The following is a 58,966-nucleotide window of genomic DNA, read 5'->3' as shown; positions in this document are numbered from 1 at the left end:
ATTCAAGCGAAGGAGCCACATGCTAAAATGAAATACCAGGACAGAGTCCTTGCGGTCTTTTCTTTCAGTTTCGATTTTATTTCTTTGATAAATTATTATGCTTAAAAAGAGCCAGGGCCTTAATGCTCCCTTTGCAGCAAGACAAAGTGCATTGGAAATGATCTGCCCATTAGCTAATAGAAAAGATTCATAGACATTCGCTTCAAATATTCTAATGCAGTTTACTGTGCTCAGATAGCTTAATGATGGAGGGGGAGGGACAAATAGATAAACCGATAGGGTGAAATCCTGCAAAGGCTTGCTCATCCCTGTAAGGACTATTCCTTGAGTAATCCCTGTAAGGACTATTCCCACAAAGACATGATCGATAGCTGCTATACTCAGGAAGACTGATCGACACTTCTACACACTGCAGAAAGTGGCCAGAATGAATCCCCCATTCTGGGTACTGATAAAAACTGTCTTCCCATAAGGAAAATGATACATTCATTATTTAACACCTGCATAGTCATAAAGGAATCAAACTAAACATGGTTTGAGCTAAAAAGAAATCTACAAATGGAGGCATGAAAGGCCCAGTGTATAGGCAGGGAGTTTCTTTAAAATAAGCTGAGGAAATGGGAGTTTTTACCCACCGGGACATGTCTTACTGTTTCAGACCAATGTTTCATCTGAGGCCAGATTTTCAAAAGGGCGCAGAGCCAAATTTTCAAGCACCCAGAACCAATTTTCGAAAGAGCTCAGAAAACTCTCTTTGTGACACTTATGGCCAGATTCTCAAAAACTCCCAGCAGCCAATGTGCTGAGTACTTTCAAAAATCTGGCCAATTAATTAGATGGCTAAAGGAGAGCTGAACTCTGCTGAAAAGCTGGTCCTGATTATAGGGGCTGAGCAGTTTTGAAAATCCTGGCTCACAGTCTGGTAACCTGTCTCCAAGGGTGACACTGTCATTATTCATAGTAACAACAGTAGATTATAGTAATGATGCCCAGAGGTCACAATCAGAAATCAGGGCACCATTGGACTACAAGTCCCTGCCCCAAGAAGCTCCCAAAACTAGCATAGTATTTTCTTGATGCAGCTGAATATTTTACTTTAGTGAAACAAGATTATCACTTGTCTAACCAATTTTGGTCCTTTGAGTTGTGGAAAATCTCTGAAATAAGGAGATTGTGAGATTGGATTTGGACAGTTCACTGTACAATTAAAAAAACACTCAAAGCATTTAATTATTTTCCTAGTTATGGTGATGGCAAAAGGCACCTCCCTGACACAAATGCGATCACCCTGCTGCATTTCAATCCGCAGTTCCAAAGCATGGGGGTGCTAGAGATTTTCAAAGAAAAGGTGGCCAGATGTTTTTTTTTTTAAAAAAGATGAGCAAAACAATGTGTTTCCCCCCAGCATCATTCTCAGAAATGCAAGAACTATTGTGGCTGACATTTTCCAAAATAAATACACATATAAATAAATCCAAACCTGAGCCAAACAACTGGCATGTACAATTTCAGCCTGAGTGGTTAAAAATCTGGCAAAGTTATAAAACAATTGAAAACAAGGTTTCATAATGGGACGGGTCAAATGACCTTAAAATAGGGGATGCTACCAGCCCTGTCTGTAATAAACTATGGAAGGTTCAGCTATAAGATCGTAAATAATGAAGATGTAAGATATATAAGGCAATGAATGATCCACTCACAGGAAAAAATGCTCCAGTCGTGCTTGGATTTGGGGGAGAACAGGGACTCGTGTGTCATATAAATAACTTTCTGCCCTTCAGATCTGTTATCACAGACATAAACATGCCGTTAACATTCGGAAAGGACAAACAAGAATAAAAAGCTGGTGGAACTTTTCCCCCCTGCTGGAACTCCCCCCCCCCCCGCCCCGGGGATGTCATCATGACGTCATCAGATGTCCTGATTTTAGAGGGACAGTCCCAAGATCTGGGGCTTTGGCTTATGTAGGCGCCTGTTACCCCCCACCCCCGTCCTGATTTTTCCCATTTGCTGTCTGGTGTCTCTACGGAAATCCCTCAGGAGGGAGAGGTTAAAGAAATAAGCTTTTGTAGCAACATTAGTACAACACTGCAGAGCAGAGGGTTTGAATGCTGCCTCTTCCAGCACAAACCAGAAAACAGATTTCTCCCCCTCCCAACCTGTCTTCCAGGAACTGCCTGCCTGAAGCTGCATGATCACGGCCCAGGAGGTCGTCTGTAAAGGAGAAAATTCCTGCAGCACATACTGGATTCATTACTGCTGCTCCCTAGAGGAATGGGAAGATCTGTTACTGAAGGGGGAACAGGTTCAGCATCTCCTCATGGTGGCTACTGCAATAATTTCCTTTCAGGCCAAGGCTGCTTCGGCTGGCGCCCAGCAGAGGAGAGCGAGAAAGCTCGGGGGGCGGGGGGAAGGGGGCGGGAAGAGAGGGAGCTGAGCTGTTTCCATCAGCCTCAGTGTTGGAGGGGAGGAAGGGCTGGGGAGCTCAGAGGGAGGAGCTGATGCTGCAGAAGTGACTCAGCATCATTCTGCGGCAAAGAGGGAGCATCCTCCTAGGACGCCACCGACTTTCCCTGGCCGAGTCTGCACGAGCCACTGCCCCTTCTCCACCCGCTGCGAGCTGAAGGAGAGACACTGACGCCTGCCTCTGCCTGCCCTGCCCCACTGCTCATTGGGAGCCCCAGAGGACTGGGTGCGCTCTGCCCCAGCCACAGCATGAGCATGAGGGAGGCTGCCACGTGCCCCTTCCCCAGCCACTACTCCCTGAGACCCCCCAAAGGAGCTACCGCATCCCACCAAGGCCAGATTAACGCAGGGGCTGTAGCCTGGGCCCTCATATTTTGAGCCCCCCCAAACATATACCCCATCCTCAGGCACTTAGGTAATTAGCATCACTATGTGCATGACTTCCAGTCATGTGCCGGAATTAAAGAGCTTTTGTTTGTGTTAGCTGCCACCCAGCGTTACGATGGGTCTCTCACATTTAAAACCGGGAACGGATATAACTAAGGTAATTTATGGCCTCGGCCATGGGTGGAGGTAGCAGAGCAAGGGGAAGCAATTGAATATGCACAGAGGGGCCTCCAAAACTGTAACAGCTGCAGACCCCCATCAAACTTAATCCAGGCCTGGCCCCCTGAGAGCAGTAGCAAAGCTGCCATGCTGCCCCATACCTGGGGATACCACTCTGCTCCCCCAGCTACTAACAGCTGAGCACTGCAGAAAAGCTAGCCTGTACTCCCCTCGCATACCCAGCTCCTACTCACTCAGAGTGGCAGAGAAGACTCCAGGCCTCTCATGCCCAAGTGAAGACCACGGTGGGAAAGCCAGGGCGGCACCCGGCACCCCTGACACACACGGGTGCGACACCGGCGGGACTGCTCGTACACAAAGCGTGGTATAAGAACATTTCTAGACTGGAATGGAAGTGCTCACCACCGTGATTAAGGGATGCCCAGTGGGGGTCCCATCAATGGATACATTCAAACCAGTCCCTCCAGAAGTAAGGTGCACTGAAGGGGGCTTGCGTGGGGAAAGGAATCATCACCTAGGTAGAGTGAAGCCCAGTGTGGGCCAGGAGGAACTTTGCAGCCAACTGCATGCCCCAAAACGCTTTACAATGTGACTAGGCCAGTTATAGGCGGAGTGCTTGATCCTGCATGGTGCTGAGGGCCCTCCACTCCCATTGCAGGAGCGGACCCAGTTGCTGCAACCCTTATTCATGGGACTAACACGTACTTGATTTCAACAGGGCTGCTCATACCAGCGAGCACTGTTCAGCATAAGAGTTGCAGAACTAGGCCAAAAGGAAGCTAAGAAGGGGTACGAGATTTGTATAAAGTCCCCCTGTTTGTTCCTTACCCCTTCACCTATTTCCTGTGATGTCTGGTCTGATTCCCTGCCTGTTACGTTTTTCCATCCTCTATTTCTCTTGCTGGTTTTGTGGTTTTTAACCCTTGCCTCTCCTCTCTTTCTTAAATGACTTTATTTGCACGGCCCCCACTCCCCTCCCCATCCTCAGGGTATCTCAAGGAATCAGATGACCCAGTGTCACTGTGTACAGGAGATGGGGAGGCTGGCAGTCCTGGGGCAGACGCACCGTTTGGGTCAAAAGCCCTTAAAGCGGAAGACAAATCCCTCATCTCTTGGACAAAACCCGTTCTAAGGGGGAAAACGTCTCTGGAGGAGTGTTGGTACCATGAGGGAAATTTTGCTTCTTGGGGCAGGTGAGAAAGGCATGGAGACCCCGAGTTCACAAGCCCCGTGCAAAGGGACAGGGTTGGCATTGAATGGTAACAGGGCAGGCTTGCTGCCTCCCACTCCCTTCTCCCTTGCAGCAGCTGGGCTCCTGGCCAGGAGCAGCCTGGAACACAGTCGCTCCTCCTCTATGCGGACCTCTCCTCCTCCCTCTCGCCCTCCCCCCCGCTTTTCCTTTGCAAGTTGGTGCAGTGTTGCTCTTTTGCCAGCAACTGGTCTCGTTGCAATAGCAAGAAGCAGCAGCTTCAGACGGGGAGGAGGGCACAGGAGGGCTGAGTGATGCTTCCCCCACTCCTCCCTAAGCCCTGTCCCAGGGACAGCCGCTCAGTCCTCACCTCCTGACCTCCCCCCCCCCCCCGCCCCCAGTCACATAACCCATGATGATTGGGCAGGAGGTACCGCTCAGGATGGCACCCTCAGCTCTCTCTGCATCTACAACCCCCCCCCACGGGTCCCACGCAGAGGATGCTTCTCATTGGGCTGTAGCCCACTCTAACTGCCCTCCCCATCCATGCCCAGGGACTAGAGCTCTCTGCATCCCCTTACACTTCCTGTGATGCAAGGGCGGTGGGTATAGCTCCCTCCAGGTCCACCCCTTAATGCACAGGGATTGCCCCTGCATTATGCACAGGTATGTGTGTGTGTGGTGGGGGGGGGCTGTAGCCCACTTCACCCCACCCCCAATCACAGGGGTTGTCTCTCTTCATCAACACCTTCCTCCCCTAGTATGCACAGACAAGCGGCACTGCCCAGGGCTGCAGCTTTCACCTTCTCCTTCTATTCCACATGCAGCCACCTCCACGCACAGGGGGGTTGCCCTGCCTATCCCAGGCCCCCTGCCTCACCCCAAGCCCGGGAACTGCAGCTCTCCCCCCTCCCTTGCATAAGGGGGGACAGGTGCACTGGGGCTTCAGCTCTCCCAAACCCACCCAGCCACCCCTCCTGACCCCAAGGCTGCAGCTCCATTATGGTGACTCACAGGCAGGAGGGGCTGCAGGCGCAGGGAGAGGAGGGAAGCCTGGGCCATGACTGCAGCCTTCCAGGCAGCTGTGACTCAGGATGAGCTCCTGGGCACGCAGCCTTTCCCTCTCCCCCTGTGCCAGGGCATTCAGTGCAGGCTGCTACGAGGCGTGAATAGCCAGGTGGCCAGGAAATCTACGTTCCTGCCCAGAAGCAGCTCAGCCAGGTGCAGGGGCATCTGCAATGCTCTTTTCTCGGTGCACAGCGGCTGATGGCTGGGCGCAGGGCTAAGGAGGAGAACAGGGCACTCCATTCTTCGTGTCACTGAGAGGAACAACTCGTTCTCCCCTCCTCTCACCCTCACTTTGAGAACAGACCCCAACTTCTCGACTGCAGCCGGTTAGACGGGGCCGCACGTGGCATCTCCTTGCTACGGACGGTGCAATGCTGCGGCTGCAGCTCTGCGCCAGGGCTGCAAAGTGGCCAGCCAGCTTCACTTTTGCACACTCATTGCTTCTTATCTGCATTGCAAGCATCGCCTCTGCTGAAAGGCTTATTGCTGTTTGTCCCTGGGCCCTTGGACGTTAATCAGAACTAAAGGCCACGTTAGCTACAGGGAACAGTCCGTTTAGCCCCTTCCTCCATTGCTATAAACAAATAAATAACAAAGAACAACAAGAATGACATTATTATTATTATTATTATTACAGCTGGTCGCAAATTGGCTGGGGAAAGGAGTGGGGGGAAAAAAGAGGATTCGGGAGGGAAAAAATCCTGGAAAACCAAAAACAACAAAGTGTCCTGAGAAATTCTGGGGGGAAAGGAAGAAAATACATCAAAATGTCCCATGACAATATTTGATGACATTAATAACAACAACAATAGAATGAAGCATATATTATCTGATCTTATACTTCAGTTACACTCATAATGTGACAAGAGAAAACAATTAGCGATTTCACCTTCTTTCCTTACATTAATAAGTGATGTGATCGTGTTAATTTTGATACTAACCAAATATGAATAGAAATATGTCCATGATTTTTACGAAATGTAGGGAAAACAGAACACACACACAAACAAACAAAATCACAGACAGCCACTAAGTGCACTGAATAAACAATTGAATTGAAGTAGCTGAGTTCCCTTTTAAGCTTCCAATAGGTGCTATAAATAACAGAGAATCTTTACTTTTTTTTAAATAGTGAAAAGTAGTTTGATAAATTCCTTCCCCCTCCAAAGAAAGAAAGAAAGAAAGAAAGAAAGAAAAAGTGAATTTTACTACTCACAAAATGTGCTTTCCTGACAGCCTTGGAAAATGAAATATTCCTTTATAGGAATAACACAAGATCCAGCAGTGTGATTTTCCTTATGCTGTCACTGTACCTAAACTGATCTGGAAGGGCCACCCCTATAAGTTTATTATTGTTTATACTGCATTAATACCGAGAGCCCCTAACTGCCATCAGGGGTTCATTGTGTTAGATGCAATATACACACAGAATAAGAGACAGCACCTGTTTTTAAGAGCCTACAATTTACATAGACCAGATATAGAATGGAGGAAAAGATGCATTATTGTTCGTATCTTGCAGATAAGGAACTGAGGCAGGGAAGGGCTGACCCTAATTGATGGTGACTTTCATGGAGATAGACAATTTACATCAGCTGAGGCTCTGCCCTACAGGGGAAGTGACTTGTCCAACATCATACAAGAAGTCTGTGGAAGAGGCAGGAACAAAGCCTTTTCTCCTGCATTACCCACAAGACCATCCCTTCTTTAGTGAGAAAGGGGCTTGTCTCTGTGGCCCAGTTAGTCCTAATTCTCTCTGCTGATACTTCAGACAAGCCAGTCAAACTGTAGTGATAGCTTTTGTGATACGGACAGTTGTCCACCTGGAACCAGACAGGGATCCACAAGAAGTTTTTCATGGCGTCATAGAGTTCAAAGCCAGAAGGGATTGTCTAGTCTGACCTCCTGTATAACACAGGTCATTACATTTCACCCAGTTATTTCTGAATTAAGCCCAATAACCTGGATTAGACTAAAATAACACAGCCCTCTGGAGACTAAGCTATTGTGTGCCGTGGGCAGACAGCAGGAATATTTCATGAATGCTACCAAAGAGTCATGAGATGGAAATGAATTCCTGTCATTACTGGCTGGTACTAGGTTTGAGCCAGTCCCCTAGGAGTGAAAGGCTGTCTAGTACCAATCAGAGTGTCACTTTTAAATTCTTTTTAGATGTGCAATTATGGAAGGCTCTAAACAACACTTTAAAGAACCAGCCAGGGTTTATGCAATTCTGAACAGCTTTAGTAAATAGTAGATATAATAGAATAATCAATATGTAAAAATAGTAAAAGTCACTGACCCCACGTATTCTTCTTCTGCAGAAGAGAAGAGTGAGGGGGGATTTGATAGCTGCTTTCAACTACCGGAAAGGGGGTTAAAAAGAGGATGGATCTAGACTGTTCTCAGTGGTACCAGATGACAGAACGAGGAGTAATGGTCTCAAGTTGCAGTGGGGAAGGTTCAGGTTGGATATTAGGAAAAACTTTTTCACTGGGAGGGTGGTGAAGCACTGGAATGCGTTACCTAGGGAGGTGGTGGAATCTCCTTCCTTTGAGGTTTTTAAAGTCAGGCTTGACAAAGCCCTGGCTGGGATGATTTAGTTGGGGATTGGTCCTGCTTTGAGCAGGGGGTTGGACTAGATGACCTCCTGAAGTCTCTTCCAACCCTAATCTTCTATGATTCTATGATATAGGGAAGTGGCAAGAAAGAAGAGTATATAAAATAATAATAAATATAATTTACATTCTGGAAAGCAGGGGCTTGATTAGATCCAGTGGCAACAAGTTTTGATCCTATTTCTGAAGACTGTGTTTAAATTCCAGGTGTTTGCAGTGGGGTTGGCCAAGAAACCAAATGCAATATTTTCCTGTAATACAGTACACAGATAATGTAAGTGTGCTGGATTATTCTTCTGCACACTATGACAGGCAATAAGCCACTAATGCCATTTCATGGGTACCATAGCGAGTATAATACCCTGTCATTAGTGTCATTATGTGGGACGGTAATGCTTACTGGGAATAGCACGTGGTTAACAGTGGTAACATTTTATCCTATAAAATGTTAAACATAGGAGACGTAGTTTACGCCTGCTGATACAAAATAGGGTCAATTACACCCCTGGGGGAGGAGATACGGTGTTTCCACCTCCTCCCTGCTTGGAGTGATGCCACTGAGGGAGGGTAGATTTAACCTAGGTGCCTAGAGCCACAGCAGCTCAGTTGCTGGAGGTTGTCTGGAGAATGTGCTAAATAAGCCCGTGCTTCAGATTCCTCAGCCATGCTTGTTTCTCAGCTAGCCATTCTGTGAACCGTGCCAGCTGGCTCTAGGCTCCCTAGTGGAATAGGGTTAGGAACTCTGCACTTTCTTTTGGGAGCTCTGTTCTGGGGTTTCTGCTAGTGGAAATCAGAGAACTTGAGGACGAGTATATCCCAGGGTATACAGCCTTGTAGATCCCTGAGATGTGAGAATCAATTTTACTCCGATCCTGGGATCGCTTTTAATGCCGATGACATTCATTTATAATAAGATGCTAAATAAATCTCCTCTTGGCACCCCTTCTTGTTTCAAGGCATGAAGGCTCAGAGCCTCAAAGGTATTTAGGTGCCTAGCTCCCATTAATTTCAATGAGTCATGGTCAACAGCCTCCTGCTGAGCCCAAAAACATCTGTCCTCATTGTAATAGAACTTGTGGTTCAAGGACTGGCCTTATTAGCCACCTGAGGACCCATAACTCCCTTGGAAGATGATCATACTCGGTAACGAGTGATCGCCCATCATCATCGTTAAAGATCTGGGCTGTGGAGCTTGATCCTAAACACACACAACTCACATTGAAATTGAAACCTGTGGACTGAATGCTGCAATCCTAGGATTTGAAAATACCTTGTATCCCAGTTTTCCCAAAGGTGGAACGGCCTACTCCAGTCCAAACTTTAAAGCACCCAAAGTCAAAGTACACAGCTGAACGGTAGGTCATGACTGGATTTACAATTCATAAAGTGATGGAGCAGTGGCCTCTTACCTTGACAGTGAAGTGAAATGCATACTTAAACTCACTCTGCAGCAATCGGCCACCCTATGCACATTTACTCTTCACATCTACTCTCTCACTTTGGTGGCATTAGGTGCATGGACCCGGTATGTTGACAAGACCTGTGGATTAAGACAAACTCTCTCTCGATGTGCTGTAAAACCTTGTTGGTGTTTTAAATCAACAGCACAGTTCTCACTTTGGAATTATAATCCCACCATGGCTTTATCTGTAAATTAACTGTCTCAGCATGAGTGCTAGATGGGGAGATGTCTGATGGCAGCCAGCTGATTAAATGCAACAGTCTGGGCTGATTTTCGCTAGTGGAGCTGTCACTGTAGTATAGAGGTTGTGCAAAAGATATGTCATTCGAGCTGTCATTTTACACCAGCTGAGGAGCTAGACCTAACTGTTAATATTGATCATTCTGCTTGCATTTTTGTCTCCGGTTTACATGCCTGTTGCATGCACATTTCCTAGGATGTTAAAATGGTTAATATCTATATATTTCTACCTCTCTATATCTCTTTCTCTATATCTCTATATCTGCATTCACATATCATTTGCTTCTATGCCAACACGTATGTTTAGCAACAATATTGACTTGAAATAAAATACACCAGCGATCATCCGTGTGTATATCTGCACACCTGAGTATGGCTGCCATTCCAAGCAGCTGTGACAGGGTTTAAATTGCTTTGTAACAAGTGAGAAACAAATCGGCCCAAATCTGCCATAGCCTTGTAGCTCACCCAACACCAATCGCTATTCTACACCCCAGTCATCTCTGGCTGGAGAAATCCATTGAGAGGTGTCAGGAATATAATTATGCTGCATCAAAGACTGTGGAATCCTGTGAAACCCTCAGATGGGGGTAAGAATCCAGCCCTACTGTATTGCAAAGTCCATTTCATTCTTTCCGGTGATAGCAAAAAAACAAATACCTTTTATATCACTGCTTGATGCTGTCATTCTTCAGTGCAAAATGCAGCTGTTGTTGAAAGGTGAAGCATTACCGCTCATGTTTGGCTTATTTAAGTGTTTGACGTGCACCTTATCAACAAAATCCACCCATGAATTCAAGCAACAGATGCATGGAAATGAGAATGAAAAGGGGTTATTATCTTGCCCATCCCACCTGCCAGTGCAGAGTTATTCCCTACATTGTAGCCTCAGGGGCTATATCCAGTCTCAGAATAAATAGACAAGTAGTTCTCCTGGAAAGCAAAGTTAGTGCTATTTCTGGTGAACTTTGATGGCTGTATTTGTGAATCATCGGGCCTCTTTGAAGAAGATTTATCTCCGTTCTTTAACCCAATAATTGCATTACTGTATCTTGCTAATGTAGTTCCACCCCAGCTGGGGCAAAGCAATCTAGATGAGACAAACAATCCCAGCAACTCACGTGGATTAATTATTGGTCCCACAGAGAGTCTGTGTTTCACAATTTCGGCGATTAGACAGGAAGCGGACTGTCACTTAGAAGAGAATGCTTATTACCATCTGCTCAACTGCCACAACATCCCACTGAGATTTTGGAGTAATTAAAACAAATGAGTGAATGCCTTTTGGCAATACCACATATACACAGACTGGGTCTGGTTAGCTACCTAGGTAAAATACGCCTGAAGTTGAAGTTACAATGAGAATATATTTATTTATTTAATACGAAAGCTCACTTGTTGCCATTCGTTGTTACTGAGGTCATGACAGTATGGGAGTGTGGAAGGTGCGTAGGCCCAGATCCACAAAGGTAGTTAAGCACCTAACGCCCATTTAAATCGATGGGTGTTGGGCACCTAAATGACTGTGAGAATCTGGACCACTGTGTCCAGAGGCCCTCGAAATCCCCTTGCTAGATAGAAGGGCATGTATGGCGAGAGATAGACAGACAGCAGAAATACTGAAGGGTTTTATGAATGCCTATTTTACAAACGGAAACAAAATATGACTAAAATGATTAAGCCAAAGATCGAACAAAAATCAGGAGGAATTCATTCATATAAGTATTTTGGAAATATTTAGAGGATACAAGCAAAATATCCAGATCAATGAATGGCCAAATCTTGCTCACAGGAAAGTCTACATTTTTGCCTTTGACTTCAGGGGAAGGTCAAGAGACATATCAGTGGTAACGTACACAAAAGATAATGTACGGATACCCACCCACACGCCATCTCAACAGCTAATTAGCAACAGCTTCCCGCTCGGAATGGCCCACGCACATTTTTGATAATTGTGTTGATCTGCTTTCTTTCAGTCAAGTAATGAGCACTCTCATTGTTATTATTTGCATTGCAATGGTGCACAGTGGCCTCGCCGGAGATCAGGCTCCCGTCTGAGTAGGCACTGCACATAACCGCAGTAAAAGACTGTCCCTTCACTGACGAGCTCACCGTCTGATATTTGCAGAGCATGCTGCAGCTTGAAAAAAAACACTGGCTACTCAGGCCTTCGGCGAGCCATACTAGTGTGTTTTATGGTACGGCACACCTCGGTTAGCACAGTCCTTAGCTTCTGAGTGCCTTGAAGCCCCAAATGGCTATATCTGTTTCTGGGTGCATAGCTGGGAAGAGCTTTGATGCCCTCCTATTCCTCTGTAAAGTTACACTGACAAAGTTTTCATCTTGCGCTGTGACTGTGTATTTGGCCAACCCATCTTTAAATTGTAGCTCACTAACCCACTGCTCATAAGACCCAAATCCTCCGCCAGTAACTCAACCTCAGTAGCTCAACTGGGTGATGATAAAGTCTGCAGCAGCAAAGGAAGGAATCCTTGCCCCCCGATGCTGCCGGATCTTGGTCAGTGTTGTAATTCAGCTGATAGAATTAGGATGGGAGAACCTCCTTTAATCCAGCCTGACTTCCTGTCATGAGAGGCACTGGACCTCCAAAGGCAGTTAATATTATTTATTCTTCTTGTGGGTCTCATTCAAATAAGTGTGTTGTGTTCTTGGGTTCCCCCTCTGGCAACAGAACAAAGTATATTCTTTGCTGTCACCCTAAGCTCTTCTCATTCAAGGTGAGAACGTTGAAAAGAGATCTCTCCTAGACCAGTAACAAAGTGATGGGATATCCCATCACAAGTTATGTCACTATGTCACTCAACTCAGAGGATACTAACAGCAATCAGCGTCATACAGGCTATCATTACAATATGCAACGTAAGCAATAGAATACACATAGGCTTAGCTTCATTTGTGTTACGCTGCATGAGTTTGTCTTGCCTTTTCAGACTCTGACAAGGAGCTCCGGGGGGAAGGGCCAGCTTTATTTTGTAGCTTGCACGGCACTGACAACACAGTCTTGGTGCTTACCATAAAAACGATTGAGATAAGCAGCGGTCAGTGGTGGAGCCAGGTTTTGCAACCAGTCGGGTGACAGGTCATTGGTGGTGCCCCCCTCTCCAATGGGTGCACTCCTCCTCCACCACCGCTTCCTTCTCACCACCCCCCCAGAGGACACCGACCACCCACAGCAGCACCTGCCGCCTCCACGCTGCAACCCTAATCCTGGCCCGGAGCAGAGGGGGGGCCCTGAGGTGGGTGCTGCCCTGCACTCACCTGGTAGGGGTGGCTCCTGGCCCTTGGGGCTGGGCCAGCTCCCCACTCCGGGTATTCTGACCTGGCGCATGGGGCTGCAGTGCCATTCAGGTTTGGGCCGGCCATTCCGGAGGAGTGGCCAGGCAACATTTGAGTGAGTGGCGCTGTGATATGGTGCCATACACACACCTAAAGGCTGCCCCCCACTGGTGGTGTGAGTATATGAGTACAATGGGTCAAACATTTTCTTTTGACATTTTTTTGTTGGAAAACAGCTTTTGGATGACATGGAAATTTGCATGAAAATATATCCCTTTTTGGTTAAAATGTAGAGGGGTGTGTGTGTGTGTGTCAAAGACCCCAAATCCTGAGAAATGAAACCTTTTCGGAGTTCAGCAATGGTTTTCAAATAAAAAAAATCATATTTTGGGTTTTCAATACCCCCCACTCCAAAAAAAATTAAATGTGGACAAAAATGATTTTTTTTCATGTTAATCCATTTTTTTAAAGAAACAAAATCATTTCCTGACCAGCTCTAGTTATGAGCAATGATAAAACACATTCATTCTTCCATTTAATGCATGATGCGAGAGCCTGGTGGGTACTCTCATCCAAACTGTGTAAATTACTATAGCCCCACACTGAGGTGGTGCAAAGCGATTTCGCTCAGGGAGAAGCAGTGGGGGGGGATTATTCCTTAGCAGACACATTGGTTTCAATAGAGTTATACTGTTGTAATATTGGAGGAGTGGCATGAATTTCTCATTCCCTCCTGTATGCACAAGTCCTTCTCAATCGTCTCTTTGACCCAAGTGCGATGTCTGCAGCCTGATTTGCACAAAAAAATCTGGTGTGGGAAATTCGGTGCATTGCCTGCCTAAAGGCTTTGCATAGAGACTGCAGAGCTGAACAGCCACAGCTGTTCTCTGCTACCGTACTCTGCCAGCAAACTCCAGCACAACATTCAGAGCATTTTACCAGCATCCTTTCCTCCACTTCCCACTGCCAGCAGCACATGCCAGACTGCTCCATGTCTGGATACTTGTGTCTTGCTAAGCAATATTTTATACATATATTAGCGGGCACGGAGGGGTCGGTGTGTAACTCACATTAGTTGTATTGGACTTCTGCCTATACAATGAGGTGAGGAGACTCTCAAAACTCTACAGAAGAACTAGTAATTTCAGTAAAAAGGGATGAACTCCCCAATGGTTTAGTTAGACTCCCCACTCCAGGGAATGATGGTCTTATGAAGCCTCTGGAGGAGGGATCTGGGTTCAGTTCCTGGCTCTGCCACAAATGTCTTATGTGATCTTGGGCAAGTCACATAACCTTTTTGTGCCTCGGTTCCCCATCAATAACAAAGATAACTATACTTCCTTTGCCTGTCATACATCCCTTTGCCTGTCTTGTCTATTTAGATTGCAAGTTCCTTGGGGCAGCGACTATCTTTCACTTTTTGATGGCACAGCAACTAGTACAATGAGGCCTCAATCTCTCTTGGGGCCTCCAAGTCCGACTGTAATACAGATAAATAAAAAATACTTGTGATGATTCATCTGTGCCTGAAATCCAGAAACCTTATACTCTCTGAATTGTGTGGTGAACTCAGCTTTATCCTTCACAGACGTTTACACTCTGCACCACCAGCAGTTCCCGCTCAAGGAAGGCCTAAAGGTAGCATAGCTATTTGTGTGGCCAGCTAGGATGGGGATGCATTAGTAGAACTGGACAGGGAAACATGCCCACTGTCAGCCTGTGGATTTGTGTCTGGTACGGTCACCTGGTCTTAAGACAATATCTGAAGTTTAATTTTCTAAAATGTTTGCTGATTCATTATGAAAGCTCAATGAATTTATTCGTAGGAGTATCAATGCTTAATAAAAAATTGATACGCATCCTCATTGCAGGTCACTGTAATTCTTATCCTGCAGGCTAATGATGCAGTTATATATTCACTGCCAAGGTCTCTGAACCAAGCTATACCCAGCAATATTCAATCGGGCTAAGCAACAGAGAGGCAGACAACATTCACTTGTGTAAATTGCAACCGGTGATTATAAGCTCTCCACTACTTCCACATCAGAGCATGGAATGGCTCTAGAAGGGGAGTTAGGATTCTGGGGTTCAACGCAGGGCTCTGCCACTGATTTCCTGTCTAACCTTAAACCAACTCACTTAACCATTCTGTGACCCTTCTGTAAAGTAGGTATAATACTTAGAGATGTTGTCAGACTTAAATAATATTTGCAACCCATTCTGAGATTGCAGTAAAATGTGTATTTCAGCCAAAGTACTGTCTTTTTTGCTGTTACTGTTCCTATCTGCTCAAGTATGTGGTTTTACAGCATATATCTCTAATACACAACTGTTTAGGCATTAGGTTATTTTTACAAAATTTATACTTTGGGTCTGGCTTTTAAAATGTTGCACACCATAGCATATGCAAAAATGCATGTAAAACTGTGTGCCTAGCTTGCATGTACATTGGCTGTGACTGCAAGCAGAAATCAGGCAATTGCTCAGAAAAATGGCCATTTCTATTCATGTGTGTCCATTCGCTTGCACAGCTAATCAAGGATTTGTGTGCACAAACATGATCACTGCTCATCCACTTTTGCAAGCACAGATGTGCAAGCATACTATTAGGCTGAGATTTTCAAAAGGAGTTTCAAGGAATTTGGTGTCCAAATGTTATAGAATTCCAATGGGAATTGAGAGTTTAAGCTCTTTTGAAAATCTCAGCCTTAATCCCTGTTAAACAGGTTACTGTGTGGGCAGAACACTACCACCTCCTGTAAACAGGTTGGATACAACAGCTGCAGAGGTTTTAATATCTTTTGAGAGTGAGAAGGCATCAGGTCAACACAACGGTGCAAGAAGTTTGAAAATAAGAAAGCACCACATATTTGAAGAGTTCAGAGGAAGCTTCTTTGTGAAGAGAAAGGTTTCCAGAGATAATGATGGAAGTTACATGAACAAGTTCAAACAATGACTTAGAGAAGCAGTTAAAGGGGGGAAAATGTCAATATGGTTACAAATGCTAGTAAGATAGGTATGATACACGGATGCCTCTAAAGCGGGCTTTGTCGTCTCCTTCCAATCCTGATGTGTTCCTGCTATGGATTACCTGGATGTTATGTGGCATGGATTAGCTGGGTGATATATCACAAGACATAACGGGCTTGATTCTGACCTCACTTACTCCTGACTTATACCGGAGTAACTCCCCTGAAAGCAATGGAGTTCTACTGGGATACAACTGATCAGAACCTGTCCCATAATTCACCAACCAGTGAGAGGAAAAAGGAAGGGAGGAACTCATGATCATCCAAAGCCACAGTTATTCTTACTTCTTTTATGGCAGCATAATATATTGTTCTTCAAGTGACAAAACCTTGAGATGGGGAAGATCATCCACAGGGAAATGAGATGCTTCATAACCAAAAGCCAGATCCTTAGCTGGTGTAAACTAGCATAGCTCGTCTATAGCACAGTGCCAATTCATAGCTGCCGAGGATCTGGCCTTCAGAATCTGAAACTTGCACCTGTATTTCTAACTTAGACAAAAGATCCATTGACTGCCTGAATAAGGAATGAGTGAGCTCTTCAAAAGTGGTCTCAGGATAGGCTTGTTTTGTGGTACTCTCATCATCTAGAGTGCCTCACTCCTGGCAAGCCAGGGTAGTTTGAGCTCATCTAGAATCGGTTGTTCTTTGTGTTTAGGTTTAATTGCTTGAAGCAGACAAAACCAGAACATCCATTTAATTGATTTCCGGGGCTAAAACCTAACCCCTTGAAGCTGCAAGGAGGGATTTGCCATCTGATTGTGTGGCCTGGTTTTGCATCCTGATCCAAAAAGTAAACAGAACTAATGACATCTAATTAAGCACTCAATGGTGGAGTTTAGATGAAAGAAGCTGCTGGATGCTTCCACTTGCTCTTGTAATCACGTGGCAGAACAAACTCAGAATGGAGAAATTAATGTTATTGTGTTGAATCTGGAATTGGAGTTACTTCCATAGAATTCAGAACGAGCCCGGACTTTGGATTCTTTCCCTGGAAGTTTAATTTGGATGGAACTGGGAGACTTATAATTAATTAATACAGCAAGGGTGCAGCCTCAAGTTTTTGCTTCAGCATATGTAAATGAAACAATTGCTAAACTCCTGTCTGACTCAGCAAATCTCTTTTGACTACATTCATGTTTTTTTCATGCAAGTACTAAAAATGCAGACAGCTTTCCAGGAGAGGCAACAGGAGCACTTACATGCTAATTGATAGACAATCCTCTGTTCACTACCACATTTAGGTTGTTTTTTATTTATAGTAAAACAGCAGGGCCTAGACTATGCTCCTCACACTGGAAACAAAATAGCAGTAGGACACAGGTAGGTAGAAGAATCTGAGCCAGCGTTACCCTAAATACTTATGAGCTTCCAAGGGATGATGGCTTAAATGGTGACTTTTATTTGCTCTGTTCTCTTCCTAGCTCACAATGTCCCCACTGAGCCACACAGAAGCCCAACACTGCAGCTGGTATGCAGAGGTTTCTATAGGGTCCAGGGCTGGCCTTACGGACGGGTGATGTAGGCGACCTCCCAGGGGACTGTGGTCAAGAGGCTAGGACTGGGGTGGGCCTGGGGTGCAAGGCCGCAGAAGGAATCTCGGGCAATGGGGTGGGGGAGGGAAGAAGCAGCGGGGGCCGGAGCGATGGGGGAAATGGGTGTGGATCCTGGGGAGGCAGCGGGGGCCAAAATACAAGTTCGCCCAGGGTGCCATTTTCCCTACGGCTGGCCATGATAGGGTCTTGGGAGCTACAGCTCTTTCTTCTTGCCACCAGTTGTTGACCCAAAAGAATGGGGTTTGCACGCTTTTCATCCCCACCCTGCGATGAAAGTGTTAGAGCTCCAGTTTTTTAATACTATATAAGGACCAGTTATTACTATTACGAATCCTGTTTTCCTCAGGTTTGAAGCTCAGATATTATTAAAATAATAAAACAATACTACAAAACTTGAGGGTCAGCTCTCCAGTGAGCGTAAATCAGTGTAGAACCATTGAGATCACTGGAGTTATGCCAATCTACACCAGCTGAGGATCTGGCCCATAATAACTTGATCCAAAGCCCATTGAAGTCCGTGAAAGTCTTTCCATTGGCTGGGATTTAGATCAGGTCCATGGAGCACACTAGAATGTAAGAATGGCCCTACTGGGTCACACCAATTGTCTATCTAGGCCAGTATCCTGTCTTCCAACAGGGGCCTGTGTCATTTGCTTCAGAGGAAAGGAACAGAACACTTATTGAGTGATCCAACCACTGTCATCCAGTCCTAGCTTCTGTCAACCAGAAGCCTAGGGACACCCAAAGCAGGTGGTAAACAAAGTACTCACTTGAAAGAAACATGAAAGTGGTCAATAGTGATGTGCTGAGTCAGCCAGCGGTTTAGCAATTGTCCCATCTGCATCCCCCCCACTGCCCCCCAAGGTCTTTGCAAACTACACAAGCCACACAGGCAGGAAGCACATCCCTATTCAGTGATGTGCAGCCATCTCCACTGCATAATTGAGACTTAGCAAAAATCCTGAATTATTTTTATTTACTTTGGCTGCCCACTGCATAGGTTAGTTCTAGCGTTCATGGTCCTTTTCCTAATCTAATGGACAAAATAATTTTCTTCGTTCAAAGTAAAACTTTGCAGGAACATAGGGCCATACGTAAAACATTCCTAGCGAGAGTAAACTGGCATAATTCCAGTGACAGCAAAGGGGCTATGCTGATTTACTCCAGTTGAGCAACAGGCCCTTCATTTACTTCGCAGGACCTAGTTTTCAGGCTGTATTTACTGTATCACTAACATATTTCAATAGTCGTAATGGTTCAATTGGCAACATATTGTACACAAAGGAACTGCAGTATCAGGGTAGGGCTGCACTGCAATTAGACTCCCGTAGCTGGCTCGGCTCAGCTGACTTGGGCTCTATAATTGCTGTGTTGACTTTGTAGCATTTTAAATGTAAACACAGCCTCTGAGACCACCCCAAAGTAATGGGAAAACAATCCTGATCCATCTTTATTAGAAGATAACGGCACGAAGCAAATCATTTTGGCCAGTCCTTCGTGGGGTCAGTGCCTAGAGGCTACTGTGGTGGGTGCTCTCTAAATATATTAGATATATCTATTTCACAGGTGTTATACCAATAGAGAGCGATCATTTCTCTTCCTTTGTGAAGCAATTAAGCATGTTCAGTGTCTGCTGCTAATAAACGTGGATCAAATCCTGCCATTTTATTTAGCCTTTACTCAGACAAAGCTTTCATTGAACAGCTATTTTTGCCATTAAAATAACCTCTTCTGATCCAGAGAAACGTCATATGATTGTATTCAAGCAACCTATGAAAACCTATGCCTGCTTTTATTCTTTCAATATCTTCATCTCTTATACTTAGTGCTCAGCGGTCACAGCATAAAGGTTATTTTGTTTTAACTAACCAACAGCAAATCCTTCAGAACAGATTAGGGGAAAGTATTTAATGCAAATCAGTTGTCCAGTTGCTTTAATATACCTGTGGAGTTCTTCTCAGCCTGGTGCTACAAGTCTGTCTGACTAGCTATATTCATTTACCCTTGACTCAAACAGGCTGACCAAGCAAATTTCATGGGGCACAAAAACAGAGATGTTCAGATAGATACTGATGTGTGTGTGTTGGTGTATTTCATTGCAACAGGCAACAAGCAATCCTAACCCACATAACTGGCTGGTTTAGAAAAGGAAAACACAAATATTACAGAAGAGAAATGGTGGAAAGGCAGTTAAAGATAGAGTTAAACTGCAAGCGTGTTAGATGAATTATGATAAAGGCAAATTAAGCTGCAGAATAGCTTAATCAGATTTACATGCACCTGTATGCTAAGATTTTCAAAAGCTAATAGAAGAGTTACATACCCAATTCTCATTGAAATCCAAATGGGATTGGGCACCTAACTCCATTAGGCTCAGACCCTTTCCATAATATGTGTGTATATATAATATATAGATATATATACACTTTGAATTAGGTATATTCTCATTATATGACTAAAATCCCCTTGTATTACTGCAGTGTCATATTTCAGAGTAACAGCCGTGTTCGTCTGTATTCGCAAAAAGAAAAGGAGTACTTGTGGCACCTTAGATGCACTCAGATGAAGTGAGCTGTAGCTCACGAAAGCTCATGCTCAAATAAATTGGCTAGTCTCTAAGGTGCCACAAGTCCTCCTTTTCTTTTTGCAGTGTCATAGGAGGTTGACCTATGTGGGAGGGGGGAATATGCAAAGTGAGCTGGTGGGTTGGGAGGGAACCCAAGAGCCAGTGGGGTGGGCTCACAGGTACTGATGAGTGGTAAGAAGAAAATGATAGGGTGAGGTGAAAGTAGGTAATGGGGAGATTCCAGGAGATGATGGGGTGGATTTGGGTGAAAGGACTTAATTAAAAAACCAGCCACTGATGGAGGAGAAAATTTAATTGGGGGAAAGGGTTGGAATGGAATGAGATTGGGGGAAAGAATTGATGGGATGAGAGTACAAGAGGGTGGGGACAAGGAAGGTGCTGGGGGGGGAATGGGGACAAGGGGGGCGATGGAAGATGCTGTGGGAGGACGGGGACAAGGGGGGCGATGGAAGATGCTGTGGGAGGACGGGGACGAGGGGGGCGATGGAAGATGCTGTGGGAGGACGGGGACGAGGGGGGCGATGGAAGATGCTGTGGGGGGACGGGGACGAGGGGGGCGATGGAAGATGCTGTGGGGGGACGGTGACGAGGGAAGATGCTGTGGGGGGACAGGGACGAGAGGGGCGATGGAAGATGCTGTGGGGGGTCGGGGACGATGGGGGCGAGGGAAGATGCCGTGGGGGGACGGGGACGACGGGGGCAAGGGAAGATGCCATGGGGGGACGGGGATGAGGGGGGGCAAGGGAAGATGCCATTGGGGGATGGGGACGAGGGGGGGCGAGGGAAGATGCCGTGGGGGGACGGGGATGAGGGAAGATGCCGTGGGGGGACGGGGACGAGAGGGGCGATGGAAGATGCTGTGGGGGGACGGGGACGAGGGGGGCAATGGAAGATGCTGTGCGGGGACGGGGACGAGGGGGGCGAGGGAAGATGCTGTGGGGGGACGGGGACGAGGGGGGCAAGGAAAGATGCCGTGCGGGGACGGGGACGAGGTGGGCGAGGGAAGATGCCGTGGGGGGACAGGGAGGAGGGGGGCGAGGGAAGATGCCGTGTGGGGACGGGGACGAGGGGGGCGAGGAAAGATGCCGTGGGGGAATGGGGACAAGGGGGGCGAGGGAAAATGCCGTGCGGGGACGAGGGGGGCGAGGGAAGATGCTGTGCGGGGACGGGGACGAGGGGGGCGAGGGAAGATGCCGTGGGGGGACGGGGACGAGAGGGGCGAGGGAAGATGCCGTGGGGGACGGGGACGAGGGGGGCAAGGGAAGATGCCGTGGGGGGACGGGGACAAGGGGGGCGAAGGAAGAAGCCATGCGGGGACGGGGACGAGGGGGGCGAGGGAAGATGCTGTGCGGGGACGGGGACGGGGGCAAGGGGGGCGAGGGAAGATGCCATGGGGGACAGGGAGGAGGAGGGCGATGGAAGATGCCGTGGGGGTCGGGGACGAGGGGGGCAAGGGAAGATGCCATGGGGGGACGGGGATGAGGGGGGGCAAGGGAAGATGCTGTGCAGGGACAGGGATGAGGGGGGCGATGGAAGATGCTCTGCGGGGATGGGGACAAGGGGGGGCGAGGGAAGATGCCGTGGGGGGACAGGGAGGAGGGAGGCGATGGAAGATGCCATGGGGGGACGGGGACGAGGGGGGCAAGGGAAGATGCCATTGGGGGACGGGGACGAGGGGGGGCGAGGGAAGATGCCGTGGGGGGACGGGGACGAGGGGGGCGAGGGAAGATGCCGTGGGGGGACGGGGACGAGAGGGGCGATGGAAGATGCTGTGGGGGGACGGGGACGAGGGGAGCAATGGAAGATGCTGTGCGGGGACGGGGACGAGGGGGGCGAGGGAAGATGCTGTGGGGGGACGGGGACGAGGGGGGCAAGGAAAGATGCCGTGCGGGGACGGGGACGAGGTGGGCGAGGGAAGATGCCGTGGGGGGACAGGGAGGAGGGGGGCGAGGGAAGATGCCGTGTGGGGACGGGGACGAGGGGGGCGAGGGAAGATGCTGTGGGGGGACGGGGACGAGGGGGGCAAGGAAAGATGCCGTGCGGGGACGGGGACGAGGTGGGCGAGGGAAGATGCCGTGGGGGGACAGGGAGGAGGGGGGCGAGGGAAGATGCCGTGTGGGGACGGGGACGAGGGGGGCGAGGGAAGATGCCGTGCGGGGACGAGGGGGGCGAGGGAAGATGCTGTGCGGGGATGGGGACGAGGGGGGCGAGGGAAGATGCCGTGGGGGGACGGGGATGAGAGGGGCGAGGGAAGATGCCGTGGGGGACGGGGACGAGGGGGGCGAGGGAAGATGCTGTGCGGGGACGAGGACGGGGGCGAGGGGGGCGAGGGAAGATGCCATGGGGGACAGGGAGGAGGAGGGCGATGGAAGATGCCGTGGGGGTCGGGGACGAGGGGGGCAAGGGAAGATGCCATGGGGGGACGGGGATGAGGGGGGGCAAGGGAAGATGCTGTGCAGGGACAGGGATGAGGGGGGCGATGGAAGATGCTGTGCGGGGATGGGGACAAGGGGGGGCGAGGGAAGATGCCGTGGGGGGACAGGGAGGAGGGGGGCGATGGAAGATGCCATGGGGGGATGGGGACGAGGGGGGCGAGGGAAAATGCCATTGGGGGACGGGGACGAGGGAGGGCGAGGGAAGATGCTGTGCGGGGACAGGGACGAGGGGGGCGATGGACGATGCTGTGGGAGGACAGGGACGAGGGGGGCGATGGAAGATGCTGTGGGGGGACGGGCACAAGGGGGGCGAAGGAAGATGCTGTGGGAGGACGGGGACAAGGGGGGCAATGGAAGATGCTGTGCGGGGATGGGGACAAGGGGGGGCGAGGGAAGATGCCGTGGGGGGACAGGGAGGAGGGAGGCGATGGAAGATGCCATGGGGGGACAGGGACGAGGGGGGCAAGGGAAGATGCCATTGGGGGACGGGGACGAGGGGGGGCGAGGGAAGATGCCATGGGGGACGGGGACGAGGGGGGCGAGGGAAGATGCCGTGGGGGGACGGGGACGAGGGGGGCGAGGGAAGATGCCGTGGGGGAACGGGGACAAGGGGGGCGAAGGAAGATGCCGTGCGGGGACGGGGACGAGGGGGGCGAGGGAAGATGCTGTGCGGGGACGGGGACGGGGACGAGGGGGGCGAGGGAAGATGCCATGGGGGAACAGGGAGGAGGAGGGCGATGGAAGATGCCGTGGGGGTCGGGGACGAGGCGGGCGAGGGAAGATGCCGTGGGGGGACGGGGACGACGGGGGCAAGGGAAGATGCCATGGGGGGACGGGGACGAGGGGGGGCAAGAGAAGATGCTGTGCGGGGACAGGGACGAGGGGGGCGATGGACGATGCTGTGGGAGGACAGGGACGAGGGGGGCGATGGAAGATGCTGTGGGGGGATGGGCACAAGGGGGGCGAAGGAAGATGCTCTGGGAGGACGGGGACAAGGGGGGCAATGGAAGATGCTGTGGGGGGACGGGGAGGAGGGGGGCGATGGTCGATGCTGTGGGGGGACGGAGACAAGGGGGACAATAGAAGATGCTGTGGGGGGACGAGGGGGGCGAGGGACGATGCCGCGGGGGGACGGGGACGAGAGGGGCGATGGAAGATGCTTTGGGGGGACGGGGACGAGGGGGGCGATGGAAGATGCTGTGGGGGGACGGGGAGGAGGGGGGCGATGGACGATGCTGTGGGGGGACGGGGACAAGAGGGATAATAGAAGATGCTGTGGGGGGACGAGGGGGGCGAGGGACGATGCCGCGGGGGGACGGGGACGAGAGGGGCGATGGAAGATGCTGTGGGGGGACGGGGACGAGGGGGGCGATGGAAGATGCTGTGGGGGGACGGGGAGGAAGGGGGCGATGGACGATGCTGTGGGGGGACGAGGGGGGCGAGGGACGATGCCGCGGGGGGACGGGGACGAGGGGGGCAAGGGACGATGCCGCGGGGGGACGGGGACGAGAGGGGCGATGGAAGATGCTGTGGGGGGACGGGGACGAGGGGGGCGATGGAAGATGCTGTGGGGGGACGGGGACGAGGGGGGCGATGGAAGATGCTGTGGGGGGACGGAGACAAGGGGGACAATAGAAGATGCTGTGGGGGGACGAGGGGCCGAGGGACGATGCCGCGGGGGGACGGGGACGAGAGGGGCGATGGAAGATGCTGTGGGGGGACGGGGACGAGGGGGGCGAGGGACGATGCTGTGGGGGGACGGGGACGAGGGGGGCGATGGAAGATGCTGTGGGGGGACGAGGGGGGCGAGGGACGATGCTGTGGGGGGACGGGGACGAGGGGGGCAATGGAAGATGCTGTGGGGGGACGGGGACGAGGGGGGAGGATGGAAGATGCTGTGGGGGGACGAGGGGGGCGAGGGACGATGCCGCGGGGGGACGGGGACGAGAGGGGCGATGGAAGATGCTTTGGGGGGACGGGGACGAGGGGGGCGATGGAAGATGCTGTGGGCGGGACGGGGAGGAAGGGGGCGATGGACGATACTGTGGGGGGACGAGGGGGGCGATGGACGATGCCGCGGGGGGACGGGGACGAGAGGGGCGATGGAAGATGCTGTGGGGGGGCGGGGACGAGGGGGGCGATGGAAGATGCTGTGGGGGGACGGGGACGAGAGGGGCGATGGAAGATGCTGTGGGGGGAAGGGGACGAGAGGGGCAATGGAAGATGCCGCGGGGGGACGGGGACGAGGGGGGCGATGGAAGATGCTGTGGGGGGACGGGGAGGAAGGGGGCGATGGACGATGCTGTGGGGGGACGAGGGGGGCGAGGGACGATGCCGCGGGGGGACGGGGACGAGGGGGGCGAGGGACGATGCCGCGGGGGGACGGGGACGAGGGGGGCGATGGAAGATGCTGTGGGGGGACGGGGAGGAAGGGGGCGATGGACGATGCTGTGGGGGGACGGGGACGAGGGGGGCGAGGGAAGATGCTGTGGGAGGATGGGGACAAGGGGGACAATAGAAGATGCTGTGGGGGGAAGGGGACGAGAGGGGCGATGGACGATGCTGTGGCGGGACGGGGACGAGGGGGGCGAGGGAAGATGCTGTGGGAGGATGGGGACAAGGGGGACAATAGAAGATGCTGTGGGGGGAAGGGGACGAGAGGGGCGATGGAAGATGCTGTGGGGGGACGGGGACGAGGGGGGCGAGGGAAGATGCCGTGGGGGGACGGGGAGGAGGGGGGCGATGGACGATGCTGTGGGGGGACGGAGACAAGGGGGACAATAGAAGATGCTGTGGGGGGACGAGGGGGGCGATGGACGATGCCGCGGGGGGACGGGGACGATGGGGGCGATGGAAGATGCTGTGGGGGGACGGGGACGAGAGGGGCGATGGAAGATGCTGTGGGGGGAAGGGGACGAGGGGGGCGATGGAAGATGCTGTGGGGGGAAGGGGAGGAGAGGGGCGATGGAAGATGCCGCGGGGGGACGGGGACGAAGGGGCGATGGAAGATGCCGCGGGGGGACGGGGACGAGGGGGGCGATGGAAGATGCTGTGGGGGGACGGGGAGGAGGGGGGCGATGGACGATGCTGTGGGGGGACGGAGACAAGGGGGACAATAGAAGATGCTGTGGGGGGACGAGGGGGGCGATGGACGATGCCGCGGGGGGACGGGGACGATGGGGGCGATGGAAGATGCTGTGGGGGGACGGGGACGAGAGGGGCGATGGAAGATGCTGTGGGGGGACGGGGAGGAAGGGGGCGATGGACGATGCTGTGGGGGGACGAGGGGGGCGAGGGACGATGCCGCGGGGGGACGGGGACGAGGGGGGCGATGGAAGATGCTGTGGGGGGACGAGGGGGGCGAGGGACGATGCAGCGGGGGGACGGGGATGAGGGGGGTGATGGAAGATGCTGTGGGGGGACGGGGACGAGGGGGGCGAGGGAAGATGCTGTGGGAGGATGGGGACAAGGGGGACAATAGAAGATGCTGTGGGGGGAAGGGGACGAGAGGGGCGATGGAAGATGCTGTGGGGGGACGGGGACGAGGGGGGCGAGGGAAGATGCCGTGGGGGGATGGGGAGGAGGGGGGCGATGGACGATGCTGTGGGGGGACGGAGACAAGGGGGACAATAGAAGATGCTGTGGGGGGACGAGGGGGGCGATGGACGATGCCGTGGGGGGACGGGGACGATGGGGGCGATGGAAGATGCTGTGGGGGGACGGGGACGAGAGGGGCGATGGAAGATGCCGCGGGGGGACGGGGACGAAGGGGCGATGGAAGATGCCGCGGGGGGACGGGGACGAGGGGGGCGATGGAAGATGCTGTGGGGGGACGAGGGGGGCGAGGGACGATGCCGCGGGGGGACGGGGACGAGGGGGGCGAGGGACGATGCCGCGGGGGGATGGGGACGAGGGGGGCGATGGAAGATGCTGTGGGGGGACGGGGAGGAAGGGGGCGATGGACGATGCTGTGGGGGGACGGGGACGAGGGGGGCGAGGGAAGATGCTGTGGGAGGATGGGGACAAGGGGGACAATAGAAGATGCTGTGGGGGGAAGGGGACGAGAGGGGCGATGGACGATGCTGTGGCGGGACGGGGACGAGGGGGGCGAGGGAAGATGCTGTGGGAGGATGGGGACAAGGGGGACAATAGAAGATGCTGTGGGGGGAAGGGGACGAGAGGGGCGATGGAAGATGCTGTGGGGGGACGGGGACGAGGGGGGCGAGGGAAGATGCCGTGGGGGGACGGGGAGGAGGGGGGCGATGGACGATGCTGTGGGGGGACGGAGACAAGGGGGACAATAGAAGATGCTGTGGGGGGACGAGGGGGGCGATGGACGATGCCGCGGGGGGACGGGGACGATGGGGGCGATGGAAGATGCTGTGGGGGGACGGGGACGAGAGGGGCGATGGAAGATGCTGTGGGGGGAAGGGGACGAGGGGGGCGATGGAAGATGCTGTGGGGGGAAGGGGAGGAGAGGGGCGATGGAAGATGCCGCGGGGGGACGGGGACGAAGGGGCGATGGAAGATGCCGCGGGGGGACGGGGACGAGGGGGGCGATGGAAGATGCTGTGGGGGGACGGGGAGGAGGGGGGCGATGGACGATGCTGTGGGGGGACGGAGACAAGGGGGACAATAGAAGATGCTGTGGGGGGACGAGGGGGGCGATGGACGATGCCGCGGGGGGACGGGGACGATGGGGGCGATGGAAGATGCTGTGGGGGGACGGGGACGAGAGGGGCGATGGAAGATGCTGTGGGGGGACGGGGAGGAAGGGGGCGATGGACGATGCTGTGGGGGGACGAGGGGGGCGAGGGACGATGCCGCGGGGGGACGGGGACGAGGGGGGCGATGGAAGATGCTGTGGGGGGACGAGGGGGGCGAGGGACGATGCAGCGGGGGGACGGGGATGAGGGGGGTGATGGAAGATGCTGTGGGGGGACGGGGACGAGGGGGGCGAGGGAAGATGCTGTGGGAGGATGGGGACAAGGGGGACAATAGAAGATGCTGTGGGGGGAAGGGGACGAGAGGGGCGATGGAAGATGCTGTGGGGGGACGGGGACGAGGGGGGCGAGGGAAGATGCCGTGGGGGGATGGGGAGGAGGGGGGCGATGGACGATGCTGTGGGGGGACGGAGACAAGGGGGACAATAGAAGATGCTGTGGGGGGACGAGGGGGGCGATGGACGATGCCGTGGGGGGACGGGGACGATGGGGGCGATGGAAGATGCTGTGGGGGGACGGGGACGAGAGGGGCGATGGAAGATGCCGCGGGGGGACGGGGACGAAGGGGCGATGGAAGATGCCGCGGGGGGACGGGGACGAGGGGGGCGATGGAAGATGCTGTGGGGGGACGAGGGGGGCGAGGGACGATGCCGCGGGGGGACGGGGACGAGGGGGGCGAGGGACGATGCCGCGGGGGGCCGGGCTGCAGCGGGCTGAGAGTCACTCCGAGGGCGGGAGGCGACCCGAGGCGGAGCCCGGCCCCTCCCCGTGGCGCAGCGCGCTCCCCGCTCCTGGCAGCGGCGCCGGGGCGGCCGCCTCAGCGCCCCCTTGCGCGGGTATAAATAGGGGCGGGCGGCCGGGCGCAGAGCAGCCCCGTCTCCTCCTCCTGCTCCTGCGGCGGCCGGCGCCATGAGCTCCTTCGGCTACGACCCCTTCTTCCCCGCCTACAAGCGGCGCTACGCCGAGAGCCCCCGGCTGCACATGGCCGCGGTGCGCAGCAGCAGCAGCGGCGGCGGCTATGGCTTGTCCCGCTCCCCCTACTCCAGCCTCTCGGCGCCGGCCTCCTCCGTGTCGGTGCGCCGCAGCTACGCCGCCTCCTCGGCCTCGGCCTGCCTGCTGCCCGCGGCGGAGAGCTTCGACCTGAGCCAGGTGGCGGCCATGAGCAGCGACCTCAAGTCGCTCCGCAGCCAGGAGAAGGCGCAGCTGCAGGACCTGAACGACCGCTTCGCCTGCTTCATCGAGCGGGTGCACGAGCTGGAGCAGCAGAACAAGGTGCTGGAGGCCGAGCTGCTGGTGCTGCGGCAGAAGCACGCCGAGCCCTCCCGCTTCCGCGCCCTCTACGAGCAGGAGATCCGCGAGCTGCGCCTGGCGGCCGAGGAGGCCGGCGGCGAGAAGCAGGCGCTGCAGGGCGAGCGGGAGAGCCTGGAGGAGACGCTGCGCGGGCTGCAGGCGCGCTACGAGGAGGAGACCCTGAGCCGGGAGGAGGCCGAGGGCCGGCTGCTGGAGGCGCGCAAAGGGGCGGACGAGGCGGCGCTGGCCCGGGCCGAGCTGGAGAAGCGCGTCGACAGCCTGCTGGACGAGCTGGCCTTCCTCAAGAAGGTGCACGAGGAGGAGCTGGCCGAGCTGCAGGCGCAGATCCAGTACGCGCACCTCTCGGTGGAGATGGACGTGGCGGCCAAGCCGGACCTCTCGGCCGCGCTGCGCGACATCCGGGCGCAGTACGAGAAGCTGGCGGCCCGCAACATGCAGAACGCCGAGGAGTGGTTCCGCAGCCGCTTCACCGTGCTCACCGAGAGCGCCGCCAAGAACACGGACGCCGTGCGGGCCGCCAAGGACGAGATCTCCGAGAGCCGCCGCCTGCTCAAGGCCAAGACGCTGGAGATCGAGGCCACCCGCGGCATGAACGAGGCGATGGAGCGGCAGCTGCAGGAGCTGGAGGAGAAGCAGAACGACGACATCTCCGCCATGCAGGTGAGCCAGCCCGCGCCCTCCCCGCCCCGCGCGGCATCCCTCCCCCCGGGACGTGGGCGGGCGGGGATCCGGGGCCCCTGGAGCGCCCGGGCCGGTCGCTCGGGCGGGCAGCGGGGGAGCGCACCGGGCAGCATCCCCAGCAGGAGCTGTCCAGCACCCGCAGCGCCCAGACGGGTAACTTCAGGCACCATCCCCCGCGCCCGCCCAGGGAGCTGCCCGGCGCCGTGGGGTGTCCCCCGCGCCCGCCCAGGGAGCTGCCCGGCGCCGTGGGGTGTCCCCCGCGCCCGCCCAGGGAGCTGCCCGGCGCCGTGGGGTGTCCCTCGCGCCCGCCCAGGGAGCTGTCCAGCACCTAGGTAAGTAATGAAGGCAGTAACCCCAGCATCTGTCCAGGCACGGTGCAGAAATCCCCATCATCTACACCCGGATCCAAAGCCCATTGAAGTCAGTGGGAATACACTAATTGTCTTCTGCAAGCTTTGGGTCAGGCCCTACTCAGGGAATTGAACCCTGCAGTGTTCTGGGCAACTCAGAGCTCTCCCCCTGCAGGGACCCCCGGAACATAGACTGTGCTTCTTTGCAATTAAAAGCAAAATGTCCGTGGTGCTTGTATCCTCAGCTATAGGAGAAAGTAACAAAAAAGGTTTGCATTAAGCAGGATGTATATTAATTACAGGAATAGTTTTTAAAGAGTTAAGTTAAAAGCCAATTCCGGTTAAATAAGCAGAACTCAGCAATAGGAGTCGCATCTAAAAAGGTGTCATTAGTTATGATGAATGTTTTGCAATGCTTATAACAGAGTGCAGTTAAATGAGCTGCATTACTTACAAAGGTGTTTAACACAGTGCTAATTACATGACTACAATTAAAAACACTCATAGTTATGATCACTTTGATAAATGTTGGCATACAGTTCTATTAGCAGGATTAAAATTCATTGGGTTGAGATATTTATGAATTGTATATTGTCATTAATGAATAAAATCGGAATGGGTGGCATTAGTTCTAATGCATGCTCGATTATATTAATTACATGGATACATTTTTAAAGGATTTAATTGATCCTTTAATGAAAAAATAATGTAATTAATTAAGAAGATAATGCTAGAAAATGCAAAAGGAGTAAAGAATAAAAGATTAAGAAAAAATGAAGGGAGTATGTATTTAAAAAATACAAAAATTTCAGGAATAATTTAGTCCTTGAATCACTTATTACTGTATGTAAAATCTTGTGGCCCTTACTCAGGCAAAACTCTTCATCAGCACCTGTCAGGAATAGTCTAGTTATTATATAGTTCTGTCCTGAGTGCAGGGGACTGGATTAGATGACCTACTGCGGTCCCTTCCAATCCTACACTTCTGTGATTCTATGATTAAAGGCATTTGGAAGTTTTGCCGTGGTAAGAAGTACAGGATTATATCATTAAAACAAACTGTGATTCAAGAGGGTCATTCTCTCCTTTAGTAACCACCATATTAGGAACTAACTAGTTTGAAGCAGCAAAGAATCCCTCACTTCTTTGATGGAAATGGAGTAGATAAACATATCTTCAAATGCAGGTAGTGGGCACAAAATGTAATGGGCCAGATCTTTAGCTGGTGCAAATCGATGTAGCTCCACTGAGGAACTATGCCAGTAGATACCATCTAAGGATCTGGTCCATTGTGTTTATTGGCAGGAAGTTCCATGAATTAAAGAAAAACGACATTAGGCTAACACGTAAAATAGTATTTGTTGAACTGGTGTAGCTTTACAACATAACTTGCTTTCTGTCCTCAAATGAGCACCGCTTCTTTAAAAAAGAGTGGGGACTAAAATACATTTTGGCAACTGTTTGTGAGAAACAGGGAAAATCAAAACCACTTTGGATCTTAAAAATATTAAATGAAATGGAATCATATATGCTAGACATGGAAAAACCCTGTCAGATGATGCGGCACTTAATGTGAGTTTCAACCTTCTATTTGAAGCCAGACTTGGGTCCATGCAATACATTCCCTTGCTGCAACAGGATTGCATTTAATTGGATTGTAGCATTATTTTCCAAGCCGTCACTGCAGTACATAAGAGGAACGAAAGATTTTATATTTCTGAATATTCTTATTCCCAACAGGACACCATTAATAAATTAGAAAATGAACTGAGAACCACAAAGAGTGAGATGGCCCGTTATTTGAAAGAATATCAAGATCTTCTCAATGTGAAAATGGCTCTGGATATTGAAATTGCAGCATACAGGTATGATGGAGAAAGCGTTAAGTGAATCAGAAATTTTCTCTTGCAGCTGGAGAAATTCCATTTTATTTTTCATGCCTCTCGCTAGCTTCAAGCCCTTTATATAATCAGCTCTAATATTTGGCAAGAATTATAGCTGCTGACTACGTTAGCCTTTCATAGACTAATAGGTATCTGAAATAGATAGGAACTGTTAGGTCATTTTCTGCACTCTCTTGTCACTATAGAAAACATTGCTGCACGTTTCCTATAGAATTCTATTTTATTCTTCAGTGTTTTTATTAACTAGCTCCTTAAGCCACTCACAGAAAAAAAGCCAACCAAAGATGATTTGAAGGTGAAGTGTTTGCTTCAGGACAAAATCTTCACTATATAATAAACCTTCCATGCTTAGATTTGTTGAATACAAAAAAATTTATTAGAACCAGCAAAGCCTAATTAAAATAATAAATACAAAGGTTGGGGTTATCAACAGTGCCTAAGTGAGTTCGGAGCACAACTCCCACTCAAAGTTACTTAGGTGCTTTTAAAATCTCAGCTAATGTTTGGGAGCAAACTTACTGCTACATCACTGTTTTATGCTTGACCCAAGGCATTAATGGAAACTGCAAACCTCAAGTTAAAATTATGTTGCCTGCCTGCGTCTGAGTGTAGAGGCAGGGGACTATTTTTTCAGTATAAAACTGCTTGGTATATTTATTAAACTGGGACTCCCTGGAACAAAGGAGGAGGTCAAATGGTTGGGTGTCCCTACTCTGCAGTCCTACAGTGTAACAGAATACAGCTATCTTCCACTGTTGTCGTAGTGATGTTATTTTCGTGCTGTTTTTCATTAGTTCCCTTTCAAAGGGATCTTTACATCCAGCGATGCACATTGATGTCTAATTTCTACCTTGGGTAACTCATTTTGATAAAGTGCCATCCTGTCTTTTTGGATCAATGTATAATTGCCAGACAGTTGGTTATTGTAGAATAATGGTATTTGTTACTAAAAGTGTATAAGACGATAATCTTTTTGGGGGCAGGGACCATCTTTTTGTTCTGTGTTTGTACAGCCTCCAGCACAATGTGGCCTTGGCCCATGAATGGGGCTTCTAGGCACGACTGCAGGACAAACAATACATAATTGTTTCTTTTTCCTCCTCTAGAAAACTGTTGGAAGGTGAGGAGACACGGCTTAGTTTCACTGGTGTTGGAAGCATAACCACTGGCTACACTCAGAGTGCCCCAGTCTTTGGCAGGTCTGCCTACAGCGGTTTACAGAGCAGCTCCTATCTGATGTCAGCCCGTTCCTTCCCTGCTTACTACTCCAGTCACGTTCAGGAAGAACAGATAGAAGTAGAGGAGACTATTGAGGCAGCAAAAATGGAAGTGGCCAAAGCAGCACCCCCTTCAGAAGGAGAAGGTGAGGAGGAGGAGAAGGAGGAGGCTGAGGAAGAGGAGGGAGGACAAGAAGCTGAAGAAGAGGAAGAAGGTACATTTGGTTCCTTTCAAAGCATGCTATTCCTGAATTCAACTATGCTCATATATGAGGCCTCAATCTGCAAATCTTTGTTAATATAAACACTCCTAACTCAAGTGAATAGACCCATTGGCTTAAATGGGGCTATTCACATAAGTAAGGAATTATTGGATTGACCCCATGATGCATGTGTGGGAAAACCTAAGTACAATATGAAGGATGAAATCAGACAAATATTGAATGTTCAATACATTATGGGGCTGATCCTGCTCTCCTGGCAGTCAATGGGAGCTTTGCAATTGACTTTCAAAGGAAGAGCATTGGGCTACGTTAATAGAAAGTGCTATTGGCAAATTCTCAAGCCAATAAACAATACTTAATTTACCATTTGCAGACATTCCTGAAAAGAACAGGAACATCTTGAACTAAATATTAATTCCCAGAGAACATCTTGAACCAGATCCTTGGCTGGCATAAATGAATGGGATTGAGTTCAGTGAAGCTGTGCTGATTTACATCAGCTGGGGATCTTGCCAGTTCTTTCCACTGCCCTCCTTCCACCAAAGTACTTTTTTCCCATTACATTCTTTACTAAACTCGGAAGTTTTAAAAGAAACATTTAAAAATAATTATTCTCCGGAGCATTCTTTCCCAGTTCCTGTTGCAATTTGTTTTGTTATTCTGTGTCTTTGAACTAGAGCTCCACTGAGAACCTTCATTCTCTTTTTGATGCTATAATCGTTCTCGGGGCAGCATAAACAATGGGTGGTAAAATCTTAAATGTGGGGAAAAAAATTAAACAGGCAGCTATTTAATGATCTGTGATGATTAATCCTTGAGGGAGGATTTCAACTACATACATCTGAAAGCAAATTTGGTTTTATTTAAACAGTTACCTGAGATCCACTTAGTATGAAAGTTCATCTGTAACTAGATAGTGCATTTTCTAGTGGATCACCAATGTGCTCATCCAGAGTTCACTGAAGTCAGTGGAAAGACTCCTTTTGACTTCAGTGGGTTTTGGATCAGGGCTTAAAATGAGTTGGCAATCGGTTATAGTTTTTTTAAGGCCAGGATTTTCAAAGGAGCCTAGAGAAGTTAAACACCCAAATCCCTTTGAAATTCAATATGATTTAGTGCCTAACTCCCTTTTTCTCTTGAAAGCCCTAGCTTAAATAAACACACCCTAAAGTTAATGTACGGTTTTTTGATGTCCCCAAACTAAGTTCATTTATGCTCCCATTGAGGTCAGTAGAGGTTTTATCACTGACTTCAATTAAAGCAGAATCAAGACCCTGGCTCAGCAGCCACTACATGCAAGATGTGGAATTCTTTATTGCTGCTCAATTTTTAAAGGTGCCAAGGAGGAATCTGAGGAAGCCAAAGAGGGTGAGGAGGAGGAAGGAGGAGAAGAGGAAGAAGCAGAAGAAGGAGAGGAATCCCAAGAGGCTGCTGAGGAAGCTGAAGATGGGGAGAAGAAGGAAGAGGCAGCAGGAAAGGAAGAGAAAAAAGAGACAAAGAAGGATTGATTTAGACTGTGTGTCAGTTTCCCAATCAGGTCACAAAACAATCCATAAATTTACTGAGCTAAAAATGTCACACCATGTATTTAATTCAGAGACAATTTAGGTTTAAAGTTAAAGTTCTATGGTGTTTTTTCTCTATGCACAGTGTAAGTATGCTTGCAGAGTACCCATTGGCTTGCTTCCAGAATATGCATGGTGTTTACTTACTTTACAGTTCAGGAGCTATGTTCAATTTGGATGATTCAAAACCTTAAAATTAAAATAAAATTAAGTCCCTTGGGAGACAAAATATGTTTAAACTAAATTCAAAATAGCTATGGAACCTTGAGTGGTAAAGTAACGAAGGCTTCAATAAAGTATGTGCAATAAAGCTAGACAATAAAGTTAAAGAACTGCATACACAGTTTTCTCATAGTGTGTGTGTCGTATGTTACCAAATACATCTGGAAATGACTGATAAAATTATACACATTAGAACAAAGTACTAATGTTCCAGTCCTATATAGGTGGACATGTAATACTGGTAAATATTCCTTTTCAGCTGGTGCTTTTGAGGACGTAAACACGGAGTTATCGTTCACAAATTCTTCACGTGTCTGGAACATAATCTGTATTGAACAGTCTAAGTAGCGAAGGAAATAATGGGGAGGGGGAGCGATTTATAAGCCCCCTCCAAGCTGCAAAGTGTAGCACATGGACAGACTACCAGGTCTATGCAGAGCCCCACTGAAGAAATAGTGATTCCATACAGCCACAGCAGTCTGAGTATATGCTCTCAGTTGCATGATTTAAAGCCATAGTCACTACACTTCTGGAAAGGTTTTACATTGCAGCTTGGGAGTTGCATTGCACACATACTGGCATAAGGGACAGGTTTAGTTCAACTCCAGTGGTGAGAGAATCCAGTGTGGACAGAAAGGGGAAAATATATATATTAGTATATTCTAACACAAACACAGTTCTCAGAGGGCGTCATTTGGAATTCACTCAGGTCCTTTATGCTTTACAACCTGATCCAAAGCCCACTGAAGTCAATGGAAATTCACTTCAGGGGGCTTTGGATCAGGTCCTTAATAAAAATGATCAAAGCTGTGTTGCATTCAAGGGGAATGACATCAAACATTTATATCTTTCTACTTGAATGTGACCTGCTTTCCCATAGAGCTTTCACTAAGTTATCTTCGTACCTTCCCCCCAGGAGTCTTCCTTTCTACTGCAAATCAGCCAATGACTTTCAGCTTCCAAAGATCAGCCTAAAGTTGCACGAAATAGGATCACAGAGTAGACAAAAAATGAGAGCAACTAGAAAGGGAAGAGCGAGGCAAACCAAGACAGCAACTCTCAAAAGAAGATAAGTATCTCATATCTTGTTCTGAGCATATTTATTTCCAGTGACTATAAATGAGGCAGCATGGGAGCGAGTGTAAAGGGACACAGGATGAAATTCTGCCCCTATGCAGAGGACCAGCACAAGACTTACGCAACACTTAAGTCCCACTTAGGTAAATTACCAAGTGAAGCTAAACCAATTTAAGCAAAGATTACACTGGGGCTGGAGCACATGATTTACGAGGAGAGGCTGAAGGAACTGGGATTATTTAGTCTGCAGAAGAAAAGGATGAGGGGGGATTTGATAGCTGCTTTCAGGGGCTTCTAAAGAGGATGGATCTAAACTGTTCTCTGTGGTACCAGATGACAGAACGAGGAGCAATGGTCTCAAGTTGCAGTGCGGGAGGTTTAGGTTGGGTATTAGGAAAAACTATTTCACTAGGAGGGTGGTGAAGCACTGGAATGGGTTGCCTCGGGAGGTGGTGGAATCTCCTTCCTTAGAGGTTTTTACAACCCAGCTTGGCAAAGCCCTGGCTGGGATGATTTCATTGGGGATTGGTCCTGCTTTGAGCAGGGGGTTGGACTAGATGACCTCCGGAGGTCCCTTCCAACCCTGATGTTCTATGATTCTACACCAGTTTAAATGTGTCTACATCAAGGGTTTGCACAGGTTTAGCTCAATCCATTTAAAACTGATCTAAGAGTTAAACCAAAGCAAGTTTTCTAATGTACAGCCCTCCTAAGAGACGGGATGAAATGAGCCATAGATAACACCTTTTAAGTAGTTGGTTAATATTTCCCCCCACTCTGCCTACTAAACCATTCAAGAGATAGAGGGTGTATTTCATTCTTCAAAGAGTTTTCAAGTGTTTTTTCCCAAGGCGTCTCTCTATGTGTTGATGAGAAAAGAGCTCTGAAGAGGCGATTGTGTGGTGCCAGCCTTTAAAAAGATTTCTCTCTCCCCAAACTCCCAGGAAACAGTGGAAAAGAGACTAAAGCCAGGTCTACAGTAGGAAATTAAGGTGATATAACTATGTCGCTCAGGGGTGTGAAAATCCACATCCCTGAGCGACAATTTAATCAACCCAGTGTAGACAGCCCTAGGTCAATGGGAGAATTCTCCTGTCAGCCTAGCTACTGCCTCTTGTGGAGGTGGATTCCCTATGGAGATGGGAGAACCTCTCCTGTTGGTGTAGATAGTGTCTTCACAGAAGTGCTGCAGCCATGCCGCTGTGCCTCTGTAGTGGTTTATGTGTAGACAAGCCACAAGGGAGTTTAGCAAGAAGGTATTCAGGAAACGCAACCTTGTCCTCGCATAGAGATAACGAAAGTAAGGTGTAATTTTTTAAGGGTGAGAGCAATTAAACAGTGGAACAATTTATCAAGAGTCCTGGGGGATTCTCTATCACGGACCATTTTTAAATCAAGATTGGATGTTTTTCTTCAAGATCTGCTGTAGGAATTATTCTGGGCAAGCTCTATGGCCTGTGCTGTACAGGAGGTCAGACTAAATGATCACAATGATCCCTTCTGGCTTTGGAATCTATGATAACTGGAGTGACTGCTGGTTCTGGGCAAGGAATCCTAACGGCACTGTCAAAGCTCGTTTTTTCTAATTCTACTTACATTCGGTAATGCTTGTAAAGCTAGACTACTCGGAATGCTTTTCTTTTTCAACATCTTTCTTGATGGGAGAGTTTCTTTCCAAACTTGGCCAATTCTGCTAACCACGATCAAAAATTTACACTGTTAAATTCTTGCTGTTTTAAACACATTTTCTCTCCATTTCCAGTGAAGCAAAACCAACCACGCATGGCAATTATGGTAAAAAAGGATGAGGAAATCACAAGCATTGCTATTTGCCATTTGATCAGAAGGCAGAAGAAATTCAGACTACCTGATACTTCCCGTGCCTTTTGCTAAGTGGTTTCCCTGGCCACCAACACAGAATTTAAGTACAGCAGTGTGTTATCAGTGTGAAATAGAATATTTGAAAATTTCATTTATGTGCCTTTCTTAGACAAGCCTATAATTACCGCATTCGTAGGGCACCACAGTCTGATCCTACATAGGGTGAACAGACAGCAAGTGTGAAAAATCGGGACAGAGGGCGGGGGGGGGGGGGGTGTGAAATAGAAGCCTATATAAGAAAAAGCCCCAAATATCAGGACTGTCCCTATAAAATTGAGACATTTGGTCACCCTAATCCTACAGGCAGAACTCCTGCCCACCTCAGGATCAGGCCCCAGGACATTAAAACAAAACTACAAAATTAATGAACTTGCCTCCCACCTGGGGGCTTGATCCAGCAGAATGCTGAGTACCTACAATTTTCACTGACTTCAGGGGGAACTTTAGCTCCTCAGCTCCTCACAAGGTCAAATCCTCTAGGAGCATCAGCTGTTGATCCAGGTCTCGCCTATCATCTGAAGTGACCACTGTCTGTGCTTTGCTCACCAACAGCAGTTGGTCCAATAAAAGATGTTCCCTCACCTGCCTTGTCCCTCTATTCATGTTTTTTTTCTGGGATCAGCACCCTGTCCTGTTCAGGCCTGTGCATTTCTTTTGCCTCCAGGAGTTGCTTTGTTTAAAGCAAAAAGAAAAGGAGTACTTGTGGCACCTTAGAGACTAACCAATTGAAGTGAGCTGTAGCTCACGAAAGCTCATGCTCAAATAAATTGGTTAGTCTCTAAGGTGCCACAAGTACTCCTTTTCTTTTTGCGAATACAGACTAACACGGCTGTTCCTCTGAAACCTTTGTTTAAAGCAGTTATTCTGCCACTTCAACTCTACCTGAAATTTGCAAATAAACAAAGATCAAAGAAGCCTGGCGAGAGTCCTGTCGTCAAAGATTTCCTCTGACTGAACTTTTCTTGTAGAAGATCCCATTTATCTTCATCCCCAAGCCCTCCCTTTTGAACGTGCTACAAGCTAGTTGGAAGAAAGGTCGAAAGGTTTAAGCCAGCTCTTTAGGAAACGTGCAAGACACAAACAGGGAAATGTACTGCAGTTTCAGGGACTGCTCAGCCTTGTTTGGTTCCTGGAGTTCTGCTCTGCTGGTAAAAGGGAACAGGACAATCTGTATTTGCTGTGCGTGGGAGCTCGAACAGATCCCAGGGCGCCTAGTTATTCTGCTAGAAACACTTGTTTCATGTTTATAAACCTGGGAGCTCTTTTTGACGCAATGCAGTAAACCAGACCAGCAGAGGGGGAAACGAAAGGAAACTTTTCCTCCTCTCACTTTAATCTGGCCAGCATTTTAGGGTAGTCAGTGAAGTTGCCATCCCAAGGCTCTGTCTTCATTACAAGATCTATTGTGCCCCTCCCCCCAAGGCTGGGCCTGAATCTCAGGTGAGCAAAACATCTATAGGTCACAGCTGATCAGAAATGGATTCAAACCAATGATTTTTCTTATTAATCAAGTTGGTTTGGTTTTGTTTTCCTATTAGGTAGAACAAAATGCTCAAAAGCTTCAGGATGTTGCATTAGCTAAATATTTCACCATTAATTATTTGCTGCTTTCATTTATTATTTAATATTATTTTTAGCATTGTTGGGGGGGGGGAACCACAAACAAATGAAAAACAAGCTAAACCCAGGTGTTGAGTGTAATGTGTGGACATACACTGGGAATGGGGACTCATTTGTATATCCTGTGAAATACAGCTACTAGCTTCCCAGAAAAGAAGCATATTTTTCTTCTTCTAAATTGGGTTTTAGTTCTGGAAAATTTAGGACCTAATGGCAATGGCCAAAACAAGTCATTTTGCAAGCAGGTGTTGTAGGCATAAGGTTCCTTCCAAAGAGCCCTCCCCATGAATCTCAGTCCTGACCTATATTTGCTTTGCTCACCTTTTCTTGTCCTTTATTTGAGCAGTGTGGTGCTTTTATGACTCTCATTGATCATCCATTAGTAATTTATTGCCTGAGCCTAAGCCCACTGAGATCATTGGTAGTCTAGTGGTAGTCTTTATTTGTGTGTCCTTAAATTTACACACACGTATCTGCCACACATAACTTCAGATTTTTAAAATTCCTTTCACGGGGGCTTTTGGATCGATTAATGAACTTCTCTGGGGTTCCAGATTAATTAATCCCTCCAGTGATTATGCTGATTTTAAGAAGTAACTGGCACAAATAAGGCAAACGAAATAACCGTTTTGCCTGAGCTGAATTTACTCTCTCTCTTCAAACTGTGTTGGATATGAGATGTCAGCAGACAAAACCCCCTAGCAAAATTAAATATTAATTTAATCTAAAACATGCAGTATTATAAATATTTAGAAATATATGTTATTCTGTTACTTATTCCGCCTTGCGCTGTGTTTCCTGTGGGTTATTCAAACAGATCAGATGGAAACATTTACTTTGGGAAATATCCTGAATTCACTAACATGTTTTATACATCAGAGTTTACAGATAAAAAATCTACAGCTCGAAAATAATTAAAGTCTGAAATATTACTTTTTGCCTTTTGCTCAAAAGAGTGATAATACAAAACAAACTTCAACAATGGATAGGCAGCAGGTAGTTGTGACCTTTGCTTTTCATGCTCACTAGTATATTATTGTTTCTTTGTGCTTCCCTCATTGGTTTTTTTGTATCTACTTATTGCCTATAGTCTACAAGCTGGTTTTGTACCAATCTAACTACAATATTTTAGAAACCAATATAGTTAACTTGGTGTAACCCGCTAGTGTGGATGCCGTTATATGGCTATAAAAGTGTTTTTGTTAGTATATATTATTGTTCGCCTGATTGTAATGGGATTTACAAACAGAAGAGAGAGAGCCTTCCCTTCTTACAGGTAACCAGGCTGGCCACCCCACAGCACAGCTGCCAGAACTGCCAGTCATGGAGGCATGCACCCACAGATGGGACCAATAAGGAAGATGAGCCCAGCTATAAAGCAAGGAGACAGCATGAGATGTGGCGGTAGAAAGGCTTGGGATAGTAAAGAGGTAGCAGCCACTGCCCCAAGCTAGCCTGTCTTTGAGATACTGATATGAAGATGAAGGAAGACTGCAAGTCCTGAAGTTTAATGATTGACTCAGTTTAGGGTAAATTGATGGACTGAGTAATTGGAGATGACCAGAGAGAGATCAGTTAGGAGACAGCTGGGGCTTCTCTAGAGAGACTGCCCCAAGAGCAGTGGACGCTGGCACTAGGGGGGCAAAGATTGTGGGTAGGAAAGACTGCCTGCTTTGATTATAAGTTCTTTGGGGCAGGGACTGACTGTTGCATGTGTGTACAATGCTGACCACAACAGTGCTATCACAATACAAATTAACATGAGGAAATACTGGTGTAAGTCACTTTTGTGTAATAACTCTGTTTAATCCTATGTGCCTCTCTGTCCCCTAGGCTGAGAGTGGACTGTTGTGCCTTGCTGATTTTACAGAGTCTGTGGTTTCTCAGAGACCTTTATAAGGATGGTGTTGAGGGTAAGGCACAAGACAAAGGACTCATTAGACCTGGTTTCGAGTGGCCTCTTGGCTGCAGACTTTCTGGGGTCCCTTGGGCAAGTCATCTAATGTCTCATTTCTCCATCTACAAAATGAGGTTAATAATGCTTCCTTTGTCTGTCTTATCTATTTAGGTTGTAAACCCTGTGGGGCAGGGACTCTCTCTCACTTTGCCTATATAGGGCCCCTAGCACAATGATGCCCTAATCTCAATTGGAGCCTCTAGGGTGCTATCCTAATATAAACAACTACCATACTAGTAATCAAAATTTGTCCATATACGTATGGTATGATATAACTGTGGAAGAGGGCATGACACAAAACATATCAGGCTAGTTTGTGACTCCAGATATACGTGTGCAAGTCCACTAGGACTGAGGTCAAAATCTAACTCACTTCACGTAGTGAGCATCATTAGGCTTTGATCCTGCAGAGTCTTATGCAGATCCTTAACTTGATGCACTGTGAATGGACTCATTGACTGCAATGGAAATACTTGTCTATTTTACATATATATAGCACCTACAGATAATTCTGTTTGAACTATGGATCATTGTTTTCTTTCTTCCTTTTTAGCTTGGCATAAGACCAAAGGACCACAGAGGGAAGCTAAATGTTCTTTTCGAAGCCAAAGAATAAATGGGAAAAACCTAAAATGCATAATGCCCATTGAGTGGTGCAAACCTTACCCAAAAATTCATCTCTTGTAACTAACCTAATTTCACTAGGAGGGTGGTGAAGCACTGGAATGGGTTACCTAAGGAGGTGGTGGAACCTCCATCCTTAGAGGTTTTTAAGGCCCAGCTTGTCAAAGCCCTGGCTGGGATAGTTGGCCCTGCTTTGAGCAGGGGATTGGACTAGATGACCTTCTGAGGTCTCTTCCAACCCTAATATTCTATGATTCGAATGATAATGCCCAGTATTTTGACCCAGGTAGTGGTCCATCGAGCTGAACATTCCTTCATGCTTTGGAACCTACATAAGAGTTAATGGGTGCTATAATGAAGTAGCACAGATGTAACATAATCTCAGCTGGTGATAGACACAAATGAAATGTTTCATTTTTTTACACTAGAGCTCTTATTCCTGGCTTCTATCTGTTTCTTCTCAATGAGCAGGGTCGATTGAGGTAGCAGTTCAGAGCCCTCAAATCCCACCCATCTCAATGAGCATTGAGGTTAATTCACAGTTCTTGATACTGCAGAGAGTTTAGCCCATTGCAGATCCTGCTACCAAAACCTGATAGCCACTTAGATCCTGATTTCAGTGACACATTGGCATAATGTCTCTGGGCTGGGTTTCTTTGCAGGAAAATGGTCTCTGGCTGCCAGACAAATGCTAAAGAGAATTAGGGGTTAAAATAAAACAAGAATAAATGTGCAGGGAAAGCCAACTGTATTTTCACATTGGAAGACTCTGGACCTTTGAAGTGTATGTTAGACATATGGGGCCAGATTCAGAGAAGGTGTAAACTGATGCAACTCCACTGACTTCAAGGGAGCCATGCCGATTTACACCACCTGAAAATCTGGCTCATAATGTAAATTTAATTGCTGGCCAAAATCCACATGCATCTACCGAAGTTGAAAGAATTCCTTCAGATTTACCCTGGTGTAACTGACAGCATTGGTCCATTGTAGCTAGAGGATAGTGCTGCAGTAGACTGATGTTTGCCCTCTAGGAGTCCAGTTTAAGTCCCATTAAAATCTGAGAGAGTTTTTCCATTAACTTTAATGGGAACATACAAATGTAAGAACGGCCATACTGTGTCCATGCAGCTCAGCATCCCGTCTTCTGAGAGCAGCCAATGCCAGGTTTTCCAGAGGGAATGAACAGAATGGGCAATCACTTAGTGAGCCATCCTTTGTATCCACTCCCAGTTTCTGGCAAAGAGAGGATAGGGATACTCAGGGAATTGTGTTGCATCATTGTCCATCCTAGCTAAGAGCCTCCATGAGCTTATGTAGTTCTTTTCTGAACTCTGTTATAGTTTTGGCCTTCGCAACATCCACCTGCAAAGAGTTCCACAGGTTGACAGTGTATTGTGTGAAGAAATACTTCCTTTTGTTTGTTTTAAACTTGCTCCCTATTAATTTCATCGGGTGACCCCTAGTTCTTGTGTTATGAGGAATAAATAACATTTCCTTGTTCACTTTTTCCACACCAGTCAATTTTATAGACCACGAGCATATTCCCCCCTTAGCTGTCTCTTTTCCAAGCTGAAAAGTCCCAGTCTTTTTTTTTCTTTATAGATGCTAAGGTCAGAAGGGACCATTATGATCGTCTAGTCCGACCTCCTGCTCAACGCAGGCCCCAGAATCTCACCCACCCACTCCTGCGATAAACCTCTCATCTATGTCTGGGCTATGAGTATGTTGAACAGCACTGGTTCCAGTACAGACCTTTGGGGGACACCACTATTTACCTCTTTCCATTCTGAAAACTGATCATTTATTCCTTTCCTTTGTTTCCTCTCTTTTAACCAACTCCTGATCCATGACAGGACCTTCCCTCTTATCCCATAACGGCTCACTTTCTTTAAGAGCCTTTGGTGAGGGACCTTGTCAAAGGCTTTCTGAAAGTCTAAGTACACTATATCCACTGGATCACCCTGGGGAGTTAAATATGGCTGCATACCACTCTTCATTAATTCTGATTGACTTAACGAACAGTTCTGTGTGGTTCTGCTAGTTGGTATCTTACGCATAAAAGTGCAGTTTTATATATATGAACTGCACAAGTCTGTTCTTCATGCCACTAACATATATATATATATACACAGAGAGAGAGAGAGAGAGATGCATCTTTTATGAATAAACTGTCTATGGAGATGCTGCCATTTAATCTGCTAATTTTTTGCTTTAATTAAACATCAGTCATCCAGCAATCTGTTGAGAAGAGATTTCATTAATGATAACAGCAGGAGAAACCTTCATTATTTTGCTACACAAAGGGGTTTAGATAGGATTTCTCCACTGTGGACGTTTTACATTTCCTTCAGCTACGAACACACACATCTCCTTCCATTAAAAAACTATCTGAATTTCAATTATTGATAGAGTAAAGAATTAACACCACCACCCGCCTCACCAATCCCCCACCCCCACCCCCCCGCAGAAGACATATGTAAATCATTGGTTTTTTTATCAGTGCTACATTTAGCCTATGAAATTCAGGATGCGTCTCATTCTGAATACAGACAGATAAAAATGATTGGCAACTCTTTTCACTGGTGGTATTGTAAGTCTTCTGTTTAACTGATATACTAAGGTAATAGGAAGCAAGTAGTATTCTTTATCTGAATTCCCATAAAAACATTAATTATACTGAATATATGATTTATCTTGTAATAGGGCATATTTGGTCAGCTCCTCAGCTGAAGTAAATTCGAGGTGCTCCACTTACTTCAATTGAACTATGATGATTTACAGCAGCAGACCATTTTTTGTATTTGTGATTTTTTTAGATCTCTTTTTATTAAGTTTTTAATAAATCATGGACCCAATTCTCCACTGTCTTGTGCCTTGTGCAGTCATTTAGGTGTTACAGTAATACAAATAGCAATTTACATGTGTGAAAAATAGGTGTAAAATCAGAGTGGATGTGTTTTCCATTCATTTTACACAAGTCACACAAGATGGAAGGCAAAAGAGAATCAGGCCCCATTTACATTGTTCTTTTGCTCTTAACGCTTTGTTTTATTGTGTATTAAAACTTTTTTTTTCTGTATAGGTTGGAATTCAGAGGGCCATTGCTCCTGTAGAGGCAAGTGGTTGACTTTAATGGAAGCAGAATGAGGCCATTGCTGAGCTCTTTTGAAAATCCCATCCTTTGTTCTCATTTCAGTGGGATGAAATTGAGGCCTTCATTTCAGTTTTCTGTATGACTCATAGATGCTGTAATCTGAACAATCGCTAACTGGAGTTGTGTGTCTGAAATAATCTCATTAATATTTTTTTTAATGAACAGCTATTTAAAAAGTAATCAATTATATTTAATGTCAACGTTGCCTTTAGGGCAGTTTTCTGTTCCCAAAAGAGTATAATTACTCTTAACTTTTGAACTGTGTAATGGTGTTTCGCATTGACAAGGAAGAGTCTCAGATATGAGTTGGGTAGCAGAGCATTTTAGGGATTTGGTCAAGGAGGCATCCACCTCTAAATTGCTGGGCTGAATCATAGCTAGAGCCAGAGCCATCAGCAGTCACTGCCTTTTGATGGGTATTTGGAGACCTTTGTGAAATGTATTGATGGTTCTCAGCCCACTTACAAATGGACAAACACCTGTATCCAAAACGCATCACAATCCCTACTGGCTCACTTGGTGGCAGTCTCAACAAAGAGGCCAAGGACTGTATGGGCTCTAGAGACTCTCTTCCACCCCTAAGGTGGTCCCTACAGATCGGGGTATGGTGTGAACAGAGGAAGCTTAAACTACTGCTATACATGCTTTAAAACATCAAATACTGTCCACCCTACTCACCCAAGTAGTTCTGTGAGAGTGACTCACGCAAGTAAGGCTTGCAGGATGTGACCCAAACTGGCTCATTCACTTTGTAGGGCTGTGAGTCTGGACCTTTTTTACAAGCTTGTGAGTTCCAATCCAACACCCATTGAATTTGACGGTAATATTCCCATTGGCTCCAATGGACATCGGATCATAGAATATCAGGGTTGGAAGAGACCTCAGGAGGTCATCTAGTCCAACCCCCTGCTCAAAGCAGGACCAATCCCCAGTTTTTGCCCCAGATTGTTAAATGTTTGTTTAAAGACGTTCCCAGTGGTTGGGAAATGCAAAGACACTTGCAAAAAGCCCAAGCACTTTGTAAACTGAAGCTAATTTACTATTAATGCTGACTCATTTATATTTTAAAAAGTCTGGGGAGAAATTCTACTCATCAGAGAAACACCACAGAGCAAGGCATGTTTCCAATATGACCTTTATTGAGCAAGTACTGCTGCGACGGTTCTACATCGAACAACAAAAGGTTGCGTACTGTGAATGTCAACTAGGTTCTCCCATGAACAAAAGTCCATCTTAATTGCACCAGTGAGGTAAACATAATTATTCATAAGTAGCTCTTTTTAAGGCGAGGAGAATTCTGGGTTTTTTTCATGATTGTTTTGTTTTGTTTTCTGTTGGTTCTTGGCTCAGTTGGTTCTTTGCATAATACCCCTTAAGACGTTCCTCAGATGTGTTCCTCCGACAGTTTAGGGAATTCAAAAGCTTCCTTTCCTCATGCATTTGTTTGTTTATTTATTTAATTCCCCAAATTCTGTGGAGGGAGAACATCTTGAGCTTGCATGCATTTCCCCCCAGTATTGCACACACACACAAAAAAGTAAAAGACAGTGTGTCTGGAGCCTCCATGAGAGAACCTGTTCTGCTTTAAAGCTGTCACTCACATGCATTTTGCAGCTGTCATATGGCTTAACCTTTTTCAACAACCCAAGCTCTTTTCAATTTTTTAAATTTCTATTTATTACTCGCTGTCTTGTACTTGCTTTATTACAGCATGAGAAGTGACTTTCTCAACCTTCTTGGTGGAAACCATTTTCTCTTCAAAAGTTTCCTCATGCTCCTCTACCTTTTGGGTGACTGTCACAGACTTGGTGATGTATTTGGTTGTACTGTCCGCACCGTCGCTCGTGATTTTCTCCACCTTTTTGGTGACCACAACTTTCTCTTCGCTCTTCCCTTTCTTCTCTTCAGATGGACTCACATCCAGGCCATTGGTGACCACACCCTTGTCTTCCTCCTCCACTTCTTTTTCTTTGGATTTCTCCTCCTCCTTCTCATCCACCTCCCCATTCACTGCAATGTCTTCTTTCATGGACCCCTTGGAGGCCTGGTCACTTTCCTCTCCTTCACTGCCCCCTTCCTTCATTTTGGACTCTTTCTCTACACTGACTTTTGTTACCTTTGTGACCGAGATGGTCTCTTCCACCGCAGCCTTTTCTTCTTTCACTGGGGATCCCAGCTTCTCTGGGGATCCCGGCTTCTCTGGGGATCCCGGCTTCTCCTCCTTTGTTTCCTTCTCTTTACCTTCCTTCTCCACTTTCTGTTCTTCACTTTCTCCTTCTTCAGCTTCTTCTCTTGATGCCTTCTGTTCTTCCGCAGCCTCTTCTGCTGCAGGAGATTTAGGTGGAGATTTTGCTAAAGACGCTTTCACTTTTTCCACCTTCTCTTCTACTGCAGCCTTTTCAGCCTCTTCCTTGCTCTTCCCTTCAGGTTCCTTTTCTTTCTTAGTCTCCACCTCAGCTTCTTTTCCCTCGGCTTCGGCCTCGCCTTCTTCTTCTTCTTCTTCCTGCTCAGCCTCCTCACCCTCTTCCTTTTCACTCTTTTCCTCTGCTTCTTCTTTTTCAGAACCTCCTTCTTCTGCTTCATCAGATTTTGCAGCCTCCTCCTCCTCCTCCTCTTCTTCTCCCTTCTCCTCTTCTTCTTCTTCTTCTTCTTCAGCTTTGGGTGCAGCTGCTTTCACTGGAGCTTTCTTCTCAGCTACAATTTCCTCTTCCACTGCTTCTTCTTCCTTCTTCTGTTCTTCCTGCCTGGCTCCGGTTGCCAGTTCCTCTGCAATGGCTACCAGGGCATCATCCATTTCAGACTTTTCATCCTCCACCTTTGTCTCTTCAATGATTTCTTCTACAAATTTGTGCTGGACCTTTAGCTTTGGCGGCTCAGCTTTTGATTTCTGTATTTTACTAGATGATATTGTGACCGTGGGTTGCCTGTGTGTAAATGTGGGACCAGTAATGCTTCCCGAGAAGACACTGAATCTTGTCTCTTCACCCTCCAGTAGTTTCCTAGGGAAATAAAGAGGAGGAGGGGAAGTTAGCATGTAAAATGTCTGTCTTGTGTCTGCAGTGTCTCAGAGAATTGGAAAGGTGTTTCAAGTATGTGGGATATGCTAAGGACGATGACAATATCTGTTGGTCATGTTCAGTGGGACTTCAGTAAGCTGGGATCAGGCACCTTACGCCCAACACAGTAATATCTGAGTGCTGCCCACAACACACATTTCTCCTTAGCTTGGTTTAAATCTCGTGGTTGTCAGGCTTGATCACAACGTTTTGGGTCTTGTAAAACGATAACAAAAATGCGTCGGCCACATTCTCAGTCTGGTGTAAATCAGCACAGTTCTGAGCATAGTCATTCACTTCAATACAGCCATGCTGATCTAGACCTTCTGAGGACTAAGCCCTATATGTTTAAAATATAAATATTCTAGCTTAGATTGTTAAAGCCAATTAGGGCATTTGAATCCCTATTTCTCATTAATTTCATCGAATTAATGAGAAAATCCCTTCTATGATTTGAAACTCTCAGCCATAATATGTTCACCAGAATAAACCACGTTAACCTTGGTAATAAAATAAAAGACGTCCATTCTCTGTATATTTGATAAGCCCAGCACACTGCAGGGCTCTAAAGATGTTTACTTTCCAGTAGTCTGTTTTGATGTTATTTATATTCAGAAATGCATTTTCCCCATCTAATCCTCTGACCCAGAAAATCAGCGCTTTCATGTTTTATTTTAAAGCCATTGTTGCAGTCTATTTATTTATTTATTAAGCAACCCAGTTTCAAAAATAAACGTGGCAAATAAACAGTTACAAAAGCCATGCAAAAGAAGCTAAAAAAACCCCATCCTGCCGGATGATGGCAATAGCAGCTACGTCCCTGCTCCAGGATTACTTCACAGAGGATTCTGAAGGAAAGTTAAGAAAGAAATGTGAAAGTGTTTTGCAATGTGCAGATTAACGGTGCTCATCTGATACCCAAGTACATCCGTGTTCTAAAATAACAAGAGCGCATTAAAACTACCCATGCTGCTTGCTTGACATGCTCAAAGTGAAGTGAAAGAAAATAATTACAGATTAAAAACAGTCATCTGCTTCCTACTTTTGTGAACCAAACAAGAACAGAATGCTGCATTATGGAACCATTGTACTGCAGTGTAATGGTCCTATCCCATTCCCGGTGAAGTCTATGGGAGTTTTGCCATTGACTTTCACAGAGCCGGATCACTTATTAACTCAAGAAGATTTCTTAATGTGAAGAGGTCTTGCATTTGCACAGATTTGAAAGAGTGCTAATAATTTGGCTGAGTGGCTATTCTTGCATTTGTTTGATGCTTATAGGGGAAAAATCCTTGCCAATGATAAAAGCTGTTTGGGCAGAGGTTGGTTGGAACCAGCAGCATCTGCAGTGCAATTAGTATTCCAGACACATCCACAGCATTCCTATGGTACCTGTATGCAGCAATTTCAATATCCAGCGCCATCTTGACATTGAGGAGATCCTGGTATTCCCTCAAATGACGTGCCATTTCCCATTTTGTACCCCTCAGCTCGTTTTCCAACTGCTGAATTGTGTCCTGCAACAAATACATAAAATCCCCATAACATAATTACACTTGCATCCAAAAAGCATCCCTGCTCAGATAATACTATTAACTCCTAAACTGTAGCTTAATAGCAGCACTGAAAAAAGTTCTGTAAGGAAGCCTTTTAAAAGCCCACTCTTAAAATCCAGGGCTAATATAAGAAAGGGATAAGCGCACAAAAGGAATCTGATCCTGGTCTCACTGCATTGGGCGTGTGAATCAGGCCTATCGTTTTGCAAATAATTGTGCAACACAATAAAGCTTTTGGGGCCTGATTCTGCTGTCGTTACTCAGGCAAAACTCCTTCTGAGGGAGCATTACCTCAGCGAGGACTGTAAGTTCGACCTTTTAACTTTCCCCATGTATTTTAAGATATTTATTAGCTATCAGTAAACTACTGTAAAGAGTTAAAAGCTGTGTTAAAACATCTTTTTAAAATCTTGGGTCAGATTATTTTATGACTAAGCAACAGCAAAATGTAGACCCTATATTTGCAAATTGTTAAACTTCCCTGATAAAGGTCATTTACTCTATCCTTAGGGTTAAAAGTTTGCATAGTAAATCGATGTGAGATTCTAAAAGAACAGTTAACAATCTAAGCAGGAATATTAAACATACTCTTTGTAAAGAGGTACCGTGGACTAAATATTTACTATCAGAGGGAAGAGCAGACAGCTAAGGGAGTGAAAGTCCGGGGACAAGCATTGAACACTGCTTATTAGACCTCTGGATCGCATTGCACAGCTGATCTTTTTGCACGACGCAAGCCATTTTTGCCTAGCATGGGGTTTTTTTCTTTCTTTTTGGCACCTTTGCCGGAACTTTTGGTTTGTTTCGCACAAGCCACGTTTGCATCTCAACTGTAACTCAGTCCGTCTGCGCCCCTGCCCTGCCCACGGTCGCTCGGCAGCGCACGAGTTTCGTTTTGCAGTGGTCGAGGTAACCCTTTTTTCCCTTGCTGGGCTGCATTTTGCATTGCTTTACACCTGCCCGGGGTGGGGCCCTTACCTGGTAGGTCGAGAGATCGTTGCTGTGGCGCTCCTCGATGTCGTTCAGCTGCCTCTCCAAGGACTCCTTGGTGCCCCGCACCGACTCCAGCTCCACGCTCTTGGACTGCAGCTGCCTCCTGTACTCGGCGATCTCCTCCTTGGCCGTGCGGATGGCCTCTTTGTTGTGCTCCGCCGCCTCGGTGAGCTTGGCGTAGCGACATTTGAACCACTCCTCGGCTTGGTGCATGTTCTGGTCGGAGTGGCACTCCAGCTGGCTGCGGATCTCCTTGAGGGCGGCGGTGATGTCCGTCTTCATGTAGTCCTTCCTCTCCACCGTGATGTGGGACGCCTGGATCTGGGCGAGGAGCTCGGCCACCTCCTCCTCGTGGTTGCCCCGCAGGAAGGCCACCTCGTCCTGCAGCGACTGCACCTTCTTGTCCAGCTCCGCCTTGACCAGGGAGGCCTCCTCCATGTCCTTGCGCAGGGCGCGGATGGTGGCTTCGGTCTCGTCGCGCAGCCGGGCCTCCTCCTCGAAGCGCTCCTTGAAGCGCTGGATGTCCTCCTCCACGTGCTCCGAGTCCAGCTGGAGCTGCGCCTTCTCGTGGTTCACCTGCTCCAGGGCGCGGCGCAGCTCCCGCAGCTCCTGCTCGTAGGCGTCGCCCAGCTGCGAGCGCCCGGCTTGCTTCTGGCGCAGGGCGGCGATCTCCGCCTCGATCGCCCGGTTCTGCTGCTCCAGGCCGTGCACCTTCTCGATGTAGCCGGCGAAGCGGTCGTTCAGCCCCTGCAGCTGCTCCTTCTCGCTGGAGCGGCTCAGCTTGAAGTCCCCGGCCCCGTTGAGCAGGGAGGACTGGCTGAGGTCCAGGCTCTCGGAGGAGCTCAGCACCGCGGAGCTGTAGGACACCCGCGGCGCGCCCAGGGCGCTGCGCTTGTACGGGGAGGAGGCGGTGCTCGGGGTGCCCCGGGACCAGGACTGCGACCTGAAGCCGCTGGACGGGGAGGCGCTGGCCCGGCTGTAGATGGCCCGGCTCTCGGTCATCCTCCGGTAGGAGGGGTTGCCGAGCGTGTCCAGGGTGTAGCTCATCTTGGAAGACTTTGGGATGTGGGCGGCTTTCACAGCGCGGCTCCTGCCCCTGCCCGCACCTTATATACCGGAGCCGGGCCGGCAGCGCCGCTCCAGACACATGCTCCGAGGGGGCGGGCCAGGGAGGCGACACGTGGCAGCTAAAGGCACAGCAGCCGCCCCCGGGGTCCTCCCCCCGGCAGCTGGCCCCTCCCACCTTCCCCGCCAGTTCTCCCCCCTTTTCTTCCCCCCTCCTCGCCCTCCTTTTCTCTCCCCTCTTTCCCCTCCCCTTCTCTCCTCGCCTATTCCTCCCCTCTTCTTTCTTTCTTTCTTTCTTTCTTTCTTTCATCACTTCCCCTTCTCTATTCCTCCTCTCCCCTAGCTCCCCCCTTCTTCTCGCCTTCCTCATCTCCTCCATCCCTACCCCCTTCCCTTTTCTCTTTCCCATCCTCCCCCTCCCATCCTTCCCCTCTCCTTCCTTCCCCTCCCCGCTCGCTTCCACCGACTGCAGGGAGCAAAGCACAATGGAGCAGAGTCAATTCACTCCCTGCGAAAGAACAGCGACAAGTCGAAGGTTACGCTAGACAGGGAGGTGGGTGGGGGGTGCGGAGTTTCTCCAAGGGGGGCCCGGGCAGGCATTCTGCGTTAGAGTTGAGGGAGAGCCCACTGAATACATTGGGGAGTCAGGTAAGGTCTGTGTGTGTGTGTGTCTATAGGAGAGATAGCCATGGCGGTTTCAGCACCACGGCCAGCGGCGCGGGCAGCTGGAGAAGGGATGGAAGGGGAAATCCATGCAGAATAAAAACACGTCTCCGGATGGTTTGTCTGGTGCTGTGATTGCCCCTCCCCGGGCAACTATAATAAAGCCTAGCTAGTGTGCTGTTTGTTTTAAATGAGCAGCGTGCGAGTGTCAAGCCGGGGCTCCATCTGCAATGCAGAGTAGGAGAAAGGATCAGAGAGTGACTAGATGTTCCCTCCTGAAGTTATTTCCTTTCACATACAGCTGTAAAATTCTTAGCCCGAGACATTCCTATTAAGATGACTCCCGGGAAGCAGGAAGACAGGGAGAAGATGGGATAAAAGAAAGAACACCCCCCCCCCCAACAAAGGTCTGACATTTGAAGGTCAACAATGCTTTGGAAAAGAGAAGAGAGGTTTGGGTGGATTAACAGGAAAGTGGGATTGCTGCTTTGTGATCATGGAAAGCACCAGAAGTGACTTTCGAGTTTTCGGGGTAAATAATAAAAGCAGAACCGTGAAATTCTGCAGAAGGAAGTTGATTGCATTCTAGCATATAACCACTGCAGGGATAGAGCACCCACTGCAGGGATAGAGCACTCACCTGTAATTGGTACAGGGAAACAAGAGTTTTTCAAAATCCCCTTGGATCGAAAGTCTTTTATTACTCATTTTCTGGCTCTTGGCTTTGTTTTTTCCAAAGATGGATGGATCTATCTATCTATCTATCTATCTATCTATCTATCTATCTATCTATCTATCTATCTATCTATCAAAAATAATGCCTGGTGCATTTTCTCTTTGAAGACTTGTTAATACTTATGTTTTGGGGGCACAGTGTAATTTTTGATGAGTACGTGGGTGGTGACTAGCTAGCATCCTGTGGACTTTGCATTCTTGGATGTACACAGTCAATTAACTAGTTAATTACAGGGATAAATCATTGCTGATCCTGGAATAAAAATGATCTATGGTTCCTGAATTCCTTCCTTATTGTAGGCACTGAAAATGTATGCCTCTTTCTACTCAGAAATCGGTAAAATTCGAAAAACAAAACTATGTTCACTAATTACCTTCTCATTTTTAGCCCTGTGTTTGAAATGATGTTTAAAATGCTGCAGCATTTCTTCACTGTACAGCTAGGACAGTCTGAGGGACAGGGTTAAACTTTCAGGCCACATGGAACACTGTACCACAGTTCGCTCACTAATATGATGTTGTCATAGGACTGCAGCACTGCAGTCAGTGGAGAAAGGAAGTCAGAATTATCCAAGGTATCTGCTGAATTGCATTTGCAAACAGAACCTATCAGACCCCCCAGTTTAACCTATTCGGAGTTGTATAAGACTGGTATATGGAGAAGGTTTTAGGATAATTGAAGCAATCACGGATTCTAAATGCATTCTATTAATTTTGCTAATAGTTTTTCCAGGGTGGGGGGTGCAGGGAAGAACTCTCTAGACTCAGCAGGAAGTCAAGACAAAAATGCTATTAATAATGATATTGCGTTTTCTTAATTTTCAGGATAAAAGATGTGTTATGATCTGGTGTATTGTTATTTTTCCCTTTGATTAAAGAACTGTAGAAAAAAAACCAGAATATGTTCATGTTGAATTACTCACAGGGAGAACTTACTGTAAGAGAAAACATAAGGTTAACACTGGTGCCTGGGACTTTTATTATTCTTTTAATGCTCTGAAAACAAGACAATTGTGCTGAAAGACAATTAAAAAAAGAACCATATTTACTCTTGCAATAAAATCCATTTGCATTAAACATGTTTATGCACAGCTTATTCAAAATCCAATTGGTTAGTATGCAAAACACATTGCTACTGTGTAATCAAGTGCTAATCCAGTTTGACTTATTTATGGAATACTTAAATTCAGGCAATGTAAAGTTGTATACAGTACAGTCATTATCATAGTATATGTTGATTACCTTCTAAAAAATCAGAATGTTATGACAAAAAGAGATGCACGCACACACACACTTTCACACAAGTCTTTATGAAATCACTTTACAGAAAGATAGTTTTTTTCATTTTCAAAAATCACTGTTCTGGTAACATTCACTTCAGATCCATAATAAAGTGTTTGTAGACAAAACAGATGCTACATTTTTATGAAGCTGATCTGGAGGTTAGAATGAGCCAGCAAAAACAATTTTTAAAATATTTTCCTTTTTTTAGAAACTAATTCCTTTCCACCTTATGTCAATATCTGGTTTAGGATTTCTGAGATGAAGACTGCTGTTTCTAAATATGGAAAACTTCTTGTCTTAGAGTTTGACACACAAGTATCATTACTTTTGACCAAAGACAACCACAGTGCCTCACTCTTTGCAGAGGCGGACTGTAGGTAATGCTGGGAAATGCTGCCACTTACACAGAGTAGAAAAGAAAATACATTATTTTTAATCTTGATTGTGCATTATTGGGAAAACCAGTGTTAAGAGGAGAGAGATCATAGAAAGACATGACTGATTTTTTTGCAACTTTCTTGTTTGAAAGAAACAAACATCAGGATATAGATTATACAACCTTCTGAATGCTGCCATAAAAATATTCCAGCAAATATGTATCATTATAATGAAAAAACTTGAGAATCTTTTAAGAAAACCCATGCTGGGATCTGACAGAGGGAAGGATGTGATTATATTATAGAGAGATATAGCAGTGAATTGGACAGGCTAGCTAATGCAAGACCTTGGGGGATGGGAGGGGAGGAGTCTATAAATAAACTAATGCACCGGTTTAGAGCCTTTTCCTCAGGAACTAGCAGTTTTTAATATAATCATGTTGTATATAGGAGAGCATTGATAATATTCATGTAAGGTGGAATAAATTTGCTTCAATGGGGAGTTTATCTGAGTAAAGACTTCAGGATTTGGCCGCACATTTGTCCTTTAATGGTAGTCTTAAAAGAAGGGGCCAGATCCCCACGTAGTGTAAATTGGTGTCGCTCTATGGAAGTCAAAAAAGCGACCCCCAGTTTACATCAGATGAGGATTTGGCTCCCTTGGAATCTTAAATATGGTGGTGAATATGGCATCCAGCAGATATTTTTACCTTTCTCCTTTTACTTCTAATTTATGGTGGACCAGATCATCCCCTGGCATAAATTGGACTCCTGCCAATGGAGGCAATGGAGTGATGCCAGTTTACGCCAGCTGAGGATATGGCAGTGGCTAAGGAACAAAACGCTCAGGTCTATGCATCAGGAGCCTGATCTTGCAAGGTCCTGGTGCTTCCCGACAGATGCTTAGGCCCCTCAGCTCCTGTTGAAGTCAAGGGGGGCACTCATCACTTCAAGGGAATTGCTCGGTACCTGGCCACCAAATGAGTAAGAAACCCAACTATTCAGCCTCACATAAGTGAATAGCCTTTTTTGCCCTGTCATCATCTGCTCGGGCTCTCACAACTGAGACTCCTGGGCTGGGCTTTTGGACTAAGGACAGATGATCATTTACACGTTTATAGCTCATACTCGGCACCACCGCGAGATCCTTCCAGGGCAGTGAAGGGAAGAGAAGCAAAAGCAAAGAGAGGATGAAAAACATGGGGGGGTTTTTTAGCATTCTATTTCAAATTTCATAGGACTGATGGATCAGTCGGCATAGTCTGAGCAATTTAACTTTTTAAAGCTTTTTGATAAAGCGCCAAAGAATAAAATATGAATCTTTTGATGGGGGAAACCATTTGCTTGCCTGAGAAATTCCCACAGATGATTTCCTTTCTGTTCTAATTATAGTTGCTCGAGGCAGGGCTAAAACACAGTATCACTTCTCTGGCACTAGACAGCTTTTCAACATTCACATTCAACTAGTGCGTGTGCTTTATTACTTTAAATCAAATATTTCCACACATATGCATTATTTTCTGTATGCAGAAGTGTTTCATGTTGCTGTTGATGATGATAAACTGCACTAAGAAAGGAGTACAATCCTAAACAGAACGTGCATTCAGTATCTGGATGAATGAATGTTTCTTGCAGAATTCTGGTTTCCACTCACACGTATGCTGGAATGCAACAGACTTGTGCTTCTTGCAAAGCTCAGTTTGAGGCCTTGCAAGATCAATGGCTCATTTTGTATGCAAAGTTGTTGAGGAAGACAGCGAGATAATGTGGATTTTGAGCCCATCAGCATGCAGATGATCCAAAGCTCTGTGTCCTCAGCCATGGACGATTTAACATTAAGAGGCAAATGCCATATCAGTTTAAACTCTGAGCATTCATCATTTCCTGGGCAGACCTCCCACCCCTCACACACACATAACTTGGTGTCTTTGTCCCACATCTTGTGTCATATTTGGAGCTTGAGAGGTATAATTTGATACAAGGCTCAATTGGGTAATTATTGTCCTCTGAACAATACAATGTCAATGGTACTTTTTTGGCAGGTGTGAGAATGAATGGTTCTGTAAACAAATTGGTGTAATTGTTAATTGCTGGGAATATTTTTAAACTTGCAAATACATTTGAAGTGCAAAACCCCAGGGTGAAATCAGTTTTATATTATAGTACATCTCATCCCATAAGAATCTGACAGATTGCTTATCCCCCACTCCCCAGCTGCAAATTGCCAAGACCCTGAAATGAAATCAATATTTACTCTGTAAAGCATATTTCACCAAAGCAATATGCCTGTGAACATAAAGGAGCCTCATCTGCATGGTAAAAGAAATTCTCTTATCGTCTCATCACAGAAAATGCACATGGTGCAGATTAAGCAGCAGAGTCCTGTGGCACCTTACAGACTAACAGACACATTGGAGCATAAGCTTTCATGGGTGAATACCCACTTCGTCGGATGCATCCGACAAAGTGGGTATTCACCCACGAAAGCTTATGCTCCAATGTGTCTGTTAGTCTGTAAGGTGCCACAGGACTCTTTGCCACTTTTACAGATCCAGACTAACACGGCTGCCCCTCTGATACTTGACATGGTGCAGATTGCTCATGTTATCTGCAAGTGCACTATGGTAGGTTCTTCATGGCAGGTCCACTATGGTAGGTTCTTCTTGCATTTGAGGAAATCTCCCTCTCTCCATGCTCATATACTGGAACTAGTTGCTGAACTGAGCCCCACTGAGCACTCAAAGTGTATTCTTTGACAATTGAGCTCCAAATGTGCAATGAAATTGCAATCTGAAAAGCAGTCACAGCACATGCCCGCACAGTAACCGCATTTAATACCAATCCTTTTCTTCTCATCCAGCTATAGAAATAAAAGGCCTGATTTGATACCCGCTGAAGTCAATGGGAGTCTTTTCATTGTCTTAATGGGCTTTGGAAATCAGTCTAATGAGCTATATTTTAAGAAGCAAAAAAGAAAAAATGCCTAAAATTATTATATCAGTAATGAGCCAAATCCCGCACACCAATACTCAAGAGAATAGTCTCATTTCAAATACATAGTCAATGGGACCACTCACCTGGGGAAAAATTGGGCTATATACTGGTTTGCAGACTTAAAACACAGCCATTAACCAAGCATCGTCTAGTGATTAGTGCAGGGGATTGTTGGGCAGAACTTCAGGATTCAAGTCCTGATAAGTCTCTTTAATCTCTCTGTGCCTCGATTTACCAGTTGATTAAATGAATTTTATCTCTAACAATTGTGATGGGTATATACCCTACTCTGGCACCAAAAGGGTTAACTAGGGCTAGAGAGCTCAATTAGGGCACCTGGAAGGTGGGCCAGGCCCAACTGAAGATGAAGCCCTGCAGGGGAGCGAGCTTATAAAGGGAGGAAGCCCAGATGAGACAGGGAAGAATTCTGTAGAGTCTGTCTTCTTGTTAGAGAATGAAGGAAGGGCCTAGAGAGAAGATGTATAGTAAATACAGGGATGGGCTGTGGGAAAGGGCAGAAGGAAAGTCAAGTTAGGAGGAGTCAAGGAAAGCAGCAGGAAGGGGGTTTGATGGAACAGACCATGACTATTTGTTCCAGGGATGAGAGGATCAGGGAATGAGGGTTCCCTTAATGATCCACCAGAAAAGGTAGCGCAGAAACACCCTTAAGCCAGGCAGGAGAAGGACTATTGAGAGTGGAGCTGGGCAGGTAGGGGGAAAAGGCCTTGGGAGGCATTGAGAGAGAGAGAGAGAGATAACACCGGTGCAGTGTCCCAGGACAGTCTGTGGGACCAGTCTGTAGGGCGTGAAGAGCTGTGGGCTTGAGTCTCATATAGTGGACGCTTTGGTTAGCCTGGAAGGGAAGAGATTTTAAAGTGAGCTGCCTGAAGGCTGAACTACAAGAAGAGGTGGACCCTGGTGGGATTGGAGCGACAATCAGCTGGGTGCTAGGGAGGGAAAGAGCGTCATGTCATACCTTGCCACGAGGTGGTGTGCCCGTGGTGAGTCAACTCTTCTACACCATCTTAAGGTTTTCTATAGTACAAATCAGTGTGGTATTTAAGAGCCTGACCAAGTCAGTGGAAGTCAGTGGAAGACTGAATGGGCTTTGTATCAGGCAGGTCCTAAGTGCTTAGAAGAGAGAGAATATAGTCATAACAGTGCATATCTACATTAAAGAGGGATTGTGAAACTTTATTCATGTTGCCAAAGCAC

The 58,966-nt window shown here is 47.8% G+C and overlaps 2 protein-coding genes across 2 annotated transcripts; one reads left to right on the top strand and one right to left on the bottom strand.

Moving 5' to 3' along the window:
• The first annotated feature begins 28,064 nt into the window (after window positions 1-28,064).
• Window positions 28,065-34,836, top strand: NEFL (neurofilament light chain). Its single transcript, XM_048829106.2, has 4 exons — window positions 28,065-29,209; window positions 31,321-31,445; window positions 32,591-32,916; window positions 34,261-34,836. Exons 1-4 carry the CDS (start codon window positions 28,148-28,150, stop codon window positions 34,431-34,433), a joined length of 1,686 nt encoding a protein of 561 aa, XP_048685063.2. The 5' UTR covers window positions 28,065-28,147; the 3' UTR covers window positions 34,434-34,836.
• Window positions 34,837-46,145: 11,309 nt separating this feature from the next.
• Window positions 46,146-51,732, bottom strand: NEFM (neurofilament medium chain). Its single transcript, XM_048829102.2, has 3 exons — window positions 50,619-51,732; window positions 49,477-49,601; window positions 46,146-48,027 (listed from the first exon to the last, which is right to left on the bottom strand). The coding sequence occupies exons 1-3, from the start codon at window positions 51,678-51,680 to the stop codon at window positions 46,707-46,709; spliced, it is 2,508 nt and encodes an 835-aa protein (XP_048685059.1). The 5' UTR covers window positions 51,681-51,732; the 3' UTR covers window positions 46,146-46,706.
• Window positions 51,733-58,966: the final 7,234 nt, after the last annotated feature.

This window comes from Caretta caretta, chromosome 26 (assembly GCF_965140235.1).
Source record: "Caretta caretta isolate rCarCar2 chromosome 26, rCarCar1.hap1, whole genome shotgun sequence".
In the NCBI taxonomy this organism is placed as follows: Eukaryota; Metazoa; Chordata; order Testudines; family Cheloniidae; genus Caretta; species Caretta caretta.
The sequence above is the reverse complement of the archived record's forward strand: the minus strand, read 5'-3'. Positions and strand labels throughout refer to the sequence as shown.

Bases quoted from the DNA above. Each gene is read 5' to 3' on its own strand.
- NEFL (XM_048829106.2), top strand. From the start codon at position 28,148: ATGAGCTCCTTCGGCTACGACCCCTTCTTCCCCGCCTACAAGCGGCGC. The intron at 29,210-31,320 runs GTGAGCCAGCCC...TATTCCCAACAG, and splicing joins ACGACATCTCCGCCATGCAG to GACACCATTAATAAATTAGA. The intron at 31,446-32,590 runs GTATGATGGAGA...TTCCTCCTCTAG, and splicing joins ATTGAAATTGCAGCATACAG to AAAACTGTTGGAAGGTGAGG.
- NEFM (XM_048829102.2), bottom strand. From the start codon at position 51,680: ATGAGCTACACCCTGGACACGCTCGGCAACCCCTCCTACCGGAGGATG. The intron at 49,602-50,618 runs GTAAGGGCCCCA...TATTTGTTGCAG, and splicing joins ACGATCTCTCGACCTACCAG to GACACAATTCAGCAGTTGGA. The intron at 48,028-49,476 runs GTACCATAGGAA...TTATTTCCCTAG, and splicing joins ATTGAAATTGCTGCATACAG to GAAACTACTGGAGGGTGAAG.